A 72089-nucleotide genomic window follows, 5' to 3' on the forward strand; every position below is an offset into this window, starting at 1 on the left:
TGTACAGCTCATTCATTTGCTTCCACAAATACAGAGAATTGCACTGACTACACAGAATGCAACTGTTAGTTCACTTTTCTGTTCTACTGATGGATTGTGCCCAGTACAGTGTTTGAGTCAGGTTGGACACTCAGTAAAACTTTGTTAAAGAAAAATGATTAAATGAATGACTAAAATGTCCTATATCCTTGGGGACATTTCTAAGACATATAGAGAGCTTTCAGCAGGGATTTATTAGGAGGCTGCAAACTTCACAGAGGAAGAGAAGCTCAAGAATATTTCAAAGGATGTTTAGGAATTTTTAGATAATAAAATAATGACAGAGGCATAATTCCTTGGATACATCTGAATATGCAAAAAAATGCAATTTTTCATGCAGAAAAGTAATCACTTGCCCTTTTTCTAGATCCAATAACGAGGAATTGTCTTAACATGTTTCCCAAATTCTCACAGGCCTGGTCTTTATTTAAGAGCCTTGTGCATAGCCAAGCATCATTATTTTTACTATAATACCCCATAATATCTATTATCCACCAATATGTCATCGATATCTATCTATATCTATATAATTTAAATTGACTCAACCTCCATTCCTCTCTTTTCAGCAGGAGAAGTTGTAAAGCTAAAACATTACACTTACAGAGTCCTTTGCTGCTGGGATTATCAATATCATTTAGGTTATGTCAGTTAATTTCACTCACAAGAGATTTGATGAGCAGAAGAGAGGCAGATTCTCCAGCTCATTCTCCATGAGCTACTGGCTGATAACTGCATAAGCAAGGTTATAGTTTTGCTTCAACAGAATTCACTGGCCATTGTACAGCGTCATGATGGGAACGTATGCATTGCAACCCAAAATACAGAACTGAAGCAAACATGCTAAGATATAAGAAAAAAAGCCATGCAGAAAGAAGAGAACATACAAGTGCTATTAAATAAGGGCAGACAGAGGCCAAAGTTGATGTGCTTCGTGAACAGGGAAGAAGATGGAAGATGGGACAGGATCCATTTCATGTACAGCCTTGCAGTTCATGGTAACAAGAAAAATTGCTACTTAATTTGTAATGAAAAGCCATTGATAAATTCAAAGAAAGAAAGCGTGTGATTTGATGTACATATCACAAAACTGGCTACTGATGAAAGACTCTGTAGGGGGCCGAGATGGGATACAAGATAGACAGTAAAGTGATGGAAATGAACAAGGATGATGATTCACATTAAGGTTGTAGTGAGGGAAATGCCAAGATATCACTAAGTCAGAATGCACTTTTATTTATATCTTTACATTTTCTAGTTTGGGGCATGATTGCTGTCTGCATCTCAGTTTCTTCAAACTTTGGTCATAAATATCTTAGGACTTCCTCATATTTGCATCCATTTAACTAAGAGATAAATAATTTAAAGTAGTTTGATTTATAACACATTTCTCTAATGGAAATCCAAAACCCATTAACTGTGGTCAACCCAGACTTAGAAGCAATAGAATTTAGGCTCCGTTTCAACTTTGCATCATCACACACTCACAGTCAAACAGAAACAGCCCCAGAACACACTATAATCAGTGTAAATTTTTACACACCAACTCACCCTTCAGAAATACTTTGGATTATTTTTACCCACTGACTATTTTGGATCATTGATTTTACATTGATTTGTGACATCACTTGATTTGTGACATCACTTGAAAGGGAAAAAAAACGATATTAAGCCTAGGTTTAAATTTGTATTTACATTAGAAAGTTAACTGAAAAGATAGGGAAAATTGGTAAAAATTAAGAAGTGGTAGTTTTCTCACTGTCGGGGCAGGATTAGACCCACTGATTTCTTCTTGGGCTGTCTTCTAAAGATACATAAATTAAAAGGAGGAGGATTTTATAAACCCGTGTTTTTTTCTTCTGCTATCAAAATCCTGAAAAAAAAAGTTTTATCTGGTTTTTAAAATACGGACTTTCGTATGTTGAGTGCTGAGATCAGGGTTAGAGTTGGAGCAAACAAAGCAAAATGGTACCACAACTCACCCACTGCAGTATAACAATATGTGAAAGATGAAAAGGGTTTTTCCTAACAACACTATGACTTGAATGAAGGTTGAAAATAATAAATATTATGACCTCATATTTGGCAATTATGGGCAGATACTTTTTGGACTCTGGGAATTATTAATTATGTTGAAAATGTGTCATATCCTCCCTCCCTCTTTTAAAGTAGAAAGGAAAACACATCTTAAAATCTTAAATAGGTTACACGGTATTAGGATGACATATTGTAACAAGATTTACAGCCTCTCAAAAAAACAAAAGTATCAAAAGGAAATAGGAAGCTAATTAGAAAGCACTGTTCTGTGGCATTTTCTGCGCTGTGTCATATGGAAAAAGCTTGAAAGATGAAGTTAAATGATGTAGTGTGGCAAAGCAAGCAGTTAAATATCCTCACTCTCTCTCTCTGGGAGTTGCCCGCCAGTCAAGTTATTGACTGCAAATGAGAATAATGCATATTGCTAGCAAACATGACAGAAACATCCTGGTATATCATTCAGTAATGAGTATCATGAACTTGTCAAAACAGGAAAATGTTTTCTTGAGTCCAATAGGTCTTAATGACTGTAATCTATACAGTGAATTTCATACAATGTGGCTTTTGAAAATATAACATACTTGAATGATCTTTCTCCAGCTGTGTGGTATAAGGGTATGGATTAAATCAGTGTTGTAAAATCTTTAATAATATAATTATTCATATCATCAGGATATATGTAGGAGTATAATTGTTATATAAGTACACTTTTCAAATAAGGATATCTTCTTTGTTGTTTCAGTGTTGTTGTTTTTTTTGAGGTGTTTTTCAACATCTGATGATTCTCAGTGATTGTTTTCTCATAAATTAGGCATTAAAGGTGACAGAAAGTTCAGATGTGTGAACAATTTATAAACGGATGGACCTTTAAGTCCACTGTGCAGCATGAGACCAGGATGCTTTATGTGGAGCGCCCATCCCCAAATCCATCTTCACCAAAATCTGTATCTGTGGACTTTTTCTCTTGGACTGTTCAGTTTCCTAAAAAGGACTCTAAGTTTGGCCTGGTACGGTTAGAGGGTTTGAGGTATAGATTAGAAGGTTCATGAAGTAAGGCACCGCTTCTCACCTTCACCAGTGTTCAGTGGGCCCAGGACAGATTTCCTCTTATTCACTTTTCCAAAGAAGTAAATTTCCTTTTTCAACAGGAGTGGAGGAAGGCAGTCCTTTAGCTAGCTAGTGACAGGGTTATCAATTCTTTTCATACATTTTCACACAGCCCTCCTCTCAGCATCTCTGCCTTGCGCACATACTTTCAGAGAGATGTGTTGGTCCCAAATCACTGAGCATTTGGAGGGAATTTTGTGGTAAGAGTCTATAGGATTCCTGGAGTATTCTTCACCCTCTCCTGGCCACTCATTTAGGTGCTTCAGATGGAGATATAGGTAAACCCTATAGGTAAACCCTCATTATTTGTACATCTACTTTCTTTTGCAAACTTGGTTGGCATTTCTCATCTGTGGTCATCTCTGTTTCTTATATCTATCTTTATAGGTTTATTCTTTTTTATGTATATTCACTTTTGTTATATTTGAATTGTGAAAGAAGAAAGAGTAGAGATAAACATATGTATCCTATCAAAAAGTTTACTAAAATTCTCAGTTATAATATTTATTTTATTAAAAAATCCTCTAGACACTTTCTCTTTTTTTATAACAACATATTATGTTAAAATATCAACTAACCATTTACATTTTCACACATATTGGTGCACAAAAATTCATCCAAAATGTATATGTTCAGTTTCTTCCTGAAATTTTGAAATATTTCTTCAGTGTGATGTTTTGAACTTGAATGTTCACAACTCTAATATCTTTATTGAGATTTTATCTTATATCAACACAAATTGTCTAATGACTTCAAACCAATATTCACTTGAATTTTATTACTTCATTCTGCCCAGCAATTGTGCCTTTTTTACCAGTTGATTTTACTGCAAGTTTATCTTTTATAAGTATTCTGTGGTAGTATGTGTTATTAAGAAAAATTGAAGGTATTTCACTTTTAATTCATAAGTTTAAATCTTTTATATTTATTTTTATAACAGATATACTTATTTCTAAGTTCAATGTCTAATGTTTCTTATTTTTTATATTTTCTTGATATTTTCTTCTATTCTCATCTCTTCTGTTTTGTTGGTTTTCATGTCTTAAATGATCTGGTGGGTAAATATCCTTCTTTAAAAATTCTAGATAAAGTGCATTATCAAGGAAATGACTATATTACAGTGATTAAATAATTACATTAGGAGTCAGATGAATGTTCCAGTATTTATATATTATTATCTCTGCAATCTTAATTAAGTCACTTATCTTTTTCTGATCCTTATTTCCCACTTCTATAAAATGAATATACTAATAGTTGGCTTAGGAGTGTCAAAAGATGAGACTACCACTTAATGTCTGAAATAAGAAGACAAAACTAAATTTATTGCTTATTAAGTGAGAGCTATGCCATTTAGGTATAATCTCTCTGAATCTAAGCAGAACAGAATACTTTTTAAATATAAATTTTAGGAACTGTAGGGTTTAGGGACTGGTGGACTTTCACAGGTATGGGTGAGAAGATATCATCTGTAGAAGCATGATCAACTAAGACTACTGTTAATTGGTTGGCACTCAGAGGTGTATCTGTAATTGGCTAACTGTGATAAGCAAGGAGCTGTAATTCAATCCCTTAGTGTGCAAAATCATGCTCAGTGAGGAAAGCTTTTGCTTATTAGATAAACAGGCTTAAAACTGGTTTGGATTGCTACTTACATCATGGTTACAAGGCAATCAATCTTTTTCTATAATCATAGGAAATTTTCTTTTTCAGGAATATGTAAACAAACTAAATCAAAGACTGAATTATAGAGGATTAAGTACAATGTACAGTTCATTTTAGTATTGAATACACTGTAGTTACTATTATCATTAATGTTATGGTTACTTTTCAATAAAAATATAGAAACTTAGCACAGCTTTCCCTATTATGTCTCTATATTGTGAAATTATCCTATCAAAGAAGTATTCAACTACAATGAACCTTCTCAAAACTCCAAAGTTTATATCTGTGTTATTCTCTACTAATAGAAAACATAAAGTATTAACATTCCTGTACTTTCTGTCGATAGTGAGTGCTCTTTATTTTTAGTTTATCCACTCAACAGACATTTATTAAGTGCCAACAATATGACCATGTCTCTCTGTCTCTCTCTCTGTCTCTCTCTCTGTCTCTCTGTCTCTCTCTCTCTCTCTCTCTCTCACACACACACACACACACACACACACACACACACACACACACACACAGAAGGGTCGGGAGGGAGAGAGACAGGGAGAGAATCTGGGGCCCAAAATGGAAAACATATTTTAAGTGAAAATATTGCACAAGTAACTCATTTTTAATATTGTGATAAGTGCTAAAATGGAATATATGGTATTGTGAGTTTGGGGGAACAGGGTCATTGAGAAATGCCATTACGACTTGGACATGAAGTATGAGTAGGAGTTAACCAAGGAAGGGGTAGATTATTGGGAGAGAAGCAATCATTTCAGTAAGGGGAATGATGTGTGCAAAGTCAAGTTGCTGAAAGCCAGCCAGTGTGAGTACACAGTGAGAGGGAGAAAAACTGATAGAAAACAATTCTGGAATAATAAAAGTCTTGGATTATACCCTAAGAACAATGGTCTGACACTAAAATTAGCAGTGTGAGAAATGACTCAATGAAACTTAGACTCTTCAAACATGAGTAGGCACACAATTTTTCTGGTGGTTTCATGGAGATGGTGAGGGGCATAGCATTTAATATCTATTCTGAAAACAGATTTATAGGATTTAGCGATCAACTTGATTTGGGAAATTTTTCTTAGAGAAAGTCCAGACTTCTGAGCAGAAATTTGGAAGAGTCTGCCTTATCTAGTAATTACAGCTGCTTGCAAGATGTGGTAGTCATTTCCAGTAAGACGTTTTCTGCATAAGAATAATCAAGCTGATCTACTGAAAAACTTTCACTAGTTTTCTTCCCATTTTTAACGGTAAATCACGATAATGGTTTTAACTGTTTCTTTAAAATGTCTTTTTGAGCCATCTGGGTTTGCTGTTGAGAAACCAATAATATCACTTGAAATATTTTAATCTATTTGTTTTTGTCTCCCTCCCTTCTTAAAAACATGTTGCCGTTGCATCAAAATAGAATCTCAAAAACCAGAAATAAGCTTTCAGCCAGTCTTTTGCTCATTTAAAACTTGATTATCAATAAAAAAAGAAAAGGATGTAGGAATCAAATAATGTTGAAGTCACCAAACCAGACCATAAGGTAACACACACTATAAATCATCTTTTTTCAAAATCTCAGTGTGTGATCAATAGAACACAAAGTATGTTACTAATTTATAGAATTAGAATTTAATCAGAAAAGCATTAAATTATCATTTACACTTGGAGTTATCACAGCTAGAATTGATTTAAACTACTAGTTTTGACTTATTCAGGATGACCCCTTATATATTTTTATATATATATATATATACACACACATATATACACTTTATTTTTGATTGTTATTTATATATATTAACATAGGACATCTATATATCTCTAGCTTTCACTGGTTCTTTCAATAATGAATGTGAAATTAGCCTTTGTGAAGCCTACAATAATCAGTCTGTTTGTTATGGGCATCAAGGAGATTTTTAATAATATAAGTATCCATTCCTGGAAATGGAACTGCTAACAGAATCAGGTTTATTCAGGATTTTCATCCAAGGTTTTTATCCTGACAATCATTCTCCTGTTTTCTTCAAATACCTTAAAAATCCCAACATATCCCTGGCTATATTTTATTCAAGCAACCATTCTACAAACAAGGGACATGCCTCTCCAGCTGCAATACTGTTTATATTGCCCTTAATGATATCAAATTATTCCATTTTATTAATTGCATGCTAATATTTATTGTCTATTTCCTCAAAGGCAACTTGAGCCTTGGGAAAATTGACCCTTTTGAAATAAAAACCTGCATTAGGTCTTTATTTTGTTTTCTTTGTGCACAAATGTTGTCTGCCACTGTGAGTAAAACTACTTCAATAGGACATAAAATAAATAGAAGAAAGAGAAGCCACAAAGGAATAAACAGTACATGTTGCAGAATGTAGTCAAATCATAACAGCACCATAGAATATGATTGCTGTTTTGCTTGTTTACAGTGTGGTGTACTAGTGCCCTTTGATCCAGAGAGTACAGTACAATCTGCAGCTGTAGCTCTCCTACATGCAGACCTTTCCATGGCCTTCTGAGAATCGAAAATGAACATACAATACCCTTAGCAGTTTACTGTTTTTCAGTATACTGGTACTGCTTTGTTTGTTTTTGAAGCAAAACATTTTAAAACAAATTGAGTCATAATGAAACAAAATAGAGGGAGAAAACAATACTTAATAGGCTATATTAGAAATGTATTGACAGAGTAAATAGATTATTCAAGAAAGAATAAAATTAATAAATGTCAGTAAACTTTATCATTTTATTTGTCCCACTAATGCATAGAAAAGCATGAGTTTTTTGATGCACATAAAAACAATTTGATATTAAAGATTCATGTGTAGTGGGAGATATCTAATTGTAAAGACAATTTATGGAACTAGCTTCTTTCTAAGTTATTGTTGAACTCTACAGAATTAATGTCTCAGATGCTGAACTTCTTGAGAGGTATATCTATATCATGAAATATTTCATGTGGGATCACTGTGAGCCATCCATGTTAGCAAAACTAAGAATTTTAGTTATAATGGACAGCATTCCTGGCCTACCTACAGTAGTCCCCCTTATCCATGGGTTTGCTTTCTGTGGTTTCAGTTACCTGTGGTCAATCAGATCTGAAAATATTATATGGAAAATTCCAGAAATAAACAATTTATAAGTTTTAAATCACAGGCCATTCTGAGCAACATGATGAATCTCGCACCATCCCACTCTGTCCCTCCCAGGATGTGAAGCATCACTTTGCCCAGAGTATCCATGCTGTATATGCTACCCACCCCTTAGTCACTTAGTGGTTGTCTCAGTTATCAGAGCAACTTCGAGGTATCACAGTGCTTATATTCAAGTAACCCTTATTTTACTTAAAATGCCCCAAAGCAAATGAGTGGTGATGTTGGGAATTCAGATATCCTCTTACTGTGCTTAATTCATAAAGTAAACTGTATCATAGGTATGTATGTATAGGAAAAAACATAGTATATATAGGATTCGGTACTATCCTCAGTTTCAGGCATCCACTGTGGGTATTGGAATGTATTCCCTGCAGATAAAGGGGGGCTACTATATTTTATATGAGTGCAGATTGCTCTCTGCAGCTAAATGTTTGACCTCATAGAGAGATAATTAGATGATAAATAGGTAGGTAAATAATTAGAAGATGTTTGTAAGAGAGCAAATCATAAAAAGGAAATGAAATGATAACAATGCAATAGTTATAATACTAAAATTACTTTTGCATGCTTTTTGTGTTCAGATATGTATGTATCTGATTTATATCCACTATAGCTAAGACGCTATATAAAAAGCATGGAATTTGGATAGATGGTAATTTACTCCCTCTCTTTATCTTCTTAACACTTTTTTTTTTTTTTTTTTTTTTTGGCCACACAGTGGGGCAATGCAGGATCTTAGTAGCAGGATCTTAGTTTTCTAACCAGGGATTGAACCCATGCCTCCTGCATTGGGAGTGCAGTCTTTTTTTTTTTTTTTTTTGGCTGCATTGGGTCCTTGTTGCTGCTTGTGGGCTTTCTCTAGCTGTGGCGAGTGGGTGTTACTCTTCGTTGCGGTGCACAGGTCTCTCGTTGCAATGGCTTCTCTTGTTGTGGAACATGGACTCTAGGCGCACGGGCTTCAGTAGTTGCGGCATGCAGGCTCAGTAGTTGCAGCATGCAGGCCCTAGAGCACACGGGCTTCAATAGGTGTGGCATGCAGGCTCAGTAGTTGTGGCTTGTGGGATCTAGAGCACAGGCTCAGTAGTTGTGGCGCACGGGTTTAGTTGTTCTGCAGTATGTGGGATCTTCCTGGACCAGGGATGGAACCTGTGTCCCCGGCATTGGCAGGCAGATTCTCAACCACTGTGCCACCAGGGAAGTCCCAAGAGTGCAGTCTTAACCACTGGACCACCAGGGAAGCCCCTCCTTAACATCTTTAATATCATTAATGTACACTGTAATCAACCTATCCCATGCCAGAGGTAGTCTTTCTTTGAGCAACTAATAGCCTCATGATTTTGCTCCTGAAGGTTCTCCTTTTGCTCCCATCCAATCATTTAGGAACACTATGATAGACAAAGCATAAAGAAAGTTTAAGAATACCTACTAATACAAAATTCTAAAATGAACCAATACCTAAATAGTGCTACTCATATTCCCAACCACCTCTTCCTAAATTAATGTGGAGTGAAATATGTTGAAAGTCTCTACATATATTCCATGTAATTATAAATTTACTTATATGTTAAGAAAAATCTAGATTTTTTTAAAGCAGGAAAATGAGAAGGATCACACAATGTATTATAGAATCTATCTAATTGCAATTAAATGAAGAATCAATAAGAAATAAAACCATGTTCTTAGTTTACTATTAATGCATTTTTTTCTATAGTGAATTGTTCTAATGGAATTATAAAGGTTTTTTTTTCCCCATGTTGTTTCAAATTAATAGGTCATTAACTCAGGGCCTTATAAAAAAAAATCACCTGACTTTACCACATAGCTTATTAAAAGATAGGCAACTTAAAAAAAATTAGCATGGAGTATATTCTGGGTAAAGTTAAGTGTATGGATTGAAAAATCTCAGCCGATGCTGTGGAAATGCACTGCACTGCCATAATATGTTAGACATTATTACTTCTCATTTGATGTAGCCACACAAAAGGCATAAAGAAGACAAGTCCTCCTGGAGGCCTACAAACTTAGGAAGTAAGTTTAGCAAGTAAAGTAGTTGAAAAAGGAATTACTTCACATGAAACTTTTATTCCCATTCTCCCTTTATCTTAACCATCTGTTAAAACAGCAATTTGAATGTAGCTCTGCTTTAGAGGAATGACCAGTTAGCTAGAGACCTTGATACTATAGGTATTGGAAGTTCTGTATTTAGTGAAAAGGGTACCCTTGGGTACCCAAAAAGCACTGGTGAGCTATTCTTCAGAAGGCAAGATTTTATGGTATTAAATTATTTTTTGTAACATTGAATGACTCAGAAATACACAATTGATCACTGTGGATATAACATTTCAGTTCCAGTGGAGACATTTGCTCCACATATGAAAACTGAATACAATTGCATACATCACACCTAGAGAAAAGAATATTGAAAATTGTTAGTGAGACCGGGAGTCAGTAAGAAATGAAAAACAAAGCAAAACAAAAAATTTCAAGGAGAAAGTGACACTTGAAGAAGAGAAACCGGGACAGAAATTACCATAGTGTGTTTGTGGAAAAGTGAACAGACTGACCTGAGTGTGATGAAAGGATAATTTTGAGAAGTGGGAAATAAATTTGGAATGCCAAACAGAGTAATAGTTTGGTGGATCTTAGAACCAGGACAATGAGGTTATGGGCAACTCCTGTTACCCCTCTCATTGTCAGGAGAAAGGATAAGTAATATATTTAAGGTAGCAATTCTTAGAGTCAGTCTCATATTAAAATAAACAGGTATTCCTTGAGGGTAAGATTCCTTGGTTTAATACCATTGGATATTCTTTTAGGTGAACTTGATTGGAGTTAGATGAATCATATTTTAGCACAATTTTAACTGATAAGACAGGAAAATATTCTGTGGCTGAAACAGAACAGTAGAAGTTGTGCTCAAATAGAGATACAGATCAATCCACTCAGAAACACACAGAAGCATGTATACACACACAAAGGGACTTAGATATACAGGATGCTTTATATTAAAAGGGCTAACCAATTGCCAAATTGTATAATAAAAAATAGCTTTATATTATTTTCTTTCAGTATATATAATTGGTATAATGATATAAACTGAATTGAATCAATAAGTGAAAGTATAATATATATAAAAATATATTATTGAAATAGATTATTATTTGCACAGCCTGTTCCTATCATGAGTCTGCGTACTATATTAGTAAGACTTTTCTGAGACAAGTAATCCTAATTGCACAGCTCATTTACTACCTTTGTGTATTTATTTTTGTCATTACTTAATATGGGAATTGCACTAGATAATATTGTCTCATTCCAGTATCAATATATTCAGGTATATAAATTTACCTGATTAAATATCATCTTGCATTATTTCCTTGTTTTGTATTTGTGAATTCTGCCTTCCGGATCGATTGTTTAGGTTTTTAGTATTCACGAACTATAACTTCTGGTCACTTTTCTTTGCCTAGAATATAGATGTGCATGAGTTTCACACTTTTCTCCCGAAGGTTAATTATAGGCATCAATATTCTATCATCAATTAATTCAAAACTACCTACTGAGTCTCTCCTAGTTGCCTGACACTGTATCAAGTTCTGGAGCTCTGAAGAAATTGGCAAAGCCTATACTCTTGTGGAACATATTTTGTAGAAGGAGAAACAGACAAAAAACAGATGTGTACATGTTTTTACATAAGTCTGATATAAAGCTAATTTAGAAACCTGCAAATTGTGATATATGGTTTACAGGGAACAACAGAAGAATCTGATAAAAATTAAGGTGGTGGAGGAGCATCAAGATGGCGGAAGAGTAAGACGCGGAGATCACCTTCCTCCCCACAAATACAACACAAATACATCTACATGTGGAGCAACTCCTACAGAACACCTACCGAACGCTGGCAGAAGGCCTCAGACCTCCCAAAAGGCAAGAAACTCCCCAGGTACCTGGGTAGGGCAAAAGAAAAAAGAATAAACAGAGACAAAAAATAGGGACGGGCCCTGCACCAGTGGGAGGGAGCCGTGAAGGAGGGAAACTTTCCACACACTAGGAAGCCCCTTCGTGGACGGAGACTGTGGGTGGCGGAGGGGGAAAGCTTCAGAGCTGCGGCCGCGGCGAGCCGCGGAAGCTTCGGAGCGCCGCGGAAGCTTCGGAGAGCCGCGGAAGCTTCGGAGAGCCGCGGAGGAAAGCACAGCAACAGGGGTGTGGAAGGCAAAGCGGAGAGATTTCCGCACAGAGTATCAGTGCCGGCCGGCATTCACCAGACCGAGAGGCTTGTCTGCTCACCCGCCAGGGCGGGCGGGGTCTGGGAGCTGAGGCTCCGGCTTCGGTAGGAGCGCAGCAAGAGGACTGGGGTTGGCGGCATGAACACAGCCTGCAGGGGTTACTGCGCCACAGCTAGTCGGGAGGGAGTCCGGGAAAAAGTCTGGAGCTGCCAAAGCGGTAAGAGACTTTTTCTTGCCTCTTTGTTTCCTGGTGCGGGAGGAGAAGGGATTAAGAGCTCCGCTTTAACGAGCTCCAGAGACAGGCGCGAGCCGCGGCTAAAAGCACGGGCCCCAGAGACGGGCATGAGACGCTAAGGCTGCTGCTGCTGCCACCAAGAAGCCTGTGTGCGAGCACAGGTCACTATCCACACCCGCCTTCCGGGGAGCCTGTGCAGCCCGCCACTGCCAGGGACAACTTCCCCGGGAGAACGCACGGCGCGCCTCAGGCTGGTGCAACGTCATGCAGGCCTCTGCCGCCACAGGCTTGCCCCGCATCCGTACCCCTCCCTCCCCCCGGCCTGAGTGAGCCAGAGCCCCCGACTCAGCTGCTCCTTTAACCCCATCCTGTCTGAGGGAAGAACAGACGCCCTCAGGCGACCTACACGCAGAGGCGGGTCCAAATCCAAAGCTGAACCTCAGGAGCTGTGGGAACAATGAAGAGAAAGGGAAATCCCTCCCAGCAGCCTCAGGAGCAGCGGATTAAAGCTCCACAATCAACTTGATGTACCCTGCACCTGTGGAATACCTGAATAGGCAACGAATCATCCCAAATTGAGGAGGTGGACTTTGGGAGCAACGATATATATATATTTTTTACCCTTTTTCTCTTTCTGTGAATGTGTATGTGTATGCTTCTGTGTGTGATTTTGTCTGTATAGCTTTGCTTTTACCATTTGTCCTAGTGTTCTGTCTGTCCATTTTTTTTAATTACTTAAAAAACTTTTTTTTCTTAATAATTATTTTTTTATTTTAATAACTTTTCTTTTATTTAACTTTTATTTTATTTTATCTTCTTCTTTCTTTCTTTCTTTTCTCTCTCCCTTTTATTCTGAGCTGTGTGGAGGACAGGATCTTGGTGCTCCAGCCAGGCATCAGGGCTGTGCCACTGAGGTGGGAGAGCCAAGTTCAGGACACTGGTCCACAAGAGACTTCCCAGCTCCACGTAATATCAAACGCTGAAAATCTCCCAGATATCTCCATCTCAACGCCAAGACCCAGCTCCACTCAATGACCAGCAAGCTACAGTGCAGGACACCCTATGCCAAACAACTAGCAAGACAGGAACACAACCCCAAACACTAGCAGAGAGGCTGCCTAAAATCATAATAAGGTCACAGACACCCCAAAACACACCACCAGATGTGGACCTGCCCACCAGAAAGACAAGATCCAGCCTCATCCACCAGAACACAGGCACTAGTTCCCTCCACCACGAAGCCTACACAACCCACTGAACCAACCTTGCCCACTGGAGACAGACACCAAAAACAATGGAAACTACGAACCTGCAGTCTGTGCAGAGGAGACCCCAAACACAGTAAGATAAGCAAAATGAGAAGACAGAGAAACACACAGCAGATGAAGGAACAAGGTAAAAACCCACCAGCCCAAACAAATGAAGAGGAAATAGGCAGTCTACCTGAAAAAGAATTCAGAATAATGATAGTAAAGATGATCCAAAATCTTGGAAATAGTATGGAAGAAATACAGGAAACATTTAGCAAGGATCTAGAAGAACTAAAGAGCAAACAACAGAGATGAACAACACCATAAATGAAATTTAAAATTCTCTACAAGGGATCAATACAAGAATAACTGAGACAGAAGAACGGATAAGAGACCTGGAAGATAAAATAGTGGAAATAACAATTGCAGAGCAGAATAAAGAAAAAATAATGAAAAGAACTGAGGACAGTCTCAGAGACTTCTGGGACAACATTAAACACACCAACATTCGAATAATAGGGGTCCCAGAAGAAGAAGAGAAAAAGAAACGGTCTGAGAAAATATTTGAAGAGATTATAGGTGAAAGCTTCCCTAATATGGGAAAGAAATAGTTAATCAAGTCCAGGAAGCACAGAGTCCCATACAGGATAAATCCAAGGAGAAACATGCCAAGACACGTATTAATCAAACTATCAAAAATTAAATACAAAGAAAAAATATTACAAGCAGCAAGGGAAAAACAACAAGTAACACATAAGGGAATCCCCATAAGGTTAAGAGCTGATCTTTCAGCAGAAACTCTGCAAGCCAGAAGGGAGTGGCAGGACATATTTAAAGTGATGAAAGAGAAAAACCTACAACCAAGATTACTCTGCCCAGCAAGGATCTCATTCAGATTTAATGGAGAAATTAAAAGCTTTATAGACAAGCAAAAGCTGAGAGAATTCAGCACCACCAAACCAGCTTTACAACAAATGCTAAAGGAACTTCTCTAGGCAAGAAACACAAGAGAAGGAAAAGACCTACAATAATAAACCCAAAACAATTAAGAAAATGGGAATAGGAACATACATATCGATAATTACCTAAAGTGTAAATGGATTAAGTGCTCCAACCAAAAGACATAGACTGGCTGAATGGATACAAAAACAAGACCTGTATATATGCTGTCTACAAGAGACCCACTTCAGACCTAAGGACACTTACAGACTGAAAGTGAGGGCATGGAAAAAAGATACTCCATGCAAATTGAAATGAAAAGAAAGCTGGAGTAGCAAAGACAAATAGACTTTAAAACAAAGACTATTACAAGAGACAAAGAGGGACACTACATAATGATCAAGGGATCGATCCAAGAAGAAGATATAACAATAAATATATATGCACCCAACATCGGAACACCTGAATACATAAGGCAAATTCTAACAGCCATAAAAGGGGAAATCAACAGTAACACAATCATAGTAGGGGACTTTAACACCCCACTTTCACCAATGGACAAATCATCCAAAATGAAAATAAATAAGGGAAAACAAGCTTTAAATGATACATTAACCAAGATGGACTTCATTGATATTTATAGGACATTCCATCCAAAAACAACAGAATACAAATTCTTCTCAAGTGCTCATGGAACACTCTCCAGGATAGATCATATCTTAGGTCACAAATCAATCCTTCGTAAATTTAAGAAATTGAAATCATATCAAGTATCTTTTCCTACCACAACGCTATGAGCCTAGATATCAACTACAGGAAAAAATCTGTAAGAAATACAAACACATGGAGGCTAAACAGCATACCACTTAATAACCAAGAGATCACTGAAGAAATCAAAAAGGAAATCAAAAAATACCTAGAAACAAATGACAATGAAAAAACAATAACCCAAAACCTATGGGATGCAGCAAAAGCAGTTCTAAGAGGGAAGTTTATAGCTGTACAAGCCTACCTTAAGAAACAAGAAACATCTCAAATAACCAACCTAACCTTACACCTAAAGCAATTAGAGGAAGAACAAAAAGTCCCCAAAGTTAGCAGAAGGAAAGAAATCATGAAGATCAGATCAGAAATAAATGAAAAAGAAATGAAGGAAACGTTAGCAAAGATCAGTAAAACTAAAAGCTGGTTCTTTGAGAAGATAAACAAAATTGATAAATCATTAGCCAGACTTATCAAGAAAAAAAGGGAGAAGACTCAAATCAAGAGAATTATAAATGAAAAAGGAGAAGTAACAACTGACACTACAGAAGTACAAAGGATCATGAGAGATTATTACAAGCAACTCTATGCCAATAAAATGGACAATCTGGAAGAAATGGACAAATTCTTAGAAATGCACAACGTTCCGAGACTGAACCAGGAAGAAATAGAAAATATGAACAGACCAATCACAAGCACTGAAATTGAAACTGTGATTAAAAATCTTCCAACAAACAAAAGCCCAGGACCAAATGACTTCACAGGCGAATTGTATCAAACATTTAGAGAAGAGCTAACACCTATCCTTCTCAAACTCTTCCAAAATATAGCAGAGGGAGGAACACTCCCAAACTCATTCTATGAGGCCACCATCACCCTGATACCAAAACCAGACAAGGATATCACAACGAAAGAAAACTACAGGCCAATATCACTGATGAACATAGATGCAAAAATCCTCAACAAAATACTAGCAAACAGAATCCAACAGCACATTAAAAGGATCATACACTATGATGAAGTAGGGTTTATCCCTGGAATGCAAGGATTCTTCAATATATGCAAATCAATCAACGTGATACACCATATTAACAAATTGAAGGAGAAAAACCATATGATCATCTCAATAGATGCAGAGAAAGCTTTTGACAAAATTCAACACCAATTTATGATAAAATCCTTCCAGAAAGTAGGCATAGAGGGAACTTTCCTCAACATAATAAAGGCCATATATGACAAGCCCACAGCCAACATGGTCCTCAGTGGTGAAAAACTGAAAGCATTTCCACTAAGATCAGGAACAAGACAAGGTTGCCCACTCACACCACTCTTATTCAACATAGTTTGGGAAGTTTTAGCTGCAGCAGTCAGAGAAGAAAAATAAATAAAAGGAATCCAAATCAGAAAAGAAGAAGTAAAGCTGTCACTGTTTGCAGATGACAGGATAATACACATAGAGATTCCTAAAGATGCTACCAGAAAACTACTAGAGCTGATCAATGAATTTGGGAAAGTAGCAGGATACAAAATTAATGCACAGAAATCTCTGGCATTCCTATACACTAATGATGAAAAATCTGAAAGTGAAATTAAGAAAACACTCCCATTTACAATTGCAAGAAAAAGAATAAAATACCTAGGAATAAACCTACCTAGGGAGACCAAAGACCAGTATGCAGAAAATTATAAGACACTGATGAAAGAAATTAAAGATGATACAAATAGATGGAGAGATATACCATGTTCTTGGATTAGAAAAATCAACATTGTGAAAATGACTCTACTACCCAAAGCAATCTACAGATTTAATGCAATCCCTATCAAACTACCACTGGCATTTTTCACAGAACTAGAACAAAAATTTCACATTTGTATGGAAACACAAGAGACCCCGAATAGCCAAAAGAATCTTGAGAAAGAAAAACGAAGCTGGAGGAATCAGGCTCCCTGACTTCAGACTCTACTACAAAGGTACAGTAATAAAGACAGTATAGTACTGGCACAAAAAGAGAAATATAGATCAATGGAACAGGATAGAAACCCAGAGTAAAACCCACACACCTATGGTTACCTTATTTTTGATAAAGGAGGCAAGAATATACAATGGAGAAAAGACAGCCTCTTCAATAAGTGGTGCTGTGAAAACTGGACAGCGACATGTAGAAGAATGAAATTAGAACACTCCCTAACACCATACACAAAAATAAACTCAAAATGGATTAAAGACCTAAATGTAAGGCCAGACACCATCAAACTCTTAGAGGAAAACATAGGTAGAACACTCTACGACATAAGTCACAGCAAGATCCTGTTTGATCCACCTCCTAGAGAAATGGAAATAAAAACAAAAATAAACAAATGGGACCTAATGAAACTTAAAAGCTTTTGCATAACAAAGGAAACCATAAACAAGACGAAAAGACAACCCTCAGAATGGGAGAAAATATTTGCAAATGAAGCAACTGGCAAAGGATTAATCTCTAATCATACAAGGAACTCATGCAGGTCAATATCAAAAAAACAAACAACCCAATCCAAAAATGGGCAGAAGACCTAAATAGACATTTCTCCAAAGAATATATTCAGATTGGCAACAAACACATGAAAGAATGCTCAACATCATTAATCATTAGAGAAATGCAAATCAAAACTACAAGGAGATATCATCTCATACTGGTCAGAATGGCCATCATCAAAAAATCTAGAAACAATAAATGCTGGAGAGGGTCTGGAGAAAAGGGAACCCTCTTTCACTGTTGGTGGGAATGTAAATTGATACAGCCACTATGGAGAACACTATGGAGGTTCCTTAAAATACTACAAATAGAACTACCATATGACCCAGCAATCCCACTACTGGCCATATACCCTGAGAAAACCATTATTTAAAAAAAGTCATGTACCAAAATGTTCATTTAGCTCTATTTACAATAGCCCGGAGATGGAAGCAACCTGAGTGTCCGTCGACAGATGAATGGATAAAGAAGATGTGGCACATATATACAATGAAATATTACTCAGCCATAAAAAGGAACGAAACTGAGTTATTTGTAGTGAGGTGGATGGACCTAGAGGCTGTCATACAGAGTGAAGTAAGTCATATAGAGAAAAACAATTACCGTATGCTAACACATATATATGGAATCTAAAAAAAAAAAAAAAAGGTCAGAAGAACCTAGGGGCAATACTGGAATAAAGATGCAGAACTACTAGAGTATGGACTTGTAGCATGGACATATATATACTACCAAATGTAAAATAGATAGCTAGTGGGAAGCAGCCCCATAGCACAGGGAGATCAGCTCAGTGCTTTGTGACCACCTAGAGGGGTGAGGTAGGGAGGGTGGGAGGGAGGGTGTTGCAAGAGGGAAGAGATATGGGCCCATATGTATATGTATAACTGATTCACTTTGTTATAAAGTGGAAACTGACACACCATTATAGAGCAATTATACTCTAATAAAGATGTTAAAAAAATTAATTGTGGTGGTGTGTGAGGGAAGTCTATATACATAGGACAATTATGGAAGGTCTCTCTGAAGTGTGACAAGTAATAGGTGAGTAGCATCAATCATGCTTGAAATGGAGAAAGAACATTGGTATTATAAAGAAACTGAGGAGTTACAGATTTGAGAGTCAAGGAGACTTGTATATGATGAGCTTGGAAAGAGTATGATGAAAGTGTCTCAGTGTCCTCCATAGCTTTCATTTCTGTGTTTTTCCAAAGATATCTTCATTTTCCATTTTCAAATTCACCCCTCTTCAAAATCCCCATGAAGGTTGAAAAGGTTTACCCCACCTTGATCTCTGAGGTAGGCCAAGAGTATCTTCAACCAAACATTAAACTGAATTATGTTGTTCACAGTGATTGGGTCAGGAAGTTTATGACCCAGTTCTGGCCAATGAGAGAGAAAGCATCACACAGTATCATGGGAAAAGAGAAAGAGACTCCCTTTTCCTTGCATGATGTTTACTGTTTGTGGCAAATAATATAGTATCAGATGGAGAGGGAGTGGGAGGAAACCTATTTTGAAGAACGATACTACCTTTGAGGAAAAAAATTATTTTTAAAATAAATATAATATAGCTTGGTATATTTTAAAGCTCCCAATTAACACTGATTAACTTTAAATCTTCTTATTTATACTGACCATATGAGAATAAGTAGCATAATAGAATAATCATTCTGGTAAATATTCATATAGTCAGTCAATTGCTTAGTCTGTCTTTAATACTGAGTCTGATATTTTTCTGAGGATGATGTAATTTTTAACCTGGAATCATGTTTAAAATTTTCATAAAATATTTTCGTCCTAATATTTTTTCTTTTAAATTGTCTTGTCATTTAAAATTGTGTATATAATGTATTTCCAATACACAAAAAGCAGAGAAAATAATATGACACAAATGGAGGGCTGATTATACGTCATATGCTGATTTTCAGCTGTGCTGAGGGTTGGTGCCCCTAACTCCAGCATCGTTCAAGGTCTAATGGTATTTTGGATATTAATCCCTTATCAGATAGATGGTTTGCAAATATTTCCTCCCATTTTTTAGACTGCCTTTTCATTATGTTTGTTTCCTTTGCTGTGCAGAAGGTTTTAGTTTGATGTAGTCTCACTTGTTATTTTTGCTTTGTTGACTGTGCTTTCAGTGTCATATCCAAAAACGTCACTGACAAGACCAATGTCATTTTTTTTTTCTTCCTTTCTTGGAAGGGAGTTTTACAGTTTCAGGTCTTGTGTTGAAGTTTTTAACTCACTTTACATTTATTTTTGTGTATTGTGTAACAGTTCAATTTCATTCTTCTGCATGTAGCTGTCCAGTTTTCCCAACACGATTTATTGAAGAGATTTCCCTTTTCCGTTTGTATATTCTTGGCTTCTTTGTTATAAATTAATTGACCATACACATGTGGGTTTATTTCTGGGCTCTGCATTTTGCTCCATTGGTCTATGAATCTATTTTTATGCCAGTGCCATATAGTTTTGATTGTTATACCTTTGCAGTATAGTTTGAAATCAAGAAGTGTGATGCCTCCAGCTTTGTTCTTCCTCAAGAAAGGCTGTTCAACGTCTTTTGTGATTTTTTTTCTGTTTCTGTGAAAAATACCATCAGAATTTTGAAAGGGATTCCATTGACTCTGTAGATCACTTTGGTAGTATGGGCATTTTAACAATATTAATTCTTCCTATGAGCTCAGAATATCTTTTGGTTTATTTCTTTTTAATTCAATTATTTTTAAAATAATAATTTCAATTATTTTTTAAAAGTGTCTTACAGTTTTCAGGGTATAGATCTTTCACCTCCTTAGTTAAATTTATTCCTAAGTATTTATTTTATCTTATTTTATTTTTGATGCTATTGTAAATGGGATTGTTTTCTTAATATCCTTTTCAGACAGTTGTTGTTAGTGTATAGAAATGCAACTATTTTTGTATGTTAATTTTGTATCCTATAACTTTAATAAATTTATTAGTTCTAATACCTTTTGGTGGAGTCTTTAGGGTTTTCTCTACATAAGATTATGTCTTCCGAAATCAGAGACAATTTATATTCTTCCTTTACAATCTGGATGTCTTTCATTTATTTTTCATGCCTAATTGCTCTGTCTAGGACTCTAAGTACTATGTTGAATAGAAGTGGTGAGACTGGGTGCCCTTGTCTTGTTCCTAATCTTAGAGATAAAGCTTTCAGATTTTCATGTTTCAGTATGATATTAGTTGTGGGCTTGACATATATGGCCTTTATTATGAGTAGGTATACTCCTTCTATACCTCATTTGTTGAGAGTTTCTATCATGAAAAGTTGTTGAATTTTGTCAAATATTTTTCTGTATCGAGATGATCATATAATTTTTATCCTTCATTCTGTTAATGTGGTATATCTGTTATGTGGTATATCACTTATATTGATTTGCATATGTTGAACCGTCCTTGCACCCCAGGGATTAATCCCACTAGATTATTCTGTATGATCTTTTAAATGTACTATTGAATTTGGTTTGCTATATTTTGTTGAGAATTTTTCTAGGTATTTTTTCCTCAAAATTTTGATTTTCCTCAAAATCAAAATTTCCTCTTTGATTTCTTCAGTGATCACTTCATTATTAAGTAGTGTATTGTTTAGCCTCCATGTGTTTGTGTTTTTTACAAAACTTTTCCTGTAATTGATATCTAGTCTCATGGCGTTGTGGTTGGAAAAGATACTTGATACAATTTCAATTTTCTTAAATTTACCAAGGCTTGATTTGTGACCTAAGATATGATCTATCCTGGAGAATGTTCCATGAGCACTTGAGAAAAATGTGTATTCTGTTGTTTTTGGATGGAATGTCCTATAAATATCAGTTAAGTCCATCTTGTTTAATGTATCATTTAAAGCTTGTGTTTCCTTATTTATTTTCATTTTGGATGATCTGTCCATTGGTGAAAGTGGGGTGTTAAAGTCCCCTACTATGAATGTGTTACTGTCGATTTCCCCTTTTATGGCTGTTAGTATTTGCCTTATGTATTGAGGTGCTCCTATGTTGGGTGCATATATATTTACAATTGTTACATCTTCTTCTTGGATCGATCCCTTGATCATTATGTAGTGGCCTTCTTTGTCTCTTCTAATAGTCATTATTTTAAAGTCTATTTTGTCTGATATGAGAATTGCTACTCCAGCTTTCTTTTGGTTTCCATTTGCATGAAATACCTTTTCCATCCCCTTACTTTCAGTCTGTATGTGTCTCTAGGTCTGAAATGGGTCTCTTGTAGACAGCAAATATATGCGTCTTGTTTTTGTATCCATTCAGCCAATCTGTGTCTTTTGGTGGGAGCATTTAGTCCATTTACATTTAAGGTAATTATCGATATGTATGTTCCCATTCCCATTTTCTTAATTGTTTTGGGTTCGTTATTGTAGGTCTTTTCCTTCTTTTGTGTTTCTTGCCTAGAGAAGTTCCTTTAGCAGTTGTTGTAGAGCTGGTTTGGTGGTGCTGAACTCTCTCAGCTTTTGCTTGTCTGTAAAGGTTTTAATTTCTCCATCAAATCTGAATGAGATCCTTGCTGGGTAGAGTAATCTTGGTTGCAGGTTTTTCTCCTTCAACACTTTCAATATGTCCTGCCACTCCCTTCTGGCTTGCAGAGTTTCAGCTGTTAACCTTATGGGGATTCCCTTGTATGTTATTTGTTGTTTTTCCCTTGCTGCTTTTACTATGCTTTCTTTGTATTTAATTTTTGACAGTTTGATTAATATGTGTCTTGGCGTATTTCTCCTTGGATTTATCCTGTATGGGACTCTCTGTGCTTCCTGGACTTGATTAACTATTTCCTTTCCCATATTAAGGAAGTTTTCAACTATAATCTCTTCAAATATTTTCTCTGTTCCTTTCTTTTTCTCTTCTTCTTCTGGGACCCCTATAATTCAAATGTTGGTGCGTTTAGTGTTGTCCCAGAGGAATTTTTGAAAATCAGTCCTTTAGATTATTTGCAATGACAACATAAAATAAACAGTTACAGAGGAAAGACTTCAATATTAAAGAAACAAGGTTTCCAACTCAAAACCATATAAAAATAGAAATTTATCTCACATGTGCATATATCTATGTATGTATGTGTGTATGTGTGTATATATATATATATATGTGTGTGTGTGTGTGTGTGTGTGTGTGTGTGTTATTTATTTTTTTCAATCTGAAAGAAATGTGTCCAGAGCACTTGATATTATCTACTGAAAATAATATCAGAAGAAGAAATAACAATTGTTTATAAACTAAAAAAACTAGCAGTTTTACTCAGCTTTCTATCTCTTTCAAACTTATAAATCTGGGGATCTGCTGGTACAAGTGAAGAGTACAGATTAAAACAAGAATGCCCTGTGTAAGAGAGGTTAATGAGTCACATAATTTTCTAGCAGTCTTGAGTAAAGGCATAGGAGTATGGAGGCTTGTTATGAATTTCATTTATCTATCATTTCTCCCAAGCCATGACCTTCCTTGCCTTCAGGGAAATTTGGAAAATTTGGAGAATGGCCTTTTGTGGAGAGGGACACACACAGTGCCCATTTGGAATAACAGTTTTGCCTCTCTTAAAGCCATTTGGCTTGATTTTAGAGAAAAAGAATCCTTAGTAGATTTTAATGAAAGTATCAATAAAGGGCCCATCATCTTCTGATGATAAATTATTACAAATTTTCTGATGTAGAAAGGAATCTCAGCAAAGAAGAGTAGATACACTTTATGTCTACTCCAATCTGTGGAATCTCTTCTGGTGTTAATCATAGATTAAGCCAATAATAAAATGTTTAGTTACATAGTGCAATGAACTATTTCTTGATGTAAAAGTCTGATTTAGAACTTTCTATTGTTCGTTTATTAATTTATACAAAGTCAGGACTAGTACAATAATTTTTGATGAGCCTAGGAAGCTTTCACTATAACATCACCCCTCTACCTCTACCCAAAACCCTGCACTTTAGGAATCTCATTGACTTTTTGTCAGTTAACTTGGAAATAAAGAATTTTTACTGCCAATATCTAAATTTTTAGGCAATGAACAAGTCAACAAAATGCATATTTCTCCAAAATTGTGACATTACCTATGAGACTATCAGAAAATTTTCTTACATGAACCCTCCTCACACATAACTGGTATCCAAAGAATTCTTCTTGAACAAATAAAGTAATTAGAAATATGTAGCACTGTATCTTTACAAAATATTTTATGGAGGATGTGAGTAATAAAGAAGGATTTCTAAAACGAGGCAGCAGGAGAAAGAATATTTCAGTCAATGTAGCAGGAAATGAAAATATCTGCAAAGTTTAGTTTAATATGATCATAAATGAGTTATTTTATACTGCTTTATGTATTGTTTCTCAATATAAAAGTGCTCCTTAACAGCAGAGGGACATCTGTGCCTGGAGTTTGTCGCCCAGCCCCCAGCCCAGCCCAGGGATAGGAAGTGTGGATGCACAGAGGTCACAGGAACCTCTTCCTGGGAAGGATGGGCCAAGACTAAGGGGGTGGGTGGGGATGGCAAAGCACCCAGGCCTTGCCCCTATCGTGATGATGCATGCGGTCACTGTCCATCACCCTGATGGTCTCCAGGAAGTCCTCCAAGTACTAGCTGTCCTCTTGAGGGATGAGGGGCCTCGGCCCCAGCAGCAGGAACTTGTGGTTGTCTGCATTGAGCTGCCGCTTGTGGATGGCGAACTCTGGACTGAGGCCCTTTGCGGTACTGGGGCCCCAGGGCGGCCAACTGCTGGGTCTCCTGGGAGGAAAGCCGGGTGTACTGCGTCAGTGCAGAGGCCGTCAGCAGCTAGGGGTCCAGCACTCTGAGCGCTCTCGTTGGTGGTCAGGGCACTTGGCGATGTCCATACGCAGGAGGCCAGGCAGGGTGCCACCTGTGCGTGCACTTACCTAGGAAGGTGCCTGCTTCAGCCTCGTGGGATCCTCTAATGTTCACTTTTGTGGGAGAACCAGTCATTTTTGTGATGGGACAGAAGTGGTGGTAGGTATTGAGACACCTTCCAATATTGCTCTGCCCTGAAAGTCCATGGTGGACTCTACATAAAGTATGTGGAAGACTTGGCAGAACAGGAGCCAGGATCACCAGGCAGCTGGCCTCCACAGGCCCCACTCGGCTCTCGGACACGAAGCCTTTCCTGAGGCCTCTGGAAGTTTCCACAGACAGACTCGGGCTGAAGAAATGCCGGGGTCCTGGGCTCTTCAGTCCCACCAGGTGCAAGGCATCATACTGGAGGTGGGAGACAGAGACAGTGTCATGGATGGGACCTGAGATGGTGTTCTCCTTGTCCCTCCGGGCCAGCTGGACATTGTAGGTGGACAGGCTGGTCACAGCATCATGCTTGGAGAGCTGGTGGGCTCTTTGCACCGTCAGTGAAGTTCAGGATTTCCTTACTACTTGAGGCAGTCAGGTGTCCTGGTACATATTGTACGTTAACTGACCTCAGCGCTTCACTTCCTTCTCTGGGTACTGGCTCAGCAGTACGTGGGGCTTGGCGCTCTTGGCAGGGACAGCACCACTGTGTCCAGGTCTTTCTGTCACATTCAGCTAGGCTTTCTTTTCTCCGCTTTTTCACCTTTTAGGAATACTCATTTAAATGGCAACACAATTCCAGGTTTCTTGATTTTCTTGCCCCCTCTTCCATGTCCCCGCAAGCAGCTGCAGGTCAAAATTGGGTGAGATTAGCATAAATTCTATTCATCAAATTAATACATTGACCATGTCTCAATTCAGTGTTTTATCCTAGTCATAGAGAGGAGGATTTGGGGCTTTATTATAAGGAGTGCAGTTTTTACAGATCTTATATACAAAAGGCAGTTGATAGCAGTTTGTATGTTTGGTAGTTTATAAAGTTAAAAACTCCACAGTTCAGGAGTTCTGTACCATTTTGTCTTTAATTTTATTTTAAGTATACAGATTTAATCTATTCATGGGCATAATAAAACTAACACACTGAGGCACACAAAAGATTTTTGGTAACAAATTTAAAAGACATTCTTAGATATCAATATTTACTATGATAGATTTTAAATTTTTTCCAGATGTTAAGGAATAATATGTAGAAAAGTTAAAAAAAACTGATGAATTAATATGTTGCTACTAAACCTGAACTACCAAGTGTCTAAAATCCATTGACAGAAATGGATTTTTATTTTTATTTTACTTAACAGGATAATATGCATAATTTCCTCTTCCATTGAAGTCCCCCAACAATCAAGTCTAGAAAACTGAGAAAGGATGAGGCACTATTTAAATAAAATAACTCAGATAATTCAAAATTATATCAACATATTATAGTTCCTATTTAAGTTTTTTCCAACATTAATAGAAATACTTTTATCTCATGAAAAAAATTAATTATATTTCCAATTTTTTTCTCTGCTATGTAATTTAGATTCAAATTTTTAATGAAAATTATAAAACTTAAAGATTTTTTCATCTTTAAATAAGACATTACGCAATATTGACAATGAGGTTTAAAATAAAATGGTAAAAATTTTAAATTAAAACTATAATAAATGATTAACAAGCAGTACATATTTAGTGTTTGAATAGTTCTAAGAGTAGTTCATTATTACACATTTGTGAGTCATTTCAAATCCTCCGATTCCAAAACATTTTTGTGGTTTTATTGACATCATTCACCAGAAATTTATAATATAATTTACTGTTTTTGTGTATTTCTGTACTTTTTTCATTATACTCTGATTTTATAATATCAATGAAATTTTCCATCGTTATATATATCTATGTCTATGCAGTATTTTATTTAAATGAACAAAATAATTATCATTTTAATGTTGAAGAACTACTTCAATTACTTTAAATAATTTTATAGAAATATGTAATTTCAAACCATTTTTCCAAGTCTACATTTTTGCTTTAGTAACCTCACTATAATTTAAATAATAAATATGTACTTTGATACTATATACATTTATGTGATAAAACTTTTCCTGACAAAATTTTTTTACTCTTTGAATATGTTAATAAAAAGTAAAAATATATCTGAACAGATGCTTATAAAAATAATTCTTAAGGCAGTCTATGAATAAAATATAAATTCAGAGTAGTTTCAATCATACTGTTATACTTTACTTTCAAAATTGGAATGTGGTATATTCATTAATTTGTCTTAGTGATGTAGAGAAGAACATAAAAATACTTTTCAGAGCATGTTTACATATACCATATTGGAAATCAGGGATCATAAACGATATGGAAATTCTCATGGCATTCTGTTTTTGCATTTAAACTCTCCACATGTGTTATTACCTTACAAACAGTCCTATTTCATCTAAATGTTTCACCCTATTTGTTTACTAACCATTTTAAATTGGTTATGGTTAATTTCTTTATTTTCATTTTACCTACTAAAAAAGCAAATAAATACATACAAGAGTTCAAAGGTAATATATGATTTTGGAAACATTTTCCAAAGAAACCTGTTCTAAGGATCAAACCACTGAATGCTCAACATTGAACATAATGCAGATGGCTAAGCATAATGCAGCTTTTCAAATTTGGAATTCTTCAGTAGTACATGTAAAAGGTGTGTGTATGAAGAAGGGACCAAAAGTAATGAAAAGGCAAAATTTGATAATTGTCCAGAGAATTCAAATTCCTGTAGTCAGTTATTATTACTTTAATTTATTCCTGATATAAGCCTTGGGCCACATCTAGGACTATCAAGATCTCACATGCATGCTTAAGATTGGTTTAAAACCAATTTGCAATCCTACTGGCATCTGTTAAAATGTTTCTGCATAGAAGCCCTAAGGTCGGGGGAGTCATACTGGAGTATGTGTAGGATAGAGCTGATTTTCAGCTGGTCTGAGAAAATTCTATCATTATCTCTGGGGATACTGGAGGTTGGCTTTGACCAAGATAAGCTCTGTGGGATTTATCATGTGTAGTTTAAAGTCTAAAGATCTCCTAGACACTCCTAGGGCTTGGTTTACTGATGGTTTTTACCTGGTGTAGCCTATGAGATATGGCAATGTTTAACTACATTGCCAGACATGTGTAATCCCCCTTCCTTACTTCTGCCTTGAGTGCTCATGAGACCCAGATTCCTTGCACAGATCTTGATGCCTCAACTGATGTTGAAGCCTGGCCCATGTGCATTAAGGATTCTGGGGAGATTGTACCTGGATATATTTCAGACCTCCAAAACTTGCCTGTACTCTCTTTCTATTGCTGTGTCTTATTGATACTTTCACTTTAAATAAAGAGCATTATGTGAGTATGCTTTGGGAAGCCTCGTGAGTCCTTTGAAATATCCAAACTTGGGAAATCTGTGTAGTATTTAATTCAACTTTCCTTGCTCAGGACTAGGGTGAGGCAAGGCAAGAGCCTAGGACCCAAAATTTAAGGAGGCACTCACTTTCAAGAATCTGAGAATACCTCCTTTAATTCTGTACCTCATTTCTTATCCTCGTCCAGGACCTTCTATCTTTATAGTCTTAAGTATCTTTCCAATTAAATACTTAGGATAACTCAGATTTAGACTTCTAGCAACGTGTCTTTATTGTCTTTCCTGCCTTTGTGTTATTACCAAGGTAATATTTATGAATTTTCAACCACTTCTTCATTTAAATCTATTGATATCATATCTATTGATCCTCTCAACACCACTGCCATTAAAACAATTTTAAACACTCTGTTGAAATAAATAATGCTAAAATTTTAGTGAGAAAAAAATTGTTTAGAACCTGCCTCAATGATTTTGTTAATTCTAGAATCCTTTATTTAATGGCTGAATCTAGGTACTATTCAGCCATTAAATAAAGGAAATCCTGCCATTTGCAACAACATAGATGAACAACATAGGGCATTGTGAGTTTTGTTTCTGATCCAGAAGTTTGATGCTAATGATGGCAATATCTTGCAAAGTCAAAACCTTCGGAACACTTGGGCAAACTATTCAGTGTAGAATTCTACATATTAGAGAGTAGTTTAAAGCCTTGAACTACAAATAATCCTCTTCAAGGTAAGAGCATTAGCATTAGGTCTATAGCACTTGTTAAAATATGCACGTAATATTTAGTTGATGATTACTGCGTATTAAAATAGAAAATATAATAAACTGTAAGAGTTTATAAAAAAGTCACATACGCAGAGTATTACAGACACTTTCAAGTGAAATATTCTTTGTAACCTCTGTTGATATCCTTCTTGAGTTAGTCTCTACAAGGATTTATAAACCTAAGAGATTCATTTTAATTGTGATGGCATTTTCCCGCCATGAGCTAGTCCATTAAAATCACATTGAATGAGATTGCAGGTAAAGTGTTCAGCTGTTGGTTAATTCTCAAGCCAAGATAAAATCATTTAACTCCACGTGTCCTGCTATGATTTAAAGTAACTATCTCAAACACTAGTCAGTGAAATGTGAAACTGTTAAGTGCTTTCCTTGGAGGCTTGATATCTAGCATAGTAATATATTTTCAATTTAGAAGAACATTCAGAATAAAATTCTAGGAAAGTATTTCCATTTTTTATTTTTAGTAATCTATTTAATTAATTCTTAAAATAATTTAATATTACAGTTACTTCAACCTTTTTCCCCTAGTAAGAAAGCAAGGATTTTTAAAATTATATCTTTATTTCCTAAATACTAATTTCCTGTATAGCCCATCATTTGTCAATGACAAAGTATTTCACATTGATAGAGATTCATTTAAATATATCATGCTTGATACCAATATTCATGATACATAGAATGGTATTCTGATATCGAGATTAGATTATTCTTATCCATGAAGAGTTTTATATCCCCAAAGCACTCATAACACAGATATAAAGTCTAATTGCTAATTAATTGTATATTAATTTTATAAACATGTTGTTATACATTCAATCTTCATTTTTATTATAATGTTTACAGTGCATTGTTACATAAAACACAGAATAAGTATGGAACAATGACATGGGTTTTGGAAGCACTAGCTAATTTTCAAACTTCAATGTATATTTTCTTGGTAAACTTTGTCAAAAATTTTTCCTCCTTGAGCATCAGTTTCTTCATCTAAAATGGGAATACTCCTACCATACAAGAATATTTTAAGATTAGGCTTCCTATTTTGCAAACCATAAGATATTACAGCAACATAAGTGAAACTCATGGAATAAATTACATATAAAAGTAAACAAAAGGAAAAATTATCCTAATAGACAAAATTTATTGAATCCAGTTATATGTGGCTGATGAGCTACATTAATGTTTCAATCTTGATTCATAAACTAAATAAAATGTATATATGAATTTCCATCTTCCACCATGATTTTAGAGATCTGGAAGAAGTGTCTTTCATAAAAAAAGAATAGAACAAACAATTTCATCAACAGATGAATATATATAGAGATCTAGATACTATTCAGCCATTAAATAAAGGAAATCCTGCCATTTGCAACAACATAGATGAACCTTGAGGATATTATGCTGAATGGAATAAGTCAGAGAAAGACAAACACTGCATAATCTCACTTATATATGGAATCTGAAAAAACAAATTCATAAAAACAGAGATCAAGATGGTGGCTGCCAGAGGTATGGCTTAGGGTAGGATAATGTATGAAAGTGGTCAAAAGGTACAATGTCCAGGTATAAGATAAATAAGTTTGGGGGATGTAGTGTACAACATGATGACTGTAGGTAACAATACTGTACTGTATCTTTGAAAATTGCTAAGAGACTAGACTTTAAAAGTTCTCATCACAGGAATGAGCAATTTTAAGTATGTGAAGTGATTGATGGTAACTAAACTTATTGTGGTAATCATTTCACTACATACGCATATATCAAACCATCTTGTTGTACACCTTAAACTTATACAATGTTATAAGTCGACTGTACTTCAGTAAAATAGGATAAAGAAAATTCCAAATACTGATGAAAGAAAAAAAAATTCCTAGTTAAATGGAGAAAAAAAAACCCTTATTTATGGATTTAAAGATTCAATATCACTAATATACTAGTCTTCCCCATTTGATGTATAGAGCCAATGGAATTCCAGTCAAATTCCCACTATATTTTTGGACCTTGAATAGCCTTAACAACTTTTCAAAAAGAAAAGTAGGGCTTCCCTGGTGGCCCAGTGGTTAAGAATCCACCTGCCAATGCTGGGGACACGGGTTTGAGCCCTGGTCCGGGAAGATCCCACATGCCACAGAGCAACTAAGCCCACGTGCCACAACTACTGAGCTTGCACTCTAAAGCCTGTGAGCCACAACTACTGAGCCTGCCTGCTGCGACTACCGAAGCCCACGTGCCTAGAGCCCGTGCTCTGCAACAAGAGAAGCCACTGCAATGAGAAGCCCGCACACCGCAACAAAGAATAGGCCCTGCTCGCCACAACTAGAGAAAGCCCGTGCACACCAACAAAGACCCAATGTAGCCAAAAATGAATAAGTAAATTTATAAAAAGAAAAAGGAAAGAAAAATAAATATGAAAGACTCAGAGTACCCACTTTCAAATCTTATTATAAAGTTATGGTAATAAAGACTATACACAGGAAGAACTAAGGGATTTTTTTTCCTTTCTTGTTTTTCACAGTGAGAAGCTGGTGGGCATCCTGAAGGTAAAACTCATGGAATTTTGGTGGCCTGCCTAACACTGGGATCCCCAGAGGTCATAACTTTCAAGACACTCGACACTGAGCTGCCAGCAGTTCTTCAATTACAGTTTAAGTCTGCCTACTTGTACTGGTACCAGCAGTGGCTTCTGCTCCAAGTAAGTTGTGATTTTCTGTGATCCTCCATATCTGAGTCTATTCAGGTTTGTGGGCAGCAACTTGCCCTTTGACCTCAGTTCTCTGAGTTGTTTTTCAGCTTGTTTAGCATTTTTTATCATGAGGATGGAAGTGCTAACATCCACACTATTTACATGTCAGAGCAGAAATATAGGCATTTATTTTTTAGAAACAAAATAGTCAAAGAGACTTAAAATTTTCGAATGTTATTCTATGGAAAATATTTTTCAGTGTATCACAAAAGCTAATAATTGAATGAACGCTTCTAACTGATTTGGTGTTATATGTATTAATCACATGTATACCTAAGAAAGCTACACAATGTGGAAAGTGCTGCTTTAGTTTGTTGACTGTCTAGAAAATTGAATCTAATTTGCGGATTCATTAAAAAAATTTTTTAAATTATCTATTCTATGCAAGTTCAAAGGGACTATTGCCATTGCACCAGATTTTTCTTATACATATATACATAATCCCGAATTTTAGAATCATCTTCAAATGCTTTACATTTTATCTCTACCCAGACATCTTTTATTTACCCTCAAGGGATTTTATTTTAGTTTTTAATGTGCAAAGATGGTGTTAAAATGAAATTCTTAGTTAGGAATGAAGTAGAATGTTCCATTCTTCATTGGTAACATATTTCCACCTACCCCAATTTAAAGAAAATCATAATCACATCAGGAGAATAGAAAACAGTTCTGAGATCTTCACAGATACTGAGGGGATTGGCAGTTTTCTGCTAAAGCAGGGCCACCCATACTATTCTGGATATTAGAACTATCAATAGCCATAGCAAGACTGATTGTAGTCTTTGAGCCATAGAATATATTTGGAGAGCTGGCCATTATGAGCTTTAGAGAAAAAGCCATATAGTCAATAATGGTTACATTTAAAATTTTATACACACACACACACACACACACACACACACACACACACATTGGTTTAGGAAAATTGAAACAGAGTATTTTGCCTTCTTAAAATAATATTTCTATTATCAGCTTCTCTTATTAGTATTGATAGAATCTCTTATTAGTATCTATACCAATAATAATTATGTAATTGTCACATAGAACTTGTTTTACCTACTGTAGCTTCTTGATATTTCAAATTAGACTATGTAATGCCAAACCTTTCTAAAATTCAGAAATGATCAAACCCGCTCCCAAGACGCCAAACTAAAATCCAAAATTCTTGGCCGGTCATTCAAGTCTTAATAATCAGATTTCTGGTAACCTTAAGTTTTATTATATAGTGAAACTACAATTCACATACACCATGTACACCCATTCTGAAATATAGGTTCTTCCTTATACCTAACTCAAATTTATTAGACTTTTTTTTGTAATAATAAAATTGTGCTGTTTTCTTTATACAGATCTTAAACAATATTCTTTACTGTTATTTCTAGGTATTTTATAGTTGGTGTTGCTGTTGAAATGGGGAATCATTTTCCATTAAATTTTCTGTTTAATGCATAAAGATATTTGCATATATTTATCTAATCTCTGGACACTTTAATAACATTATTTTGGAAGGTTAGGTTGATTTCCTTTTGTTTCATAGGTCAAAAATTATATCTCTATTCCTCTGTAGATAGAGTTTCAGTTTCAAGTCAAGGGAATTTAATCTAATCCAATCTAATAAAAAATTTCAAGAAAAGGAGTTCAACTCTCTCAGTTTTCTAGGTAGACTATGCTCCCTATAGCAATTATATCTATCGAAGAATTTTTTAGAGAGACATTTTCACTTGATGGTTTTCTAAGCCTATTAGTCCAAAATGACATGTATAGAGTAAATAATTTATTTAGAAATCATCTCAGGAGCACAGTGAGGGACTAGGGGAGCGATATAGTCATTCAAGGTTATGATAGTAATTAAGTTAACACATTGGAAAAATAGGGTTTTATCCCACTAGTGACCCTGGGAGAGACTTATAAAATTCACCTCAGAATTATCCCACCTAAAGTCAAAAAAGTTGTGGTATTTACCCATCACCTCCTTCCTTCATTATTTAAGGGCTTCTCCTGGGATTGTCAGCTCTCAGGCACTTATAGACCATAAATTTTCACTGTCAGATATGCTTTTAGTTGGATACATACCAGTACTTGGAATAGGAAACCATCAGTAATTATGTTTTGCTACATTTCACTTCTTGCAAAATTCAGATCCACTCTCTCTTTACTTACTGATTCACTGATACTTGTAGCCAGTTGCAGTTTAAAAAAGAGGATAATTGAAGAAACCATTGAGAAGTTAGTTTCCCGTATGCAGTTCATCCTGTGGCCATAGTTTATATATATCATCTCTCTCTTCTACCTCTCATTCTAGATTTCCTACAACCTCAGTCAGTACTTCTGCTAATAAGTAGTTTGCCCAGTAAGATGACCCTGACTTCTTTCTCCAAGGTAACTGTGCTGTTGCCAGTTCCTGGTGCTTATAATTTTCTCTTTATGGTTATCTCCATAAATGGAAGCATGCACAAGCACACCAGTAAACCTCCAGAGATGCAGCCATATTCTTCCTTCTCCTGATTTAATAGCAACAGCTCTATTTCATCATGAAAATCAGAGTCAATTACCTCTATCAAAGTAGGAATAACTTGTCTGCCTTCAGATTTTTGGTGCAAACTGTCCAAAGTAACCAGATTGAACCCTTACTGTATTCCCAAGTAGAAAAGCCTGTCTCCAACAAATCAAAGCCCCAAGCAATTAAAACCTAGGAATTAAGTCAAAAATAAAATTTTAACACAGTCTAAAATAGTGGGGATAAATTCCCCAATGTGTCACTGAGAGGGGCTGTTATAATTTCCATTCCTAGGTTCCAGACCAATAATGTTGAAAAAGTATATTTAGTTCACACCAATATATTGAACTAACTTAGCCATTAAATGGACCTAGAATTTTTCCTTCTTTGATATCTGGTCTTAGGGAACTACCTGTAAAGTGTGAGGGATAAATATCAATGCAACAGATTTAGATGACATGTGAGTCTAGGACACCTATTTATGTAATATACTTTGTCCTTTCTAATTGCCTGAGCTATACCTCAAACACTCTCTTTCCATTGTATGATGAATTGGTATTAAGTCTACTCAAACTTATTATTTGGTATTTCAGAAAATATGCATTTCATTGTGGGCATCTTCATGTTCTCTAGTCACCGAAAGACTCAAGGCTAATGTCAAGGGCTTATGAGTCTATGATAGATCCAAGAACTGAATTGAAGAATAATTCTCAGTTGCACAAATCATGACACTGCTTGAGAATCCCAGAGGTCTGTGCTATAAATATCCACATGGTACCCTGATTCTGTAGATGTTTTTCTAGCATCATGGCATCTACAAAGCCATATGGTTTAAGTGACAGTACTACTTAGTACCATAATTTGAAATAGGTGCAGTTTCCTCTCTTGCTATTGACCTACTCAAAGCCCCAAAATTGATGCAGTTTTTGTCAGTATGGATGACATACATGATGTTCTGTACATTGACTACAGGATCTAGCCTTCTTCATACTTTACTGTGACAGAGAAGGAACATTAATATAGCTCTAAGGCTAGTAAATGTGTGCTGCTGTCTGTCCTAAAGGATTGTAAATGGCTTCTGATTCCCATTCTGGGTTGGGGTTGATAACAACACACCAGTAGCCATTTGCCAAGGTTCAGGGTTGTGTGATATGTTTCAGTAAGATACTACGTTCGTTAGAGCAGCTATGATTGTGGCTATCACATGGTTAAAGTTAGAATAGACCACTGTCATCTGCTTTGATCTATTTGCTTTTTCAGGGGACAAAGTATTGAATTAAGTGGGGATATGTCAGGGACTATCATCCTTGCATCCTTTAGGTTTGTGAAGTTTTCACTGTACTGTGCCATTTCACTGAGTGTTGCTGTTGGTACTCTATTTTGAGAGGGGTAAGAGGTATCGTGGATTCCTACTGAGCCTTTTCGACAATAATGGCTCTGAAATCCATAAGTCAAGAAAACAAAATGAGATTCTGAGAACACTTAACTATATTCATCTTGATCATGCATTCAGAGACCATAGAAATAGCCTAGGTCAACAGACCTACTGGAAAAATTATGAGATGGAGTTGGACTGGAATTTGAATTATCACTCTAAACAGGGGGTGAAGTGATGAGGAGGGCTCATGACTTTTGGATTTCCTGGTATCAGTTCGGCTTAAAATCTGCATCCAATAGCCCTGTGAAGATCTGAGTATTCAATTTTCCTAGTATTTAGTTACTATAAGAAACAGCTGTCAGCTCCTTTGGAGAAAAATTATTGACCAGTATGGTATATGCTTCCTGTGGGATTATAGGGCCTTTCTTCAAGGTGACCAAGCCTCCCATTAAACCAATGAGCTCTAGGTCTCAGAAGTTGTTTACACCTGAAAACTGGCACAGCCAGAGATCTTTCTGGTATTATATGTCAGGAAGTATTTGTATGGGGTCCACATCTGTCTTGCATCCTGAAGCATCATGTTTTCTTCAAATTACCACAGATCCCTGTAGGTCAGGTTGCTGTGGATTATATTCTGTCCTTTCTATCCATCACATTCATTGTACGTACCTCTTACAGTTAAGTGTTGCCAGTTAGTCTGAGCTATTTTGAAGTGCTCTCATTCCCACTGATAACAGGGAGCTTAATTTCAGAGCAGCATAAGATACATCAACCCTGGTCTACAGTGATTCTGAGGAAAAAGAGATAAAGACAAAGAGAGACACAGGGAGAGACCCAGAGAGAGAGAGAAGGAAGGGAGAGATTGAGATTTTAAGGAATTGTCCCACATATTTACAGAGGCTTGGAAAGTTCAAAATCTGCATGGGGGGTTGGTGAGTTGTAGACCCAGAGAAGAGCTGCAGTTTGAGTCCAAAGGCAGTCTTCCAGCAAAATTCCCTCTTTTTCCAGAAACGGCATCTTTTTCTACTAAGGCCTTTGACTGAGTGGACAAGGCCATCTTGATTTGAGTGTTCATTTCATCTAAAAATTACCTTCACAGAAACATCTAGAATAATGTTTGACCACATATCTGGGTGTCATAACATAGCCAATTAACACATGGAATGAGATGAACAATCATAGGTGATAAAAGCATGAATTCTGAAGCCATATTTTTTCTGGGTTTATAATCCATTTAGTTTTTGCACTATATGACTATAGACAACCTACTTCATTTTCCTGTAATTCAAATGCTGTCAAATAGCTGTCACACTGTGATCTCACTACAAAGAGAGGGAGAAGTGTTTGTTATTATTGACAGTTAATTAACGGCCTTAGGAATGAAGTGGTTTGGAAATATTTAAAAACACAAGGAAAACAAGCATGAGGAAAATTGTTTTTAAAGGAAATCACAGAAAAGTCTTCACTATAATTCAAATATTTCTACAGATAATCTTTTATATGATTGTGAAGTCAAACAGTGGTTCTATTTGCTGTACTGTCACTGTTCATGATGTAATGTTGTTTATTCTAACTTCTGAAAACTGCAAACTGCGTAGTCATGATACCTGATAAGACATGATCGATACATGATAAGATATGATCTAATCTTGCTTTTGTGTATATGAAAGTCAGTAGTAGAGTTGATTTCTTTTCAAAACATATTCCAAGTTGTTTCATAAAAAATTATGATAATGATGAAGGAAAAAGATAATTCATAAAATGATTCTGAATTAGTGACTATTTAAATAAGATAGTTTTAAAAAGTCTATCAAAACTTTAGATCTTCTTTGGAAGATTCTCAACAACCTCAAAGTCTGAGATATCATTTATGCAATCAAAGCTTATAAGAACTGAATATTATTTTCCTAATAATAAATTAGGGAAAAAAATATCAGTTGGACCCTATCAATTGAATTTCATTCACAATTGGTTGTGACTACATTCCCTATTTTTAATTGATCAAATTTCATTTTCATATTGAATGCTTTATTGACATTTAGAATAAATTTTAATTTTTTAACTGTTAGAGATATATATGAAATTATTTTAAATCTACCTTTCATTTATGGAAATCTAGCCTACTATGTGTTTGTAACCCTACAAACTTATGAGCTAGATTCAATGTGAACAAAAAAGCAGACAAAAACCAAAGCTGGCTACAATAGGTATTCATCTTTTTACCGTGGGTTCTACTAAAAACTGTGCATTAATCTATCTTTCCACAGTTTGGTTCTTGTCAACTTGGTGTATGATTGGTTTTATATGGAAAAAAACTATACTACAATGATAACGGGATCAGCCTCTCTCTTTTTGCTCTTATGTTCACCATCTTTCTCACCATGGGTGAAAAACTTTCTTTCATACTATGTCATCCTGTGCCATCTTTCATACTTGGTGCAACTTATATTTCAGTTGGTTTATCTTCTCTTTCACTCTCACAATTCAGACAAAAATTACAAAGAGGTCATATTAACAAGATGACAGACTGTTTTTTACACATGTCTATTCTTAAAGGCCTATTCTAAAATTCTCCCATGATTTGGTCACCACTTCTATTATAGTACCATTGTTGCAGTCTTCAAATTTAAACTGTGTCCCCTTTCTGAAACATAACTCTAATTTCTCCTATTGGAGAACACCATCACAGATTGCTCAAGATTGTTCACCCCATGTCTTAACCTGGACGTTTAAAACATCAAATGTGTACTGGCATGGATGCAGCATCTATTTGATAAATTCCATCCTCATAATGAATTTCATCCTATGCTATTTTTGTTAGGCTCCATCTCAGAACTGCTGGTGTCTCCTTTAGAGAGGTTGAATGGTCCATGTTATCAGGGAATGTGAGGAGGTCACTCATTCCCTGTTTATGAGTCTAATTGTAAACATATTCGTGTTGCATTCTCCAGGCTCTGCCTCCAAGCTATGTTGACATCATACAAAGCTGATAGAGCAATAGAGCTGGAAATAGTTTGCTAATTATCTACACTATGAAAAAATAATTTAATAATGTAAGTTTTATCTTAATTAAGATGCCATTTAAAATAACACTTCTGAACAATGGTGTCAATCTTACTCTGTTAATAAATGGATAATATAATAAAAGATTTCTTGCTATAAGGAAATCAAATCATCAAGTACATCTTAAATCTGGATATATTTGTTTTTAATTTTAATTTTTTCCTTGATTACCATTTTATTAAATGTAAATATTCCCTTCAGTGTGATCATATGTTCTATTATATGACCTCATAAAATTTGTACATAAAGACTTTTGTTTGTGAAGATTTTTCTACCTACCAGTGCTTACATATTGGACCAATACTGAAACTGAGAGCTAAGACAAATATTTCAGCTACTGGTAATGGATATTTAGATGTTTTATTTCTAAGACATTTAAAAAAATAATTAAACTTTATGTCTTTACTTGAAACATCTAAAAAAAGAAATATATAAGATGTTGTTAGAGTTTTATTTCATAGTTATTCTTATTAAGAAGACAAATATTATTTCCTTTAGAAAGAGATGGCCATATATTTTAAATTGTTACACTCTAACAATTTTAGTTTGAAGTTTACACATACTTGCACACACACATACACATATATATACTCATATAAAGATACAAAAATATGTGTGTGTGTGTATATATATATATACACATATATACATGAGCTAACCAATGACAACCCAAGTCAATAACAGCATAAGTCAATGGCAGCCAGTATATAAAGTTAGACTAATTATTTACTTCCAGAGCCACAAATCTGTTCATATTTAAGAAAATAAAGCATACTTTTCATGTTGTTAACCTTTAAATATTCACTATAATGAATTCATTTTATTACTCATATTTTCTTACTTTCATGAAAGTTTGTCATATTTGTTATTCACATAGAAACAAGGATGACTTCTAATGAGACTTATAAGTAATTCTGGAATGGTACAATGAGATTTCACTGCAGGTTGTATTAGGGTTGTAAATCTTTTTCTATTCTAAGAAAGATCATACCCAAAAAGGAGATTTCTCAGAAATGGCAGAAAAGCCTCCCATGACAGATTAGATATCACATGATGTTCAGCAGAATCTCTTTGTCTTGATACCTAGTTTTAGAAAAGCCAAATGTGTCTAAAATGTTAAAAGAAAAACCTCTAAGAGGGTGCTTTAAAGAAACTTCAAGGCTTTTAAAGGTCTAACACTTAAAATGTTTATCACAAAAATTTGTCAGACACCCTACGATTTTTTCATTTTTCTGTACTCACAAAATTATAAGAAAGTATTGATGAACCAGATAAAGTTATGGATATAAATGTAGGTAGACATATTTAAAAGCCATAGTAAAATTAAAAAGAAAATAAGTGCAAACACAGCAAAGCTTACTTTTCAAATGAACATTTTCCAAACACAATAATATTCTCAGGTTCTGAAAACCAGTTCCAGTCTAAAAGAAACCTTAATCTCAGTCATAAATGTTATGAATTTGTCTTAATTCAGACCCAGAGTAAAGGAAGATTCCCTAAAATTTTCATGACAATCTCTTTTAATTTTTAATAAAATGCTTTCTAACCCTGGATTTTATGATAACAGATTCTCTTCCCTTTCTACCTACATATCTGACCATTTTTTTCCCAGTATTCATCACTTTTGCCCAGCCCTTAAAAACCTGGCCATTTCTTCTGCCATTTCTTCTTGGGTCTCCTAATCTGCTTTATCTCTCTAATTTCCTAGAGTGTTCACCTCCACTGCCAGATCTTCAATTGCTGTTTATAGAATGTGTAGATGAATAACTGTAAAGCCTAACTCCAAAGGAGATCCCAATTTCTGGTCTTCAGATCCAAATCCAGCGATTGTGTATCTTTACTAGGTAGTCTGACAGTTATCCAGACAGAATTCATTTTCTTTTCCAAACCACTTTCCCTTTCAAAATTTCAATATCTAGAAAACTGGCAAGTACCCTCATGTTCTATCACTCCCCTTTTCCAGTTGATTCTCAAGAAATAAAATAGTAACAATAATGGGTATGGTGAATTAAAGATGGCCAAAAAAAATTCCTTGGCATGCTTCCCATAAAGAGTCAGAGACAGTGATCCTTCCTCTTCCATATGGGTAGGTTTGGTATCTGCTTTGATCAACCTATATGGAAAAAGTGATAATATGCCCGTTTCCAGGCCCTGGAATTAAGGGCAGTGTCCACTTCTTATCTGTCAGAACAGTCTCTCTGAGGGAATCCAACTTCCAGGGAAGAAGTCTAGCTACCATGTTATGAGGAAGCTAAGATAGCATGTGGAGAGGACTTACAGGGAGAGAGAGAGAAAGAGGGATGCCTTAAAAGTTCCTAGTTAGTTCAGTCATCACAGCCCTTGTGTCAGATATAAGCATAAACAACCAGATGATTTCAGCCATAGCTGCCATCTGTCTGTCACCAAGATCTTAACTGCTCAGCTGAGCCCAGTCTAGCTGAAGAACCCTGAGAAATAATCATAAATTTTTGTTTTATGCCACTGTATTTTGAGATAATGTGTTCTCTAGCAAAAAGAACCTGAAATATGATTTTTAACACAGGTCATACCAGATATAATGTGATTTCTCCTCCACATTCCTTCAGTCACCAATTCTAGATTGTCCCTCAATAGACATTTAATTCTTCAATCCATCTCTCCATTGTCAGTACCTCAGAATTAGACTACTGTTATTCTAATTATGTAGAATAAGTTCTGGATTGTTCTCATTCGAAACCATTCTCTATCTTAGACCTGGAGTGACCTCTTAAAAATATGTACAAACTATGCTTAAAACATGCCAATGACTCTCGTTAAAAAGTTGAAAGGGCTTCCCTGGTGGCGCAGTGGTTGACAGTCCGCCTGCCGATGCAGGGGACACGGGTTCGTGCCCCGGTCCGGGAAGATCCCACATGCCGCGGAGCGGCTGGGCCCGTGAGCCATGGCCGCTGGGCCTGTGCGTCCGGAGCCTGTGCTCCGCAATGGGAGAGGCCACAACAGTGAGAGGCCCGTGTAACGCAAAAAAAAAAAAAAAAAAAAAAGTTGAAAAAATTTTAAGTGACATAGAAAAGGCACTTTGTAACTGCCTCTATCTCTATTTTACCTTCATCTTTCACTATTATTTTCCTGTTTGTTTCAGTTTCTATTTCCCCAGAATTTTAATTTCATTTCTTAATGTACTTCTCTCACATACTGTTTATTTTTTGAAATACAGTTTTCCTTTTTTTTGAGATTGGTGTTACTAAGAGACACTTCCTCTAATAGGACTTTAAAGTCTCCACAAGGCTGAGGTGCTAATGTAGGTCGCAGAACATCTTGTGAATAGAGCTGTCAAAGACTTCACCATCTGCATTGGATGTGTGTTAATCTGTTTATCTTCCCTACTATACTGTGAGCTTCTTGATCTCCCTTAGGGTAAGGTCTGTGAGCTTCTTACTGTGACATGTTCAACATTCAGCAAGTACTTATCACACATTTTATATATGCTGCAAAAATAGGTGGGGAAGAAATAAGTAAGTAAATGAATGGTGAGACTGAAAAATTCACAATGTAAACAGACATTAAAGTGTAATTTTATAAACAAAAACATTAAGAGAATTGAATTTTTTAAGAAAATCATTTGCATTAATTTTTCTAAAGTGCTTTCTAATATATATATTGTTCAGTATTAATACCTAACATGTACTGAGCGTTTACTACTGCTTAACCTGGGACCTGTGCTAACTAATTGAATCCTCACAACTCTATATTACAGGACTTTTCTGCCTCCATATTGTAGATGAGGAAACTGAAGTTCAGACAAGTTAAATAGGGTGCCTGAGGTCACATAGCTTCTCACTGGCAAATCTAGGAATTAACCTAGTCGTCTTTCTCAAGACGACACCCTCTAAACTTGACTACCTTTGTTTTAAATACAAAAATATATAGATTTATTTTACATAAGGTGAGAAATATCCATCATAAAGAATTTTATTCTTTTGGCTTCTAGGAGTATAGTTCTCTCAAGCCCTGCTCTTTATTATACAGAGGTTTGATTTTAAGGGTATGAAAACATAAAATGTTCTATCTGTTATAATGAAGTGATACTGTAACTCTGAATAACAGATATTCAGAGTTCTCTGCACATACCATCAATAATTTTTATTTTATTTGTAATAGGTGATAGGCTTCAGATATATACAAATATCTGGCATGATCTAAGTAGTAGTGAATAGTTTCCCTGGATTCCTAAGAGATACTTTGATTTTGTAATAATTGGGAAAATTTATGTGCAAACTACTGGATCAGGTTTGAAGTCAACTACCCTGTTCCTGCCTGTATTCATCCTGTGCTGCTAGTCCTTCTTAACTTATTTCAGTCAGTTTTTCTCAATTATGGGTCTAAATGAATAGAAAATGTTCCAGATTACCTTTTCCAAGCTTTTATCAAACCATGTGTAGACCAGCTCTGTGCAGCATGGCAGTCTATTTAGAGGCATGCTGTTTTCCTGGTCCTTGTTTTTGCATTATACCTGAGACACTTTGACAGGTTCTACAAGAGGTATCTGATACTCTTCCTGGGATCAACTAATTGAGATTTATAGTGTCATATCTCCACTGAAGGAAAAGTAAAAGAGATTGGCTTTGATATGGCTTTGATATAATGGCTACCTGATACCAAGTCCTAGAGTCATTTCTCCCACAACTCTACAACTTGAAATTTTACAAATAATTATATTTTTTCTTAGGAGTTTCCACATGCATAATCACATTTGATTTTCATATAAATCTTGAAAAATTCTTAAAGTCATAGGAATTCAGGTTTATATTAGAAATCTGAGCCTGAAAGTAGAATGACTTATCCAATATCATATTACAGCCAAGAGTGGAACCCAGAACATCTGCCTGTTAATGTAGAATCCCAAAAGATAAAATAGAAGCTCAGACACATACCTGGTGCTCTGATTACCACAGTGACTCAAATCTTGGTATTCTTATAACCATCCATGGGTAGTACTGAGACTGAATACACACCTGGCAGTTTTTTAAAGGTCATCAAGGAAATAACAGATATCCTCAAAAACAACAGTGAAAAAATATTAAATTTTCCATGTATTTGATAACTTTGCATTTTCTAGGCCAGTCTATTTTGAGTTAAAGACCTGTGTTTTATTTTGTTATTATTTATAATCCAGGAAGCTAGAACCCCTTGTTCACACACTTAAACAACAATCATGAAAAATGAAATTTCATTCTTAAGTTGACAGCGTCACATAAATACACAAGTGGAATAAACTCCTATTATAATAAACGTGGTTACTTAGATGTTAATATATACACTGTATTTTACTGATTACATTTCAAAGTCAATCAATGTCATCTGGTACAGAAAACTATTGAATCACTAAGTATATCACAGAATTAATAATTTCCTGTCAGATAGCTGAAGTTACTTTTGTAAAATTTGGGGGGAAAGTGCATTAGTCTGACATACAAATTTGACTCCTTTAAACAATGTGAAAACCGCTTGCACTCAGACATTAGCAATAATTTTCCCTCCGTAGGCGAGATTACCTATATGAAAGACAAATTACCTATTGTCATTGGAATAAAATTTTTCTCTCCATGTAAAGTTATTTCACAAATCTGAAAATATGTGAATACTGTCATTTGCATTCAATGAGAATTTTACACATGACAAGAATCATTTAATGAGGAATAAAAACTCAGCAAATGGCTCATAATTTGCAAAATTTTTCCAAAATTAAAGATGATTTTTCACTGTACTCTTGTCAGTCCAGTAAGAAGATGTAAATTATTCATTATATGGAGATGACTCATTTTACTTAGAATTTCACAAAAACTGTTAAGTGATTGACAAAGGGGGAGGAATATACATCATACAGAGCTAGGCGTTGTATAATACTATTGCCTGCATCAAAATACTTGCCACTTCTGCCTTATTAGACTGATATAATTAACTCCAAATTTAAAATGGTTAGATAAAATATATACTAATATAATTATCATTGGACTTATAGTAGTTTGAAATCAACTACTAAGCAATTTTAAATGGACTAATGATTTTAATCACTGTACAGCTTATTTGAAAAATGCTATATCATATCACTCTGTATCAAAGATATCAGCAAAAGAATTATTTGTGTATCACTCAAATACCTGCCCAGAGAAATTATACCAGCTCTTTTAACAGAATAATATTAAATAAAAATTGTTTACCAAGTGTGGAAGCACCAAATAATAAAAACAGAAGACACTAACAAAATAACACAAATGTAGGGATTGTAGGATATGGCTACCAAAGCAAAGGGAAGAGTCTGGAGTGACTAACCCTGAGAAGCCTGCAGGAAGGCTCTGCAGAGCTTAAACTTAGGCTCAGGAAGGGGGTGGTGCTGCTATGCTGTTGCTGGCATCTCTGAAATCAAAGAGGGTCCCCATGGAGCTGAGTTCCAGATTTCTAAGAAGTGAACACTGGCCCACTGGTATTGAGATCTACAAGTAACAAAATAAGACTGGTTCTAAGGGTATAGAAAAATTGCAAAATGGATTCAGCTGCTGCTATGCGGTTATGGGAACAGACTGCCACCTCCAGGATGAAGAATCATTGCCAAGGTGATGCCTATACAAACAAAAAGCAAAACAGGAACAGGAAGAAAACTAGAAGGAGCAAATCCATTCTCCTTTCTCAAGTTTACCAATCTCCTTCTATTAGTGGAAAGTAACCAAGAATAGCTGGCAAAACAGAAACTGATTTGGAGAGTCCCAATCCCAACATCATGAAGTTGCATATAGAAGGGTAGATTTGAAGCTGAGAGAGGCAATAGCTTATAATATATAAACACACAAATACATACTTAGGAAAGTATATGTATATATTACTAAAACTATAGATAGATATATAATTATGTATATCTATTAGTATGTATATAAAACTCTTATAGATATGACACATAAATGTCAAGTTCAGGAAATTTATACCACCTAAAGAATATGCTTGGTCTATAAATAGTCTCTTGAGATATTAGGATGACAGCTGAAGACTCTCCAAAAGGAAAAATGATAATGATAAACAGTCTATCAATTTTAGAAAATACAGGAAAAAACCCTAAAATTTTATTCAAGAAATGTTACTTTTAAATATGCTTGCTTTAATCAATTAGATCCAAGCAGAAAACTCATGTCATATAGGGTTTTGCTAACATATTCAATGTCACAACCTTTAAAAAATGGTTGAGCATCTTTTCATGTGCCCGTTGACCATCTACATGTTCTTCCTGGAGAAATGTCTATTTAGGTCTTCTGCCCAGTTTTGAATTAGATTTTTTGTTGTTGTTGTTATTGAGTTGTATGAGCTGTTGGTATATTTTGGAAATTAAGCCCTTGTCAGTTGCATCACTTGCAAATATTTTCTCCCAGTCTGTATTTTAAAAATCACTCTTAAATAATTTAAAAAAAAGATTAAAAGTCAGTTAAGTAATACAAAATTAGAACACTATCCGCCAAACCTGACCTAATTCACAAGTTAATACTGAATGAATGAGGAGAACATTTTTTCAAGGTGCACAGGAAACATTTACTGACTGTATTAACCCTATGCAGAAACATTAAAAAGTCTCAGTATATTTAAAGTATTTAAGTAATATAAATTATACCCTCGTACATACTGAAGGTAATTAGACATCAATAAAAATAAAAAATCTAAAGCAGCAACCTACACTTGGTAGATGTTCTATATTTGTGGCTCCAAAAAGTAGTCACAAATATTTCAAACTAAATAATAATAAACCCCCAAATGTCAAAATTTGTATGATACAAAGTTAAGGCACATTTTAAAGAGCAAATAAAACATAGGTTAATAATTGAAGAGAAATAGTAAATACAAAATGTGAAATGAATGACATTTCAAAAATAGATAAAAATAAAGAAAATAAAACAGTTAAAATCCTAGCCATACTAATCAAGAAAAAATAAACAAAATTAACTATGTCACACATGACAAAGAGGGCATCCCTAAAGATATCCACAGGCAGCGACGTTATCTTATGTAAAAGTTCCCAAAGAAGGACTGGCTACATTCCTGCAGTTTATATAACCCACAGATACTACAATGGAAAAGCACAAATATTCGCTTATTTTTCATATTAAAATAAAATGGAAAACTGGTCAATAACAGCAAGAGAATGATAAGTAAAATGTATTTTGAAAGACTTAAAGAATCAAAATAGAGAAATGCTTACTTAGTTTGGCTATGTTACTTTCCAGATGTATGCACAGACAGAAGTGAGAAAAATTCTACTCGGAAAGACAGAGTTTGTATAATTTATACCAGTGGGGCTGCATTAGACATATCTATTTTCACTCTAAGCAAAAATCTTAAGCGTATAGAGTCCTGCTTTGCATAATAAGTGTAAACTGGTAGTAGCAAACCAAAAACTATAGAACTGAGCACTTCTGGATTCTACCCCAAGATGCAGAGCTAAATAGTGGGACACTTCCTCTCTTGCAACAGAAAAAGAGGTGGACTAACTTCAAAATCATAACTGGTAGCAGATCAAATAACTGGCCCCAAATCTAAGAAAATACAATGCTTGAAGAGAGAAAACAGATGCAAATTCACACTTACTGGAATAGATGCTACTGAACACATTAGAGTTTAGCTAGGATTGCTGAAAAAATATTAAAGGTCAAGTGCAGATTGGCAGGATAGTGTGAAATCCCTGGAAGGAGTGGTCAATATATACAAGCTCTTTTTCCTGAATCTTTACAGAAACAGCTCTGAGAGGTGTCCTTTGTGCTACAGACATAGGAGAGAGGAATGGCAGCCTTTCAAGAGAGGCAAGAAACTCAACTCAGATTCTGCTCCTTGTTATCTCTTCTATGGAACAAAAGCTACATTCTTGTGTATGGAGAGGAGGAGAGGGGTGCAGGCATATGTGTATATGCTCATATCCAATGTAATACTCATATCCAATAGGTCAAACTATATGGATATAAAACAGATAAGTGTTTGCCAGGGGTTGGAGGAGGAAAGGGGCTGACTGCAAAGGAGCTTCATATGAGAAATTTAGAGTGATGGAAATTTACTCTTTGTTATCGGGGTGTGGGATACATGACTCTATGCATTTGTCAAAACCCATTGAACTGTAACATCGCAAGGAGTGACTTGGTTGAATACTGTGATAGGGTGCAAGACACACTACCCCAAAATATGGCACCTTAGTACATTGAATATTTTAAGCTAAAAGAGTGTGAGAAAACCACAGAAGCAGGAATACCACTGTGACTCCCTCCCCCCCACCTCACCCTTCTTCCCTGAAATGGGTCTTAAAAGCCTCATGTGAGAGATGCCCTTCCTATATCTGGAGAAAAGGAGCACCCTTATCTCAGAAGACAAAGGGATGCCAAGAAGAATCTTAACAAACAGGCCTTGATAAGTTTTTCCCAGGTCGCTACACTTAGCTTATACCCTTTTGTCCTATCACATTTTTCCATGACTTTCTACTCTTCATCAAACCTAGTATAAACATGCTTTTGATCTTCATGTTCTTATGAAAGCTTCTGTGCCATGTAAAACTGATATTAAATAAATTTATGCTTTTCTCCTGCTAATCTGTGTTTTGTTACAGAGCCCCACCCAAGAACCAAGAAGGGTAGAAGGAAAAGCTATTTTTCCCCTCCCCTACAATGTAGACAAATGAGGAAATAGAAAAATCACCATAAGAACACCATAGTAATAACTATTGCAGGCAAGATTCATTGATGAATGACAAAATTAGTGGACAAACTTTAAAAAGAAACTAGCTATTTGCATACTCCAATATACCTTCCCCCCAACTTTTTAACTACTTTGATAGTTTCAAAAAAATATTATGAATTCTCAGTTACCTCTCTATCAAGGAGATGGGAGTTCAATTGCCTTCCTTTTCATTGTAAGCTGGGCTTAGTAACTAGATTCTAATGATAGATTATGAAAACGAAAAACTAGTTCTTTGGAGGAGACTGAGTAGACATGACAACAAAATGCAGTTTGGGATCCAGAATTGGATCCTGGAATTGAAAAAGTACTTTAGTAAATAAAGTCTGTGACTTTACTGGTATTGATTATTCAAGGAATTAACATTAGGAGAAGATGAGTGAAAGTTATATGAGAACTTTCCGTACCATTTCTTAAACAACTTTGAGATATAATTTGTAAATCATAAATTCACCCATGCACAATTCTATAACTTTTAGTGTATTTACAGAATTATGCAGCTATCATGAAAATCTAATTTTAGAACCTTGCATCACCCCCCAAAAGAAACCCCATATCTGTTAGCTATCAGTCCTCATTTCTTTCCACCATCATCCCTTCCCAATCTAGACCACTAATATACTTTCTGTCTCCAAGTTTGCCTTTTGTAGACATTTCAAATAAATGGAATCATTCAATCTATCTTTTATGATTGGCTTCTTTCACTTAGCCTAATGTCTTCAAAATTCTTTCATGTTGTAGCATGTATCAGCACTTCATTAATTTTTATTCCATTGCATGACTATTCTGTTGTGTAAATGGATTAAAAAAACCCACAATTTTTAATCCCTTCATCAGCTGGAAATTTGTATCATTTCTACTTTTTGGCTATCATGAATAATGCTACTGTGAAGGTAGCATACAAGCTTGTGTGTGGATATATATTTTGGGTTCTCTTGGGATTATATCTAGGGCTAGGATTGCTAAATCCTATGGTAATTCTACATTTAACATTTTGAGAACCTGCCAAACCGTTTGCGCGCAGCAGTTGTACAAGGAAGGAGCCTCTGCATTTAAATAGAAAGGGAGTGTTAGCTTTCAATAGGGAGGGCTGGGCAACTTCTGCAGGCTCAGGGATTGCAGTTATATCTAAGGATTCAGCATTTGGGGACACCTATCAAATTAGGGTCCTATATTTCCCCAACACTGGCCCTGAATTTGGCGTAGCGAACCTGATTTAGTTGGGTTTTTAACCTTTTCTGGACCTCAGCCATTCATACTATTAAGTCCTTGGCCTGGCCTCAGCTTTACCTGTCCTCCAGCTGCAGGATAAGAGTCACTATACACACTGCCAAAGGGACACTTTGGCTTTCACACTAGCTTTAATTACCTATTAATCCCCTGCAGCTTTTCATTACTTTTTTCAAGGTATCAATGGTACTTAGCAATAAATAGGTATCCTGTCCCATTGTCTTTATATTTACTATTTCCCTTATGCCTCTCAAATGTCTGATAAATGGCTACAGCTTAAGCATTCCCTTTCACTGTTAAACTATGCCAGTTCACTACTTGTGAGACTTTTAACAAGTGGATCACCACCTTGAGTCAGGGGTTCTCTGTGCCCCACTTATCATCTCATGATGGCAGAGAGGCTGGCAAGACATCCAGTTACAAATATTGTTGCATTCTTTCCTGTACCACTCCTGAGAATTACTGTCACTAGTTTGTTTCTGAGGAAGCAGAAACTGAGAAAGAGTTTATCATATGAAGTATTAATTAAGGATCAACACTGTGAGGATGAGGGCGGCAGCAGCACTAAGAGGAAGAGGTGAAACCGATTCACACCTGACAAATTTGACCATCCTCATGAGGACATTTGGAGTCGATGTAACCTGTCAGCATTTTCCAACATTGCGATTGACCTTGTGGATTCATTGTTGGATATGCGCCACATAGGAAAAGCATGGCCTTGGATGAGGTCGTTCTCTGCCGCTGTGTCAAACCCTAATTCAGATTCCAAGAGGGGTGACAAGTCCTTCTTTAAAGAGTAATCTGGCTGGTGCACCACACCTATACCTGTATATATAATGAGATAGAATTAAAAATAGGGTACTCATTTCTAACTTTCAGTCTAATATTCTCATACACCATGGTGTTCCAGGTAGAGAAATAGAGCAGTATTTTTGCCTACAATTGGGAACTAGTTAAAAGATGGTTATAATTTTTTTGTGTGACTTTTTTCTTAAACCAATACTGCTCTCAGTGATACCTTTCCTCTGTAAGTGTTTTTTGGTAAAAAGGGTTCCTATCGCTCAATTTGCAAGGTGCATAAGTGTGTTTTTCTTTTCCGATTGTGTGTGTTTCCTACTCCTAATATTTAACTGTTTAATACAGATTGCCTATTATAGTGTCTATACAAATCATCCATGCTAAACTATATTATTTTATTTTATAAAGTAACCCAGGCAGAAGAAAAATTTTAAAACAGACATATGTTTGTTTCTCTGTGATGTGTTGAAAATAAGATACGTTGATTCTGAATAATTTGAGAAATAACTTTAAAATATATTTTTAAAAATAGGAAGTCTGCTCCTTAGAAATAATAATTGGCTTTTCTGTTTATGTGCTTGTTTGTTTCCTTAGCTTCATTTCTATTTTTTCTTATGTGTCACACTGTATTTTGGATTTGAACAAGTTGACACAGCAATTTTACAGTTAACAAATAGGACATTTTACAGAGCATCTGGTTGCAGACAGTTAGATATTTAGAGTTAGAGACTGAGGAGTTAAGAAATAAAAGATTCTTATCAAGAATGCAGAATACAGTGTTGTAAAAAACAACATACAAGTCTGATTTTCTTGCAATTTCTAATTTTTATATCATGGAATACCAGAATGAAAGTAAAATATATGGGATGTATGCAAATTTAGATAAAAACATATGAGTGAAATGTTTTTTACATGGACACATTTATCATTGTAAACATCCTTAAACAAATACAATTCATACGATAATAATTCATTAGTTGTTGTTTTACAACCTCTATAATGTCAATTTAATGCATGTGGTAAATTTTTCTTCAAGTTGAATAATATTCCTATGTATGTGTAGCAAATGCTTTTCTGTAGCAAATGATTTTTAGTCTTTCCACATCAAACACATAGTCATTTTGAAACTGCATGCATACAAATGCGAATTACATGCATTAAATTTGCATTTGAAATGACTAAATTTTCTTTCCATTTCCGTTCTTTATTCTCAACAATAAACTGTTTCTCTTATCTTAAAAGAATATATTGATTCTAAGCTCAGGATTTTATGACATTAAAGCCAAAACAGATGTTTACATCCAAGTAATAGGACCAGAACATTTTTTTGTTATAATGACCTACTTGGCATTTAAACTTAAAATCTTCTAGAATAAAGGGCTTAGATTTCCATAGGCTAAAATTTTATTTGCAGTTTTTCTTCTAGAGCAAAATGATGACAACTATCTTATCTAAACCACAGGTATTTTATAAATTCAACGTATTTTTAACAAAAAGATGTTTCCTTACAATATCATGAAAGGCAGAAGGCTCAAGAACTCATGAAAATTGCCAAGAGGTATATACCTAATGTTAGAAATTAATTAAAATTATGTTATTTTCAGTTATAGAAATTCCCAATTAAATGCTTAATCTAGATTAAAAAGTAACTCACATGAAATTACTTAGTGTCCTATGATGTCCTAAGAGTTTTATTTTTTGTGATTTTTAAAAATAATGAGCATTATCACAAGGAGATGATCTGAAGTTACGGAATTCTTCAATATTTTGTCACTATTTATGCTCTAAATATGTTGAAATTCAATATGACAAAACAAATATATAGCTGTGGATACAGATTCAGTTATAAAGTATTAATATAGTGATTGCTAGAGTTAGACTTTCAGAAACAGTAAAAAGACCTCTGAGGCAAAAGTAGAGTAGGAACACTGAGGGCATAAGAATTAGAATCGATCAAAACCAGAACATGAACCCCAAACACAGAGCTGTTAATTTAATTCAAGGGTCAAACTAAAGAGGGTTCATAAAAGTAAAACATGAAAGAGTTTGCAGATACCTTCCTCAGGTCCCTAGCATGATCCCTGAATCTAATTTAATGTTTTATATTTTTTGAATGTGTTTTTCCAATTGTTCCAATATTATTTGTTGAAAAGATTATTTTTCCACTAAATTGTATTTGCACCATTCTCAAAAATGAGCTGTCCATATAAGTGTGGGTTTACCTCTGGACTCAATATTCTGTTCCACTGATGTATATGTTTATCTTAATTTCAATACTGCACTTCTTTTATTGCTATAGCTTTATAAAAAGTTTTGAAATCAGGTAGTGTTAACCCAACTTGCCTTTCCTAATTTGTTTAATCTGTTCTAGATATTTTTTCATTTCTATGTGAATTTTCAATACCACAAGAACTTAAAATCTTACTAACAACCTCATGAGGGAACTTGGAAGTAAAACCTTCCACAATCTCGTCTTGTAATGATTACAGTCGTAGCTGACATCTTGGTTGCAGTCTGTGAGAGACCCTAAAAATACTACCTACAAAAACTGTGAGATAGGAATTTCTAGTATCTGGTCTGGCATGTAAGAAGTCACCACTACATTCTAACAATAAGTAAAAAGCTAAACCGACTGAAAAATTAACAATTCTTCTTGGATCCCTTAACTAGGGTAAGACACAGGACAAATGCCTGCCCTGAAGACTGGAGAGTCAAACGAGGGAATACAGGGAGTCACAGCTTAACAGAGCAGACGCTCTTGAGGAAGAACCACCACAGGAACCTCAACAGTAATTGACGAGTTGCAGAGGTTCAGTGTGGACAAAACCAAGAGTTAAAATCTCCAGGTGGACTCAGTCTTAGGGAGATCTCCACAATACAGTGAGGTTTACCTTCAGGAGTTTGACCAGATTCTCGCAGTAAACATCAAAGAAAAATCTCCTGTGGCTTCTGGTTGGGGGAAGGAAAAAGGGACCATTTTGAAATACACCAGAGAACTCTGTTCTTAACAAGGCTTTCCCTTAGAGGAATCTAGTTAACCAAGAGACTAACTTGTTGGAGTATTATCAGAGGCTAACTGACCTGGAAAAAGGGAAATACCAAATTCCAGGCCACACTAGATATTTTGTTCCATCAAAGGGAGGAGAAAAACCTGAGAAACTCTTGTGAAGTGCACAGTCTAGAAGCATAGACTCATCAAAGACTGAGACCTAATCATAGGACTATAGAATGCTTCCTCTCCCCACAGACCTCACCACCACATTGCTAAAAGCTGATTTACAGCAGTTGCTTTTACCTAGTACATCACCTAGGTACTATCAAGAAAAAATTCACAAGACACACCAATGGCATAAACTATCTATCAAGAAACTATCTACCTATCAAGAAAAAAATCACAAGGCACACCAGTGGCATAAAATACAACTTGAAGAGACAGAGCCAGTATCAGAACCAGACACAGGAGGAATGTTGGAATTATCAGACTGGGAATTTAAAACAACTATGATTAACATGCTAAGAGCTCTAATGGATAAAATAGACAGCATGTAAAAACGGATGGGTAATGTAAGCAGAGAGTTGGAGATTTTAAGAAAGAAGCAAAAAGAAATGTTACTGATCGAGAAGGTGGAAGCTCTCGGCGAAGCCGCAGTCCCCGGCTGCCTGGTCACGCCCTGCTTCCTCCCTCCCAATCCGACCCTCTCTCCAGCACCCCCACCTCTCTCCCCGAGTGACTGAGAGCCTAGCACCCCACCCCCACCACATGGCATGGAGCCAAGATCCCAGCAGAGCCCTAACTACCCATTTGGCATCTCTTACCTCCACAGTCGCTGAGCTGCCCCAGAGCCCGAGCAGAGGGCAGCATGACCCCCTAGGCTTGCTGCAGCCGTGCCCATAGCCACAACTTCACTGCACTCTGGTTGGATCCTGCTGGCCAACCCCAGTCCGCCCTCGGGTTCACCATGCCAGCTGTGTGGCTGACAGGGCCTTGGTGCTATGGCCATGTGTCATGCCTGTGCCTATGAGGTGGGAGAGCCAAGTTCAGAACATTGGTCCAACAGAGACCTCCTGGCTCCACGTAATATCAAACAGCGAAAGCACTCCCAGAGATCTCCATCTCGACTCTAAGACCCAGCTCCACTCAATGACCAGCAAGTTACAGTGCTGGACACCCCATGCCAAACAACTAGCAAGACAGGAACACAACCCCACCCATTAGCAGAGAGACTGCCTAAAATCATAATAGGTCACAGAGACCCCAAAACACACCACGGGATGTAGTCCTGCCCATCAGAAAGACAAGATCCAACCTCATCCACCAGAACATAGGCACTATTCCCCTCCACCAGAAAGCATACACAACCCACTGAACCAACCTTAACCACTGGGGGCACACACCAAAAACAACGGGAACTACGAACCTGCAGCCTGTGAAAAGGAGACCGCAAACACAGTAAATTAATAAAATGAGAAGACAGAGAAACATACAGCAGATGAAGGAGCAAAGTAAAAACCCACCAGACCAAACAAATGAAGAAGAAATAGGCAGTTTACCTGAAAAAGAAATCAGAGTAATGATAGTAAAGATATCCAAAATCTTGGAAATAGAATGGAGAAAATACAAGAAACATTTAACAGGGATAAGAAGAACTACAGAGCAAACAAACAATGATGAACAACACAATAAATGAAATTAACTATTCTCTAGAAGGAATCAATAGTAGAATAACTGAGGCAGAAGAACGGATAAGTGACCTGGAAGATAAAACAGTGGAAATAACTACTGCAGAGCAGAATAAAGAAAAAAGAATGAAAAAAATTGAGGACAGTCTCAGAGACCTCTGGGACAACATTAAATGCAACAGCATTCGAATTATAGGGGTCCCAAAAGAAGAAGAGAAAAAGAAACGAACTGAGAAAATATTTGAAGAGATTATAGTTGAAAATTTCCCTAATATGGGAAAGGAAATAAGTCCAGGAAGTGCAGAGGGTCCCATACAGGGACACGTTAAGACACATATTAATCAAACTATCAGAAATTAAATACAAATAAAAAATATTAAAAACAGCAAGGGAAAAACAACAAATAACATACAATGGAATTCCCATAAGGTTAACAACTGATCTTTCAGCAGAAATTCTGCAAGCCAGAAGGGAGTGGCAGGACATATTTAAAGCAATGAAGGGAAAAAACTACAAACAAAATTACTCTACCCAGCAAGGATTTCATTCAGATTCGATGGAGAAATTACAACCTTTACAGACAAGCAAAAGCTAAGAGAATTCAGCACCACCAAACCGGCTTTACAACAAATTCTAAAGGAACTTCTCTAGGCATCAAACACAAGAGAAGGAAAAGACCTACGATAACAAAACCAAGACAATTAAGAAAATGGTAATAGGAACATACATATTGATAACTACTTTACATGTAAATGGATTAAATGCTCCAACCAAAAGACATAGACTGGCTGAATGGATACAAAAACAAGACCTGTATATATGCTATCTACAAGAGACCCACCTCAGACCTAGGGACACTTACAGACTGAAAGTGAGGGCATGGAAAAAGATATTTCATGCAAATGGAAATCAAAAGAAAGCTGGAGTAGCAATTCTCATATCAGACAAAATAGACTTTAAAACAAATACTATTACAAGAGACAAAGAAGGCCACTACATAATGATCAAGGGATCAATCCAAGAAGAAGATAGAACAATTGTAAATATTTATCCACCCAACATAGGAGCACCTCAATACATAAGGCAAATGCTAACAGCCATAAAAGGGGAAATGGACAGTAACACAATCATTGTAGGGGACTTTAACACCCCACTTTCACCAATGGACAGATCATCCAAAATGAAGATAGATAAGGAGACACAAGCTTTAAATGATACATTAAACAAGATGGACTTCATTGATATTTATAGGACATTCCATCCAAAAACAACAGAATACACTTTCTTGTCAAGTGCCCATGGAACATTCTTCAGGATAGATCATATCTTGGGTCACAAATCAAGCCTTGGTAAATTTAAGAAAATTGAAATCATATCAAGTATCTTTTCCTACCACAACACTATGAGACTAGATATCAATTACAGGGAAAAATCTGTAAAAAAATACAAATACATGGCGGCTAAGCAATACACTACTAAATAACCAAGAGATCACTGAAGAAATCAAAAAGGAAATCAAAAAATACCTAGAAACAAATGAATGAAAACACGATGACCCAACACCTATGGGATGCAGCAAAAGCAGTTCTAAGAGGAAAGTTTATAGCATTACAATCCTTCTTCAAGAAACAAGAAACATCTCAAATAAACAACATAAACTTATACCTAAAGCAATTAGAGAAAGAAGAACAAAAAAAACACTAAGGTTAGCAGAAGGAAAGAAATCATAAAGATCAGTAATAAATGAAAAAGAAAAGAAGGAAGCTATATGAAAGATCAATAAAACTAAAAGCTGGTTCTTTTAGAAGATAAACAAAATTAATAAACCATTAGCCAGACTCATCAAGAAAGAAAGGGAGAAGACTCAAATCAATAGAATTAGAAATGAAAAAAGAGAAGTAACAACTGACACTGCAGAAATACAAAGGATCATGAGAGATTATTACAAGCAACTCTATGCCAATAAAATGGACAACCTGGAAGAAACGGACAAATTCTTAGAAAAGCAGAACCTTCTGAGACTGAACCAGGAAGAAATAGAAAATATAAACAGACCAATCACAAGCACTGAAATTGAATCTGTGATTAAAAAGTCTTCCAACAAACAAAAGCCCAGGACCAGATGGCTTCACAGGTGAATTCTATCAAACATTTAGAGAAGAGCTAACACCTATCCTTCTCAAACACTACTAAAATATAGCAGAGGGAGGAACACTCCCAAAGTCATTCTAAGAGGCTACCATCACCATGCTACCAAAACCAGACAAATATGTCACAAAGAATAAAAAATACAGGGCAATATCACTGATGAACATAGATGCAAAAGTCCTCAACAAAACACTAGCAAACAGAATCCAATGGCACATTAAAAGGATCATACACCATGATCAAGTGGGGTGTAATCCAGCAACACAAGGATTCTTCAATATATGCAAATCAATCAATGTGAAAAACCATATTAACCAACTGAAGGAGAAAAGTCATATGTTCATCTCAATAGGTGCAGAAAAAGCTTTCAACAAAATTCAACACCAATTTATGATAAAAACCCTCCAGAAAGTAGCCATGGAGGGAAATTACATCAACATAATAAAGGCCATATATGACAAACCCAGAGCCAACATCATTCTCAATGGTGAAAGCTGAAAACATTTCCTCTATGATCAGGAACAAGACAAGGTTGTCCACTCACACCAATATTATTCAACATAGTTTTGGAAGTTTTAGCTGCAGCAGTCAAAGAAGAAAAAGAAATAAAAGGAATACAAATCGAAAAGAAGTAAAGCTGTCACTGTTTGCAGATGACATGATACTATACATAGAGAATCCTAAAGATGCTATCAGAAAACTACCAAAGCTAATTAATGAATTTGGTAAACTAGCAGGATACAAAATTAATGCACAGAAATCCCTTTCATTCCTATACACTAATGATGAAAATCTGAAAGAGAAATTAAGGAAACACTCCCATTTACCATTGCAACAAAAAGAATAAAATACCTAGGAATAAACCTACCTAGGGAAACAAAAGACCTGTATGCAGAAAATAATGACACTGATGAAAGAAATTAAAGATGATACAAACAGATGGAGAGATATACCATGTTCTTGGATTGGAAGAATCAACATTGTGAAAATGACTGTACTACCCAAAGCAATCTACAGGTTCAATGCAATCCCTATCAAACTACCAGTGGCATTTTTCACAGAACTAGAACAAAAAATTTCACAATTTTTATGGAAACACAAAAGACCCCGAATAGCCAAAGCAATCTAGAGAAAGAAAAACGGAGCTGGAGAAATCAGGCTTCCTGACCTCAGACTATACTACAAAGCTATGATAATCAAGGTAGTGTGGTACTGGTAGAAAAAGAGAAATATAGATCAATGGAACAGAATAGAAAGCCCAGAGATAAACCCATGCACCTATGGTCACCTAATTTTTGATAAAGGAGGCAAGAATATACAATGGATAAAAGACAGCCTATTCAATAAGTGGTGCTGGGAAAACTGGACAGCTACATGTAAAAGAATGAAATTAGAACACTCCCTAACACCATTCTCAAAAATAAACTCAAAATGGATTAAAGGCCTAAATGTAAGGGAAGATACTATAAAACTCTTAGAGGAAAACATAGGCAGAACACTCTGTGACATAAATCACAGCAAGATCCTTTTGACCCACCTCCTAGTGAAATGGAAATAAAAACAAAAATAAACAAATGGGACCTAATGAAACAAAAGCTTTTGCACAGCAAAGGAAACCATCAACAAGATGAAAAGACAACTCTCAGAATGGGAGAAAATATTTGCAAATGAAGCAACTGACAAAGGATTAATTTCCAAAATTTACAAGCAACTCATGCAGGTCAATATGAAAACAACAAACAACCTACTCCAAAAACGGGTGGAAGACCTAAATAGACATCTCTCCAAAGAAGTTATACAGATTGCCAACAGACACATGAAAGGATGCTCAACTTCACTGATAATTAGAGAAATGCAAGTCAAAACTACAATGAGGTATCACCTCACACCAGTCAGAATGGCCATCATCCAAAAATCTACAAACAGTAAATTCTGGAGAGGGTGTGGAGAAAAGGGAACCCTCTTGCAGTGTTAGTGGGAATGTAAATTGATACAGCCACTATGGAGAACAGTATGGAGGTTCCTTAAAAAACTAAAAATAGAGCTACCATACTACCCAGCAATCCCACTACTGGGCATACACCCTGAGAAAACCATAATTCAAAAAGAGTTATGTACCACAATGGTCATTGCAGCTCTATTTACAATAGCCAGGACATGGAAGCAACCTAAGTGTCCATCGACAGATGAATGGATAAAGAAGGTGTGGCACATATATACAATGGAATATTACTCAGCCATAAAAAGAAAAACTACATTATTTTTAGTGAGGTGGATGGACCTAGTGGCTGTCATATGGTGTGAAGTATGTCAGAAAGAGAAAAACAAATACTGTATGCTAACACATATATATGGAATATAAAAAAAAAAAAAGTGGTTCTGAAGCACCTAGGCGCAGGACAGGAATAAAGACGCAGATGTAGAGAATGGACTTGAGGACACGGGGAGGGGGAAGGGTAAGCTGGGACACAGTGAGAGAGTGTCATGGACATATATACACTATGAAATGTAAAATAGAGAGCAGCCACATAGCACAGGGAGATCAGCTCGGTGCTTTGTGACCACCTAGAGTGGTGGGATATGGAGGTTGGGAGGGAGAAGCAAGAGGGAGGAGATATGGGAACATATGTATATGTATAGCTAAACTATGTATATAGTTTTTGTTATAAAGCAGTAACTACACACCACTGTAAAGCAATTATACTCCAATAAAGATGTTAAAAAAAATGTTATCCAACAAAAACAGTGCAAACGAATGAAGAATGCCTTTGATTAGCTTACCAATAGACTGGACAAAGTTGACAAAAGAATCTCTGAGGTAGAGTGTATATAAATAGAATCCTTGAAAACTAAAGGCAAAGAAATCAAAGACATTAAAAAACAGAACAGAATATCCAAGGACTATGGGACATCTACCAAAGGTGTAACTTATGAATAGTGGAGATACCAGAAGAAGGAGAGAAAAAAATCAGAAGAAATATTTGAAACAATAATGACTGAATATTTCTCCAAATTAATATCAGACACAAAAGCACAGATTCAGGAAGCTCAGAGAACACCAAGCAGAATAAATGCCCAAAACATGTCATTTTGATAGTACTTAAGATCAATAATAAACTCCTGGAAGAAGCCTGGAAACTGTCTCAAGGACATTAACGGTGTTGTAAAGGGCCCACATTGGATATTTCTTCTCTCTCCGGCATCATTCATTGTCTTCCATCACCTGATGGCTACTATCTTGAAAACAATTATTTCATATGTGTTATCTTTTATTGTGTGAAGTTATATTTTTAAATAGAAATACCTGCATACATAATAGTCAACAGTATTATCTCTTGGAGTTCACTGGTAAATGTGAACAAACTTTCGAACAGAAATTTTTTTTTCTTTTTAACTCAGAAGGTATTCTATTACCTAAATTAGTTAAAAATAGTCTTGCAAAGTTAAGTTCTTCTCAGAATAGTACAGACTTTTCTTTGTATTTACAATTACCCCCAAGATCTCTAAAACTTATTTCTACCAGTTAATATTGTTTTAAATAAATTTTAAATACTTATATGTACTTCCTATTTTCAAAGAAATGAAACTCCATTTTAATTACAATGAAATAGAAAAAAGTACAATTTTCTTTAATAAGCATACTAAATGATTTAGGTGGTTACAGTGATAAATACTAAAAGTTCATGATGAGAAACCCCACCCTCCCCATCGTGACCTTACCTTAAGGAGAGAGTAAGTTTCAGTATGACAAAGAGAAAGATTCATTTTTGTTTTCCTCCTGAGATCATGAGAGAAAGAGCGAGAGAGAAACACTAGATAATGGAGAAGAAATGGGAAAAAAGCGGAACTGATTAACTGACGAGATGCACAGATTACATTCGAGGACGGTAAAATTGCTTTAAGTTTGCAAAAATGAAAGAAATATGGTCCTTGCAGTGTCCATTACTGTTGGTTTTATTACTGTGATATAAACCCCTTTTCTATCTGCCTTCAGATTGTCCAGAATTTTAAGATACAAATGCTTGCTGAGAAGGATTGTTGTTATAGAAGCTAAATTGACCTTGATCATCACACTGATAGTGACATGAAGAAGTGTAGCAGCCACAAAGCCTAGAGTAGAGATAACCAGAAAGCATAAGAAATTTTGATAAAACGTTTTGAGACATTGAAATGCCTTGGTTTATGAAATTCAAGTCATAAAGCAATGTTAACTGGATCTCTATAGATGGAGAAACTGTAAGCAATTTATTTATGCAGGCAAAACTCCAATAGTTACAACACCCAAATGGAATTTGTACAGTTTGCATCTTTTGTAATGAAGAGATTCCACTTATTTACTAAACAAAAGCACTGAACCAGAGGAGTAGCAACAAGATAATAATCTATTGACTATACTAGAAGAAAATAAACACAGAGATTTTGTTAAAATTACAGGTTAACTTATTCTATAAGTTTTCTTCCATTTTTATAATTTTAAATGTATCCACAGTCACCAATAGTGACTTACTTGAAAAATCACATATAACCAATGATCATATGGCAAAGAATGGGTTTTTCCATATATATAAATATGTCATTTTGAGGATATACATATAAATAAACTGTAAAGGCAGTGCTACCTTAGACATAATATACTATTGCATCTTCATACTTGCATGACTTACATAACACTTTCAAAATTGACAAGTATGTCATGCAGAGTCTAAATCCCCATGTTTTCATACAGTTCTAGTAAAATTGTTAAATTGACATTGCATTTTCAGTTCTAAAAAGCCTTTATGTTTTGAAATGTGTAATACTAACTCAAAGAAATAGAAAAATTGAAAGCTGCTGAGAAGATGCATACAGAGATAAAAAGACATTTAAAATTTTGAGTAGAAAATGAGTAATAGAAATATTCTTTAAATATTTAATACTGAACATATCCTTAGAATTAGTGGAACCTTACCATTGAAGCCAGTAGTTTACATTTCTTTTGCATTTAATCCTCTATTTCATAGTTGTTCTTTGTTCACTTCAGGAATGTTTCAGAATTCTGATGGCCTATTACCAGCAAGATAAAAGAAATTGCAGAAAATATACACCAGTCGTACAGTTGTGACATGCACACCTGAGACAAAAAACCAATCAGACAAAAGCAAATGCTCCTGGTAGTTGGCATATGAGTGATTATTGAAAAATTTTGGTTCAAAGCATAGTGTATCACTTTTGTAGACAAAAATATGCATCTGAATTAATATTAATCCTCGAGTTAGAAATGTTAGGAATGTAGTTGAGCATTTTGACAGTCAAGCAGAATTCTCTAATGCAGAGCTTGAAAAACAGTCTTCCACAAAAATTTATAAGGTTCTAAGACTAATAATCCAGCAAATGAAGCAGTGTAAATTTCAAAAACTTCAGGATTTTCTTTGATTAACTGCAAAGTTACAAGAAGCTCTTTATATATATATATAATGTAAAAACTTACTGTACTTTAGTAATCTTACAGAGTTCAATGACTTTCAAGCTTAATGAATTTAAAATGTTATTTGTTACTTCTCTGAAAATCCTACCTTATCCATGGTGTAAATCCAAAAGTACATGGGATTTTAAAGATTTCTGACACAGGGAGAGATTTCCTAAGCTTTTCTGAAACAACCAACCAAACACTGAAATTCTGAAATAAACCCAGGGCATCATATGGCTCATTTATAATTCTCTTCTTGTAACAAACAGGACAATAATCTTCCTTCAAGTATTTGATTTTATTCAGTACTTGTACCTCATAGAATTTCTTAGTTATATAGGATCATCTCTGTTGGTTGAGGGGGATGGTGCAGAAAACAGATGATCATGATCATCATTTTAAAAACAAACAGGTTCATTTTACTTACTTTACCATGCAATTGGAGTGTACTTTGTTCCTTTTTTAATGCACTCAATTCAACAGATATTTTATACTAATGTCCTACTTTGGTATTGTGGTACACAAAAATAAAATATGTTCTCAAACAACTGATAATACATTTAGGAGTATATAATGACTTTTTCAAATAAATACACTGCAAATTAAAATATGGTCCTTTAATACAGAGGAGTAAAATTGTTTTGGGCTTCTGTGACAACAGTGAATGTTTCCAGTTCAGAAAAACAGGGAATACCTTAAACAACTATTATTTAGGTTGGTTCTTGAAAGATATGTAGCATTTCACCTTATAAATGATCTGTTCTTACTTTAGGCAGGTTGTGCTAAAGTCTCATGAAAATTCAAGGACTCAGGAGCACATATAATTCTTGATTCCCAAAGCTAACCTTGCTTCCAGACACAAGCTGCCTGGTTGAGATGTGTACAAACAGTGTTACTAATATTTGTTTGAAGAATATATCACTAACTTATATACAGTCTCCAAATATATGCTTATTATTATTTTAAGCAGATGAAGAAATTAAAAAGTAATCAATGCAACAGTATGAGATGACAGTGCAGCAGAGCAGAAACACACATGATGGAAATTATAATTTATCATATGGTTTTAACTGTAGTGAAGTAGTTAAAGACATGATATCTAGTAACATAATTGTCTGCAATCGTGGTTCCATATTTGTAACATATTCTTGGTTTTATCATTGGCAAATTACTTCCTCCCTTTGTCCCCTCATCTATAATAGCAGCCATATTGGTGATCTATCCATTAAATAAATATTTGTTAAGCACTTAGTAGACACTATTCAAGGCATCAGTGGACAAAATAGACAAAAAATTTGCATATGTGGAACTTACATTCTAGTGTAAAGGAAACAATAAATAATAAATAAATAATATAGTACACATAAAACAATCTAAAAGGGTTTGGAAATACTCAAAGGATTTTTTTTTTTTTGCTAGTATAGTCCAAGTAGGCTTTATTGAGAAGTTGAAATTTCATCTAAACCTCAAAAGATATGATGGACTGAGCACTGCTATATCAGGGAAAAGAAAATTCCAGGCAGAGGAAGAATGTCTAACATGCCTGGAGAAGAGCAAGGAGGGAAAGATAGAAGGAGGGAGTACAAAAAGAAAAGAAAGTCGGATGGGTATCGGACTCTTTGGGGCCTTGTTGGCCATTTTTAATATTTGACTTCTACTATAAGATAGAGAGTTACTGAAGGGTTTTGAACAAAGAGTGACACAGTTTGACTTATATTTAATAGTATAACCCAGAATCTAGAGTAGGAAGTAACTAGGTAGCTGGTAGGTATGATAGTGGTTTAGACTGGTGTGGAAGCAACAGTACTGCTAAATGGTGATCAGATTCTTGAGTTAGAATTGATAGGATTTCTGATGGATTGACTATAGAATTTGAGGGAGTAGGAGGAGAAGCATGAATTCAAGCATTGGGGCCAGAGGAAATGGAAGGATGGATTTGTCATTGAGATATAGAATACCATTGGTGGAGAAGGTTTGGAAAAGAATTTCAGAATTTTTCTTGTCAGTTTGAATGTCATGTGGCAATACTAAGCAAGAAATGTGAAATTGGACGTATACATCTGGAATTCAGGGGAGAAGCTGTAATTTAGGAGGGAGATATACGTTTGGAAGTTGTCAGTAAAGAGCTATTATTTAAAACTATGAGATTGGGTGAGCTCATTAAATTAATAGGTAGAAGATAAAAGTTCTAGGATTGAGTCTGGAGGCACTCCAATGATTGGAGAGTTTGGAATATAGAAGAAAAAGAACCAAAGGGGTCTTTAAAAAGCAGTCAATTCAGCAAAAGAAAAAAACAAGAGAGCACGGAACCTTAGAAGCCAAGTGATGAAACTATAGCCAACCAAAGAATTTATATCCAAGTGGGAGTGATAAACTACAGCAAATGCTGCTGATAATCAAAATAAGATAAGGGCTGAGACGTGATCTTTGGATTTAGCAATGCATAGGTAATTAGTGACCTTGACTGGAGTGGTTTCAGTGGAGTGATGGTAGCAAAATACTGACTAGAGTCAGTTTAAAAGAAAAAGGAAAGAGAGGAATTGAAGACATTAAATATGGAAAATTAGTTTCAGGAAATTTGCCGTGAAGTGCAATAAAGAAGTGAGGCAATAGCTAAAGAGTAAATGGGTCAAGTAAGGATTTTTTTTAATGGGATTGTTAACATAATATCTATACGTTGACGGAAATACTTGAACAGAGAGGTGTTGAGGATCTGGGAGAAAAGGGGGAATGTTCTAGCCAGGTTCTTGAGCAAGAGAGGGTGGGGTATAATGCACAATAGGAGGAACTATTATAGATAGGTGCAAAATAGTTCATCCTTGATGACTGCACATGTGGTAGTAAAATAAGAAGCAGGTATTTTACAGGGGATTTTTTTTTTATAAGATCTCTCATTATTTCAGTTTTCTCATAGTAGCACAAAGCAATATCATCTGCTGAGAGTGAGGATAGAAAATGAGGTGTCAGGGGTTTAAAGAAAAAGATTATATAAAATACCCGTGTAGAGAAATGAAAAAGTGGATTAAGTGACTTCATGAATTTAAAATGAGAACAACCTCCATGGTACATTTATTTTTCTAGTCTTAATCAGCTGCATAGATACAGAATACACAGAAAGTGTATTTTAAGTAGAAGTGTCATTTTGACAAGCTAGTTTGTGGAAGTAAAAGGGGATCAGAAGAGGGAAAGACATACACAAATGTTTGATGATACAGTACAATTTTAGTCGGGCAAAATAGGAAGAAACACTATTAAAGGTATGTGAGAAAGTAGAAGCAGAGTAGAATAAGTCAACTTTGTTATATATGGAGAGCATAATGTCTATTGTATAAATCAACCTTATTCCTTATACACATACACACACATTTATAAACTAATCAGTTTTGATTGTCATTTATGTTATCACTAGTATGTTCTGCAACTTTTACACAGGTTATTTGAATTTGAACCATTTCTAAGAAAGATTTTTTTCAATAACTTTCTCAAATAAACGTCACTTTCTTCATTTTAAAAATGAGAATAAAAAAGATTAAGAAATATGTCAAAGGCCATACTTGTATCTGTCTAGTAGAGTAGGGAGTAAAATGCAGATTGCTTTTACTCAGTGCCTATGTTATTTCTGTTTTACCAAATTGCCTGTCCATTGTAACTCAAGATTTTCAAGATATAGCATGTTGAAAAGAAAAAACAAAATACACTAAACTACTATATGGAATAACAATTCAAAACTATTTTTCTTATTATGTGAAAGCATAGAATTATTTTAACCAATAGATAATAATGTTTAGCATTTGAATATTATTTACTAGCTAAAGAAATAGTTTAAAAAGTGTCCATTCCTATTCTAACAATTCAGTTAGATGAGTTATATTATCTCTATTGTAAAGATCCTAAAACTGTTAAGTGTAAAAACTTTTTACAAATGCACATAGCAGAAAGAAGCAGTCTTTGTGGTTTTAAATCTCTAGGTTGTTCCAGTATACCAAAATGCCTTTCAAGTAAATTGGCACATGCAAAAAATGCCATCAGATACATTTAATACCATAAAGATAATAACCTAAAAGAAAGTTTGAGTTTAATATCTTAGAAATTTGTGATTACACACCCATTAAAAGAAGTTTTGTGTAGTTTTAAGGAAAATAAATAAATGATATTAACTGTTTAGAATACTTCAAGTTAATTATTCTTGCCTCTTTCATAGAACAGTTCTGTAGGTCCACAAATTTATTTGCAATTCATCAAAATTACAAATACTGTTAGAAAGTGACATATGCATATGTTTTACATATGCTATGCAAAAAAAGTCCAATTATATTAATTTACAAAATGTATAAGAAAAATGTGTGTAAATCCTGGAAGCATTTAAGCAAAAAATTGTAGTAACATTAAAAATTGAACAGTATTTTTATGTGTGCAGGGGTTATTTCTTATATTTTATTAATATAAGTTAATTTCTTCACAAATCAGAAATCAAAGTTAAACCCGTTTGTTTCTTCTATTTTATTTCAAATAGCACATGTCAAATTCATACTATATAAGAAAGTGCCCTATAAAATGCTACACAGATGGTAATTATTATTTATATGCCATATACTATTATAACAAAGCAGCATCCATTTTGTTGAGGAAAACACTGAGATCTAATGTTTTATTGGAAAAAATCTTTATTGCAGACCTATTTTTTTAAATTAAAACAAGAGTCTTGGGTTTTCTCACATTCATATTACTTCTAAGAATTTTATGAATCTTCGAACAATTTTTGCTTTTACTTAATATGTTTTACCTAAGAATCCCTGAAGTTGATTTAACTGTGTCATAAAGACAAAAAATACCCATTTATAGATAAGTTTTATATGAAGCCCAACTTTCCAAAAAAAATGCTTAGATCATTAAACATTTTAAGTTTACTTTTTGTGATTTTATCTCCAGTTTTAACTACAAGTGTAAATTGTTACTTCTAAAAAGCTGTCCGTTAAGAAAAGAAAAATAATTGCCTTATAACTAGTTGCCAATGTGCCTTTAACATGAGTTAGAAATTCACGCAATTCAAATTGTTTTAGGAAGAGAAAATGGAATTTATTGTTCCACATAGTCTAAATCAAAGCCGAGAATTGGCATGATAACTTTGCTTCTCTCATTACACAAATTTAGGATATGTTTCCTGATTTTCACTCTATCTATAACAACCACAGAATAAACGTAACAATCATAAATACTTCTGTTACTTCTGCCAATACTGCATCAATAATAACCATCCACATCTGTTAGTGCTACAGGAACTTCTTAAGCGGAGACCATTGTCCCACAGGACCATATTTTCTCTCATGATAAGGGCAACAACTGAAAAGATTTCTTCTTGAAGATCTTTTTGACAGTAAACAGAGAATAGGAGATTCTCAAGACATTTTTTTTTCAGTTCCTAAAATAAGATTCTTGAGAACTCTGTTAGATCACTCAAAATATCCATAATGTTGATAAAGACAATGTCAAAAATGACTGTGAAAAGTCTTAAAAAGTGCTTTATGGAAAGAGGAAAGTAACACTCTAAGAGAATGTATTTCATATAATATATGATTTTAAATATTACATGTAAAATATTAATATAATATTGTAAATACATATTAAGTACTATTTACATCCCTAAAATTATGCATTCAGTTTTTCTATTTTAAAACAATTCCTAATTTTAAAAATGAAGCATTTTCTTATATTGTGGCATACATAGTAATCCCAATATAAATACAGAAGTGATGAAAAACATGTATGAATGATGAAAATTATTATTATGGCCCCTTCCCAATAATGTACATATGGTATATGCTGTATGTTTTTTTGGAGTGTGTACTCATTATATAGGTTTAAACCTTTGTTCTTTTATTTATTTATTTTCTATCTACACTCACATGGTGAACTTATCCAGTCTTACGATTCTAGATATCATTCATATGCTGGTAACCCTCAAGGTTAGATCTCCAAATATTTCTCTCCAAATTCCAGCCTCATATATCCTATTTGCTTACAGTATATCTCCACTTGTATGTATAATATCTATGCCAAATTTAATGTATCTAAAACTGAAATCCTGTTGATTCTCCAAAACCATTTCCATTTGCAAACATTCCCATCTTAGTTGATGTAAGTACCATCATCCCAGGTATTTTGTTCAAAAATCTTGGACTCATCCTGAGTCATATTCTTTCTCTTGCTCTCTCCTTGAAATCAACTAAGCAGAAAAGCTTGTATCTACTACCTTCAAAATATTTCCTAAATCTGACTACTTCTCACCCTTTTTATCCCTTTGTTTCCCATAGCATGCATTACCTGCCAATATCGTGCATTACGCTTATTTATTGATGGCTTTTAATATTAAATCTCCATGCTAAACTATAACCTGTGATAGGGCAAGGATCTTTGTTAGATTTATTTAGTGATATATACAAAACACCTAAAACTTAAGTCAATGAATATCATCTCTTGAATGAATAGAGTTGTTATTTGTATTATGCTATCACTACTTAGCCATTGTTGAACACAGGATTTGAAATATAGCAGTGAAGTATTTATGAAAAAATTAGTGAATGAACACAATGAATTGTGTGAGCATTCTAAACGGCACTCAACCAGAGTAAAATGCACTTAGCTACACAGACCACTTATGAAATATGTTTTCTGGCATCATAAAACAGTATCTTTTTTTCCTGACTCAATTAAAACTATCTGTATTCATATTCTAAATCATATGACCTTTTTCTCCTCTGTCTTCTTTCTGTTAGTGTTTAGCTTCTCTTCCACTCCATTTGTTTGAGCAAGTATTATCAATTACGAAATGATACAGACACTCAGACAGACATTATCTTGACAAGCCTCACATTCCCAAGCATAGTAACAGTCAGCTGCTTGTTCAGATTCCATTCTCTTACAGAACCACTTACGCTTATCTGCTGATTCTGACACAATAGAAAGAAAAATTTAATTAATATTGCTATGTCGATCAAACTGAGCTTCCCTTGCCCCGAGAAGAACTAAACAGTTACATATTACTCTTTCACTTATATACACAGTTGTGAGCTAAGAAAACAGTCCGCTCTGAATCCTACTGCCATTTCAATATAATTTACAAGAGAATTCTTTTTCATATCAATATAAAGTGTGCCATTTTTACTTAACTTTTCTGAAACATTTATTTTGATTCTAAAGAGCTTAATCGATAATTTCTTAATTGGGAATGAGTAGCATAGACCACCAGTCAAAATGATTTATGGGGCTCCCCTGGTGGTGCAGTGGTTGGGAGTCCACCTGCCGATGCAGGGGACACGGGTTCGTGCCCCGGTCCGGGAGGATCCCACATGCCGCAGAGCGGCTGGGCCCGTGGGCCATGGCCGCTGGGCCTGCGTGTCCGGAGCCTGTGCTCCGCAACGGGAGAGGCCGCGATGGTGAGAGGCCCGCATACCGAAAAAAAAAAAAATTATGAGTTTTAATTTTTAAAAATCTGTTCATTAAAAAATATCCAATATCTATCTATCTATCTATCTATCTATCTATCTATCTGTCTATCACCTATCTACTTACCTACTTATCTATTAATCTACATTTTCTTTCCTGAAATAGTACTTTGAAACTTCCTGAGAAAGCAATAAAATATTCTTCTTTTGGTTATTTTTTCTAGTAATTTTTCAGTCAGAATTTAATACATGCTGATGAAAGTCCAGTAACTTTAGCACTTTAATGTTCTTAAAATAGTGATAAAGTAGCATAACATTTGGAATTTATGAAAGCCTGAATGATATTCTGGAAGACCAAATTTTCAAATTGAAGAAGGAAGAACACACCAAAAATATAGACTTAAATTTGTATCAGTCAACATAGAGGCATATGAAGTATTTACTGATTTTTTTACAAAGTTACATGGAAAGTCAAATTTCTATTATTACACTGATGGCTTTTGTCTATGAGTAAAATATGGAGGTCCAATGATTGACAATATACTTGTTAGAAACAGACCACATCACTTTGCCTGCTAGACCAGGTACCGTTGCAACACCTGGTTAGTGAAAGTTGAAGAAATATTTTGTAGTTTTGCATCTGTTAGAGCTGCTGGACTATAACAGATATGTATTAATTGGAAGTAGATGTGAAGCTTGCAGCAGCTTCTAAGATAGGAAGCAAACCATCAGCACCTGTCAAGACTAAGGACTGAAAAAAGATGAATCAAATGCTGTGATGTGTGACTTCAAACACAGTGTCACTTTTGTGTACTCATCATTTGTAAAAAGTGTGGGGAGGTGTGGGATTTTGTTAATATGTAAATATTTTCATTAGTGTCTTAAAGATATGAAAAAGAATCATTGCCTGTCAAGTTAAAAAGGAGTAAATTAGAAATTCAAAAGAACACATAAAACTTTGACAGTTCTAATCAAATACCATCATCATGATTTCACAGTGCAAGATGCACGGATGCATGAAAGATATAGGGATTGGCAGTTTTAGTATGAAAAACATTGCCCTTTTTTTCTGACGGATTAAATGTGATCAGACAATTTTAAATAGCAAAGCCCTCCAAACCTAAAACCATATTTTCATGCCCCTCAATGATAGAAATCAAATTTTATCAATAGGGTCACTTTTCAATATGCTGAAAAAAATAAGTTATTGTTTCTCTTCTTTTGTCAGTGCATGTTCTACAAATGTGTCTAACAATTTACTAATAACTAGGCAGAGGAGACTCCTATTTTTGTAATTCATTTCATTGTTAAACAAGATGTTTACACTATTATGCTTTTCACAGGCAGATTTTTTTTATTAGTCATCCATTTTATACACATCAGTGTATACATGTCAATCCCAATCTCCCAATTCATCACCCACCCACCCACACACACCCCCGCCCACTTTCCCCCCTTGGTGTCCACATGTTTGTTCTCTAGGTCTGTGTCTCAATTTCTGCTTGGCAAACCGGTTCATCTGAACCATTTTCTAGGTTCCACATATATACGTTAATATACGACATTTGTTCTTCTCTTTCTGACTTACTTCACTCTGTATGGCAGTCTCTAGATCCATCCACATCTGTACAAATGACCCAATTTCGTTCCTTTTTATGACTGAGTAATATTCCATTTTATATATGTACCACATCTTTATCCATTCATCTGTCAATGGGCATTTAGGTTGCTTCCATGACCTGGCTATTGTAAATAGTGCTGCAATGAACATTGGGGTGCATGTGTCTTTTTGAATTATGATTTTCTCTGGGTATATGTCCAGTAGTGGGATTGCTGGGTCATATGGTAATTCTATTTTTAGTTCTTTAAGGAATCTCCATACTGTTCTCCATAGTGGCTGTATCAATTTACATTCCCACCAACAGTGCAAGAGGGTTCCCTTTTCTCCACACCCTCTCCAGCATTTATTGTTTCTAG

At 35.2% G+C, this 72089-nt stretch overlaps 1 pseudogene; it reads right to left on the reverse strand.

Moving 5' to 3' along the window:
- Window positions 1–24739: 24739 nt before the first annotated feature.
- Window positions 24740–54397, reverse strand: LOC132530485 (cerebral cavernous malformations 2 protein-like; annotated as a pseudogene).
- Between the last annotated feature and the right edge of the window lie 17692 nt (window positions 54398–72089).

This window comes from Lagenorhynchus albirostris, chromosome 12 (genome assembly GCF_949774975.1).
Source record: "Lagenorhynchus albirostris chromosome 12, mLagAlb1.1, whole genome shotgun sequence".
Classification (NCBI taxonomy): Eukaryota; Metazoa; Chordata; class Mammalia; order Artiodactyla; family Delphinidae; genus Lagenorhynchus; species Lagenorhynchus albirostris.